The following is a 72,089-nucleotide window of genomic DNA, read 5'->3' as shown; positions in this document are numbered from 1 at the left end:
ACCCAGTCTGCTTTCCCTGTGATTAGCAATGGTTCAGATAAACTTTCACTCTTTCAGAAATTATAGCCCAAATAAAACATTTTCTACCACCCACAGAACAGCAAAGGGCACTCTTCATTTCTAGGCAGGCAGAGCATTTTGTAAATTGGAAACATATCAGTGACAATTATCAAGGAATAGTTTTCAAAATGCACTCCTTTCCACCGACTCTGGTAATTCTTCTTTCAAAAAGACATTAGCCAAAAGCGGTGCTCTGAAAATGTCATTTGGAGCATGCAATTGAATTAATTTATTTGTTTTATGATATTTTACAGTTAGTCATGTAAGAGACTTTCACTTTATTTTTTTTCATCTGCTCATTTAGATAATGCTTTAAGTGCCATAAATCCCAGCTATGGTGATAAAGAAACTGCATGAGAATACCAATATCTTCTAAATATAGCATGGTAATAATAAGCCAGGCAGAGTATTTATTTTATCTTTCGTGTGGGCACTTGGCTTCCATGCCAAACATGAAGTCTCTTTTGCCAGGTAATACTTGTATTGTGGAATTAATTTTGCAGATGGGAAAATAGAGAAAAAGCTACTATAAACTTGAAAGCATATAAAGTCCTTCTCAATAAAGGCACATGCAAAAGATCTTCATCGAAATACTGCAAAGAGGAGCTATGATCTTAAATATCTCTGCTCGTTGGAGACAGGGTGGGCAGAGTCGTGGAGAGTGTGATTGATTCACAGTGCCTTGATTCTTGGGGCAGGGAAATGAAATGCTTTTTTTCCCTAATATTTAAAGCGTGGGCTAGATACATCCCCCCCATCCCATCCCACAAAGTAATTGCACCAAGTCTAGGGTGCTGAAGTACTTAGCATCTCCCACAGGGGGAAGGTTGCCCCCTTTCCCCTGAATATTATTGCTATCACCATGAATTATCAAAATTTTTTGAAAGTATGGGTTATTCCAGAAATTATTAGCCAGGTGCCAGGAAGACTGGTGACCAGTCCCGTTCTCAGTTAATGGGAGCATCCTTTGGGGCATCATCTGGGGAAGTTTTTCTGTCTAGGAGAGACTCTGTCCCCAGACTTCCAGGTTTACTAGTGCATCTCCCCAGAGATATTTTTCCTAAGAAAACAAAGGTAACTTCTGGCAGTGTTTTAATAGAAAATATGTCTTTGTACGCCCCCCCCCCTTTAAAGTCAATACAACTTTTATATTGCCTGGAATCGAATCACAGAATTTTTTTTTTTTTAATGTGTGGATCAATAGTTTTGAAAATATTCATTTGAATGATGTCACTAAAGTGTTCTCTAACAATCTTTGAAACTATTTTATAAATTATTATACACATAAAAATAGTAAAGGGACACCTGGGTGGCTTGGTTACTTAAGCCTCTGCCTTCAGCTCAGGTCATGATCTCAGGGTCCTGGGATGGAGCCCCACGGTCTGGCTACCTGCTCACAGGGAAGCCTGCTCCTCTCCCTCTGCTCCTCCCCCTGTTTGTGCTCTCTCTCTGAAATAAATAAATAAAATCTTTCAAAAATAGAAATCAGTAGAAATAGCAGAATCTGATGGAAGTTAGACATGTAGCATTCCACACATTTTTTGGTATCAAGAAATATCTGCTTGTTCGTTACTCCAGATTATTGCTTATTTACATCTGCATCTTGGAACCTAGAAATGAAAGGTATCTATGGATATTCTTTGAAATCACATTTAATTTTTTTAAGGATTATGTCTCAAGGAAACAGTCTGATTTGTGATTTAGCTGGGAACACCATTTCCTTAGCTAGAACTGCTGGCTAAGTTTGATGCACTGATGCCCGTCCAGGTTTTCCCACACTGAAATGTGAGGAAAGAAAGACTGATTAGCAATGTCTGGTGCACTGTTTGCAAGCGCCCGTCTCAGGGGACTGAGCAGGTTTGTTTCCCCTTTCTGAGAAAGCATTGTACCCTGCGCTTACGTGATCATGTGCTTGTGTAAAGTGTGGTCGTCCTCTGGTTTGTAAACACCATGGAGTTGGGGTTGTCTTTTTTTTTTTTTTTTTTTTGTGGGCAGCAAAGCAAGGTTTATTGAGTGATAGTAAAGGGATAATACAAAGCTTCGGGAGGGACCCAGAGAGGTTGCCCGGGTTTGTCTGTTTTTGCACATGCAGCCTGCTGTTTGCATCTTTTACTCATTCAACAAATGTTTATGGGGTGTCTGTGATGTGCCAGGTGTGATTCCAGATGAGAGAGATGAAGCAGTGAACAAAACAGACAAAACTCCCTGTCCTCCTGAAACTGCCATTCTGAGAGTTATTCTTGATATTTTAACAATTTCCACATTTCACTGTTGTCTTTGGATCTTAATTTTCCCACATCAATTTTAAGATAAAAAAAATCCAGCTGAAATTTTAAATATCATAACAGAGAACTTATAAATTAATTTAGAGGGAACCAATACTTTTATACTATGCTATCTCATTGATGCGTCCTGATGTTTCCTGGTCTTTTACTCATATCCTCCTTTATGCTTTAGCATATATTCATTCATCATTATGCATTTTAGTATCTGCTAAATTATTTCATTTCTATCATTTTACTATAAACAAATTTTACTGCTTTGTTATAACGTATTCATTTACTCAACAAGTGTGTTGGGCTCTCAGTAATTACCATATTTTGTCTGATGCTTATGCTGCTTTAATAGGCCAGGCTACCATCTCAAGTAAGAGTGTTTGTCTCTTCACCAAAAGTCATTACATTGGTTGTTTTTGTTTTCAATATTGGCTAGGTATTCTATTTTCAATTGAACAGTCACAGTGAAGTGTACATGTTTGTCTCATTCCCCTTTGAAAGGAAGTAAGTGAATATTCGTAAAGTATATTTTCTGTAGGCATTTGAAACACAACTTTTGCCAAGTTGTTATATTTTATTCCTAATGTGCTAAGGGTTTTTCAAAGTTATAGGTAGATATTGAACATTATCAAGTGTTTTTTTCTGAATCTACTGAGATAATTATATGACTTTTCCCCTTAAGTTTGCTAAGTTGTGCTGATAATTTATTTATTATTGAACTGTTTTCCACTTTCGGATAAACACTATTTGATCATAATTCATTTATTTCATACACTGTGGGATTTGAACAGACCATATTTTACTTCTATTTGCATGTGTAAGCTAAAGAGACCTACGATTTTTTGTGCCTATACTGTTTTTATCTGTTTTGAAATTAAGATTTTATGATTCTCATGCAATAAGCTCATTAAAACTTTTGAGAATTTTCACAATGCTTTGTTCAACCAGTTTTGCAATTGGCGAGTTGTTCAGATGACCTATTTTTTGGCCTTACAAAAAAAAATTTCTTTTATATACATCTTGGAAATTCGTATCAGTGGTTATTGAGGAAGCTTCTTGGGAAAAAAATCCCTGAGATAGAATTATTTAGATTTCAAACATTTTATAAATACGACCAAAAGAGGCTCCAAAAAAGCTCACATCCCCACCAACATATTTTGAGCGTTCTTCCTTCTCAATTGTGTCCAAGCACAATTACTAGAAAGGTACTTGACTGTTTGCGGTATATTGTCAAGGACAGAGTGTGGAGCCAGCCCTGCTTGAGTGAGAATCAGAGCCCCTGAACTTACTCCCCCACCTCCTGCCGTTGTTGGGAGATCCAACGAGTTGATAATGGAGAATAGCGAGTGCCTGACAGTCAATATTTGTTGTTTGTTTGCTAATATTTTTACAGTCCGAAATATTACCGTTTGACTGACATTTATATTGTTTTTCGATGAGATTAAAAATTTGTTGGGGTGCCTGGGTGGCTCAGTGGGTTAAAGCCTCTGCCTTCGGCTCAGGTCATGATCCCCGGGTCCTGGGATCGAGCCCCGCATCGGGCTCTCTGCTCAGCAGGGAGCCTGCTTCCCTTCCCCTCTCTCTCTGCCTGCCTCTCTGCCTACTTGTGATCTCTGTCTGTCAAATAAATAAATAAAATCTTTAAAAAAAATTATTTTTGACCTGTGTTTTTTTTTTATAGTCTGCTCAGATAGTTAGCTCTTTTTACGGACTTATTTGTTTCATCTGAGAGGTACACGCTTCCTACAAATTAAAAATTCCATTGCTTGCTATCTCATTTAGATTGTGAACTGACATTTAACTGAAGACATCATGCTCCTTTTCAATTCAGTAACTTTAAAGATTCATAAAATTAAATGTATCAGTTATACTCTTACAGCTTTTGTTTTTTTTGTATGTTTATTCATTATAATTACAAAAAAATCATACTTTTTTCTTAAACTGTTAAAGCTGTATATTTTACTTTTAAACTCTTGGTCAAACTGGAATTTTGTCTGGCTGTGTAATAGGGTAGAAGTCTAGCTTTATTTTTTCCAAATAACACTAATCCCAAACTAATTAATTTATGAAATATAATTTCTCCTCACACAGAATGACACAGCATCATTGTCTGAATTTCTGCATTTGCTTGGGTCTTTGTGCTCTGTATCATCCAATAAACTCTGTTTCTTCTTCATCCTAATGGTGTTAATCTTTGTAGCTTTATACTAAATTAATCTGGGGAAGTGCTGGCCCACCATCGTTACTCTGTATTATCAAATATTTCCAGATGTAGGTTAGTATCATTTTGCCAATCTCCTCTCTAGTATGTTTGCATTTGAAAGGGATTTGCATAATATTTCATATTTCACAATATTTCAGATTTTATGTTCATGAACTAATGGCTGATTTGACAGTGAAATATATATTTTACTGGTTTGCAAAAGTTTTAGAGGTATTGGTTGTTCTGAGGGCACATCAAAGTTTATACTTTGTGTGTAATGGGCATGACCATGGCACCTGGACAAGGAACTTGAATAGAGGTTAAAGGATCCCTATGTTTACAATCCCTATGTTTACAAAGGATCCCTATGTTTACAATGCTCACAGTTGGCCCCTTTCTTCATGACATTAGCTCACACCCTCACCTAATTTGATGGACTGCCCTGAGATGCCTCATTAGGACAACAGGATGTTGGGCAAACATCTCCAAGCAATGGCAGACTCTCCATAGCTGAAAAAACCTGGCCCTCGCACCATTCTGTTCACAAACACAATTTAATTTTGCAAGTTTCAGATTCACTTGTTCAGGTTATCTGATGGAATTAAAGGCATCACTAAATCCTAAACTTCCTCATTCCTGAACTTCAGGAGGAACATTTCAGACCTGTCACTTCTTAATTAGACATCCTTCCCATGCAATCCACTCGCAGTTCTGGTGACTTGACTGTGGTAATTCTGCTTCTCTCTGTCTCCTTGGCTGAGAAATTGGCGGTGCTTTCCTCACCTTGTCCCCCGTCCCTGCACTGGCCTCTGCCCCTCGTCTACCCGTTCATGTCAACTCTACACTAACATTAAGAGTTATATTTTCCTGCCCTGGACTAATCATCACTGGCTCTGGAAGGGCCCTTGAGGGCTCCCAATAGCCACTTAAATTAAGTTGAAACCTATGATGATAAAACCCTGAACACTTTGTGCTTTGCTTTAGTTAACTGGTCCAATCCCTTACCCATTCTGCTCTTTCTGCTAAACAAAACCACTTATGCATATTAACCTTTATTCCTACTCTAAAAGCATTCTCTCTATCCACCCTCATCCTCTTCTTCAAATCTCTCATTGAGCTGCGTTTCACTCTTGAAATACCTCCTCTTTCCGTGTTGCCTTGCTGTCCATTTCTGCAAATCCTCTGAGTACACCTATTTGTTCCTACTTTTTCATTTATTTATTAAATATTATTTGGATCCCAGGGAAAAAGTGGTCTTTAAGCAATCAGAACACAAAATGATATCAAAAATATTAACTATTTGTGGGGCACCTGGGTGGCGCTGTCTGCTGAGCGTCTGCCTTTGGTTCAGGCCATGATCCAGGGTCCTGGGATTGAGCCCGGCCTCAGCCACCCTCCTCAGCAGAGTTTGCTTCTCCCTTTCCCTCTGCCCCTCCCCCTGCTCATGCTCGCTCTCTCTCTCTGTCTCCGTCTCTGAAATAAATAAAAAAATCTCTAAAAAATATATATTAATTAATCATCATGAGCATTATGCAATGTATAGAATTCCCGAGTCACCATATTGTACAACCTGAAACTAACATAACATTGTATGTCACCTATACTCCAACAATAAAATTTAAAAAAAAAAATTGAGCAAATTACATCGCCTTCTCGTCTTCTGCAAAAAGGAAATGAGGTATGCCTACCTCATATTGATATTTGAGGGTTACAGGAGTTACATATGTAAGGTATAGAGAATATACCAACCTACCTCTGTCTTTTCTTTACCTACTTTCTCAGTGTTCATTCATTTTGTTAGCTGTTGGCACCATTACTTCTCCAAAACCTAGCCCAGATCTTTGCAGAGAGTATGTGCTCAATTAACCCATGGCAGGTGATATTTACTCACGAATGAACAGTAATGCATCTATGTGAGTTCTATGGCAGTGTTCCTTATGCATAGGGACTTTGGTAAGTGTATATAATGCAACTGAATATTTTGTATTAAGATAGATCTTTAAAATGCCCATTGCTAGAAATTAAAACTTCTTGACTATGTCAGCTGTTCTGACGAGTTGGTTTGCAACTCTAATGATAATGAATATGTATCTCCATTAATAATTAGTAAGATAATTAAAAACACTTAATTTTTTACATATTATAGTATCATCCCAGTTTTTAAAAACAAGCTATTTGTTTCACTACAATTATAACTTGCCTTTAATATACATATCCCTGAAATTTTTAGAAAGGTAATCATTTAATAAATATAAGTTTATCCATTATGCTCAAATGTTAAGTTAATCTCATAACAGGGCATTTACAATTATATTCATTATTTGATTAATTTTTCAGAAGGATAATTATATAGACTTAATTTCAGAATACTTTTTTTACAGCATTTTGGAGATATTATTGATATATAACACTTGTAAGTTTAAAGTGTATAAGGTGTCAGTTTCACAACCCTTCATATTACAAAAGGATTACTACCATAGGTTAGCTAACACCACTATTTCATCACTTAATTCTTATTTTTTTTGGTCTGTGTGTGGTAAGGACATTTAAGATCTACTCTTTTAGCAACTTTCAAGTATATGATACTTGTAATTAACAGGTATTGTTCATTATAATCACCATGCTGTGTATTAGACCCTCAGAACTTATTGTCTTATAACTGGAACTTTGTATCCTTTGCAAAGATTTCTTCATCCCCCATAACCCCAGCCTCTGGAAACCACCAGTGGATGCTCTTTATCTATGAGCTGGGATAAAGAAGCTATAGCTAGAGATATGGATGAATATTATTCAACTATGAAAAAGAAGGAAGTCCTATCATTTGCAACATCATGAATGAATATTTAAGGCATTATGTGAAGTAAAATATTTCTAAGTTAAGAATTTTAAATTATTTCAAATGTAAAGACACTTTTCTGTGTGTGTGTGTGTGTGTGTGTGTGTGTGTTTAATATGGCTACTTTATCCTTTTTTTAATGAACAAAGAAAGTGTGGTACACACACACACACAGGAGTATTACTTAGCCATCAAAAAGAATGAAATTTTGCTATTTGCAATAATGTGGATGGAACTAGAAGGTATTATGTTAAGTGAAATAAGTCAGTCACAGAAAGACAAACACCGTATGATTTCACTCATATGTGGAATTTAAGAAACAAAACAGATGAACATAGGGGAAGGAAAGAAAAACATACAATAAGATAAAAACAGAGAGGGAGGCAAACCGTAAGAGATTTTTAATGTTAGCAACCAAACTGAGGGTTGCTAGAGGGGAGGTGGGTGGGGGGAAGGGGTAACTGGGTGATGTGCATTAAGGAGGGCACTTGATGTAATGAACACTGGGTGTTCTATGCAACTGATGAATCACTAACTTCTACCCATGAAACCAAAATATATATATACTTCTATCAAGAATTTGAGGCTGCTTACACTTTTCTCTAAATTAAAACATTCTTCCAGATAATAATAAAATAAAAAACAGTAAAATTGTCAAACACATAAAAAATGTATTTTATAGCATCTAAGTAGAGACTTTTGTAAGTACATTCAGTGAAAAAAGAAGGATTCATGTGGCTTGTCGATGGCTGACATGTAACATGAACAGCAGGTATCTTCTGGGAACTCCTGTCCCCCATGGAAAGCCCTCTGTGGTAGAATCACAATGTGAAAGGGTTCCTGTGCTTCATTTCCTTAGGTTTTGTGGTGTATTTGTTGTTGTTGTTGTTGTTTTTTTTAATGCTTTTTATGCAAGAAAAGTACGTTGGAAATCTTTTGAATTGAATTTACTCTTACAATGAAGATATCTCTAAAAGCATCAGAAATTGCTCATCCCCTTCTGAAATTTCAAGACTTCAAGTTTCATGATGAACTGTAAATATTCATATAAATTATGTAATAATTACTTCTCAGATAAAGCAAGCCTACAAGTTACATTATGTTCTTTTACAAGGCATAGATATCTCTAAAATTCAAAATTAAACATCATTTGAAAACACGCTTACATGATCATATTTTGGATGGACATTTATTTATTATTTTAACATTTTATTTATTTATTTATTTGAGAGAGAGGGAGAGGCAGAGGAAGAAGCAGACTTCCCAATGATCAGGGAGCCTGACCTGGGATCCTGACCTGAGGTAAAGGCAAACGCTTAACCAGCTGAGCCACCCAGGTGCCCCTGGACATTTATTATTATTATTATCCAATGTGTACTTTAGATCATTCCGATACAATTGGTCTCTGGGCTACAGGTTTTCAGAAAAATGCGTTTAAATATTTAAGAACATTTCTTTTCAATTTCACCATCAGTCTTTCTCACAAAACAAACATATGCTTTATGATCTTTGCACATATTTCACTTAATTCATGCCTTAATATTGAGTATGGAAAGCTTTTCTAAAAACACGTGACACACTCCGTGATGCCAGGGACTCTTTTGAAAGACCTTTCTCTTCTTTCTTCCCTTCTCTTCATTCTGGTGCCCTCTAAACCATATATTTTTTTAATTTCCTTAATAATCAATGACAACTATTTTAATTGCTGTTTTGAGTGGTAGTTTTGTTGGTGTTTGGTATATTTTAAACATAAATTTAAAATTCAATAATACACAATTGGATCATGGAAATGTGCCCTGAATAAGGGGTCATGATTAATCAAATATTGAGGTTTACCTGAGGTACAATTTTTTAAAAAGGAGAAAAGTCTACATAGTTTAAGAAATCTACATAGTTTAAGAAAATCACTCTGTTTAAACCTTAAGTAGCTGTGAAGTAAACAGATGATCCTATATATGTATCTTTTTCCTTCTAAGCAGCCAGCTACCTTCTGCATACTCTCTTCCATGCCTGGTCTGTCAGTGGGTAGTGGAAATAAGAATCTTCCCAGCTGTGTATCCCCCCTTCCAGGAGGGAAATGAAAGGTCAGAGCAGTGATTTGCTGACTGCTCGCAGAGCTGGTGTGTTTGGTGGCTCTCAGCTAATCTTAGCACCAGAGATTTCCAGTCAGGAGAAAGTTCACTTCTAAAAGAAGGCTAAGGCCTTGGAGACTGGCCAGGCTTGTAAAAAAACAATGCCAATGTTCTGAGGATTCTTTCTTTATAAAAAAAAAAAAAAATCTAGTCCATAGATCGCTGACACAAACTTAGAGCTATTAGTGTTCACCGCATACGAGTTCAAAGTTCTGAAGCCATCAGTATAAAGGAGGGTAAAATAATAGTGACAAATAGGGGAAATGGATACATGGTGCATAAACACACACACACATGCACACACACACACACACACACGGGCACACACACACACACACAGACCACATGCACACACGCACGGAGCTAAAAAAACAAAGTAACATTTTCACTGACTGAATATGAAGTACGTGTGGCTTATGTTGTACACATTATTTAAATTAGCCTCAAAACAGTCCCATGAAGTATGTGTAATTCCTCCATTTCATTGACCAGAAGACTGAAACGTGAGTAGACGGAGAAACTTGCAGAAGTTTGCCTGGGTGGGGATGTTCTTTTGGGCTGTCAGTCCACTTCTATGGCTCTTCCCAAGTCTACACTTACTTTGGGCCACCCACATTTGGCATACTTTTCTCAGTGATGGGTGTAATGCCATCATCTCCATACACCTGCAGCTCTGGGAACCAGGGTGACATGCCTAAGATCACCTGGTGGGAGGGAAGACCAGGACACCACTCCAGTGTTCATCAAACCCACCGTCCAAATCTGTGCTTGTTCATCTCTATGCTGAGCTGGGCTTTGAGGAAACGAAAGAAAGGGACCACTAGATGCCCCAAATACGTGCCTGTGGTCTTGGTCCCTAGTGGATGGGCATGTTTCATGAGGACACCCCACATCTGTTTTGCTGCAGAGACTGGTATCTTACCATGAAATGAAATGTTTTTCCATTATTGACTAATTAGGGAACTTATTAGGAAAGCAAAGATCCACTGTGGTAGAAATCCCCATGCAAACTGACCACCTTAGAGAAGGGTGACACCTTATAAATTTCCAGCTTGAGGGCAATGAGTTTCTTGATTCAGATTAGAATAGTTGAATAGTTGAGAAAGTGCATGGCCAGGCACATACTGCATGCGAAGAGGAAGGCAGGTAATTAATTCGGATTTTTGTTGGCTGACATTTTGAAAGCCCAGTAGTAATCTTTGTGTACTCTTTAAGAGTGTGATTGTAAACTTGGTTTTAATTACATGTGTTAACACAGTGGTTAAAAAAAAAAGAACCTGCTGAATTATTTACAAATGGCAAATTATGGGGAGCCATGCTGGCTGGCTGATCGGTGTGTTCCTGCCAGAGACAGTAGGTGGACCATCATTTGTGAGAGGTAGACTCCAAAACCATCAACTTTGGTCTTTGCACAGGTTAGTGCTTCTTCTATGACTCCTGTATGCGTACCTAGTTGTTGGATATACACACCACTCTCTGTGTCTGTGTGGCGTGTGCTGAGTGAAGACCTGAACTGGCAGGCCAGGGACTGCATTTGGGGGTGACTTAGGCTAATGAGGGTGGTGATTTTGTATTCATTGAACCTAAAAATATTTTCTGCTTTTTCTTTACTTTTTTTTTTTTTTTTTAAATGATAAACACTAACAGAGTCTGAATGTGTGAAGCCGGAGAAGATACAGACGGTCCAGTGAAGTGTTCGATCCTGGCTGTAAATGAGCTATTCAAGTTAGCACAGTGAGTTTAGCTGCCATCAGGAAAAACAGCAGCTATAAGGAGACACTCAAAAAGGAAAAAAAAAAAAAAGGGTTGAGGGGGCAATCCTTTGAGCTCCACTAAAAGATCTATTTTATTTTTATTCTACTTCTTTAACGTTAGTCAAGTGTACTGTCTGCACTATGGAGCTGGGGCCCGCTAAACACACATTTGTGTGGAATTTGTATGAATTCATATATGCTTGCATGTTTTTCATCTTCAAAAGAACAAGGTACGTGCAGAGTAAAATTAAAACAAATCTCCATCTTTTCTGTTTGCAAAATAATTTTGTCTCAAATGAAAATTCAATGAATGTTGGGTCAAAACCAATTTCTTTTACCTCCATAGTGAATTATTGGGGAGGTGGAAAGGCATAGTTGGCCCCCGGTGAGGCATGCCTCTGCCATGTCCCCAGTTTTTATTCCTGAGCTTTCGACAGGTGCATTTGGCTGCAAGAACAGAAACACCACTTAAATGGTTGAAGACAACATTGGCTTCTTGAGCCAAGAAGCTCAGAGATGGTGCAAGTCAATGGTGTCTTCAAGACCCAAGTTCTTCCCATGACCCCACGGTGCAGTGCTCGGGGTGGGCTCTGTGTTCAGGCTGCTGGCAGCAGGGCTGCATCTACACCTGCCTCTCCTGTGGACACAGCATGTGTGGTGGGAGCTTGGTCTCTTCTTGTAAACCCCTCCTGGGCATGAAGAGTCGTTTTCAAGAATTTCCCAACAGGCCAACTCCGTTGATTTCTGGAGGTAGGAGGTCAGAGTCTCTGGAGGCACATGGAAGGGAAAAGGGGTGGACCCATAAAAAAAAAAAAAAACAATCAAAGTTCTCTCAGGAAGGAAAAAGCATTTAGGTTACCAAAAGTGTGTGCTGGGCGCCTGGGTGGCTCAGTGGGTTGGGCCTCTGCCTTCAGCTCAGGTCGTGATCTCGGGGTCCTGGGATCGAGTCTCACATCGGGCTCTCTGCTCTGCAGGGAGCCTGCTTCCTCCTCTCTCTCTCTCTCTCTCCACCTGCCTCTCTGCCTACTTGTGATCTCTATCAAATAAATAAATAAAATCTTTAAAAAAAAAAAGATGTTCAAAAGTGTGTGCTGCCACGTGTTAGAAAGACGGGACTGTATCTTTGTTTGAATTGGTCGTTAGAAAATGGAAACAGTTTATTCTGGGCTACAGTGGATGTGAAGGAAGATATGAGCAAGTTTACTTTGCTGGGACTGGGAGTTTCTGTTTGCTGTATGGTGTACAGAGCCCAGCTGGAGATTCTTGGGGCTGTTCTGATTACCGTGACCGGTGACGGTGGCCATATACGCTTCTGATGCAAAGTGTTTAATTGACTTCCTCGCTAGCATTGCCCTCTCCATTTATGATGACTAATTCCATTAGACTTCCCAAATACATGTACTGCTCAAGTAATTTACCCTTTTGAATTTCTACACGAGATTTTGTATATTGTTAAGACTTTCTGTGAACTCTGTACCCATCCACATCTTTGCTGGAATAGAGATTAGTCAGGCACATAGTGCAATAGAAACTCATTTCAGTGTTTTTAGCTATGTAATTTCTTGACTATTTCTTTAGAACTTCAGTTTGGGATCCGTGGCCTTGCAGTCTGCCATATTGTTTCCCCCAGTGTCCACAGAGTTTTGATTTAGTTCAGCACTGCCTTTCCTTGCCGGAAACCATGCTTCTTGTCCTCAGTGAATTCTACAATATCCTTATTTCCTGTGGGAAATGAGTAGATGTCCAGCAACAAGGTCAAGAAAGAGAAACAATGTTCTGGAAAAACTTTTTTTTTTTCTAATATTTTATTTATTTATTTGAGAGCAAGAGAGAGAAAGCTAGAGAGAGCATGAGCAGGGGCCAAAGAGAGGGAGAAGCAGGCTCCTAGCTGAGCAGGGAGCCTGATGTGGGGCTTGATCCCAGGACCCTGGGATCATGACCAGGGCTGAAGACAAATGCTTACCTGACTGAGCCACCCAGGTGTCCCATCTCAGGTTCTGACTATTAAATTCACACACGCAATATCACAGAATTAATTGACTAAGGGGGGAAATTCATGTATTAACTGACCCTATATTTATACAACTGCTTTTGAGATTATTGGACTAATAGAGCACCTCCAACAGATATTTCCTTCTATTTTCCTCTCCCCCGACCCTAAACTTCTGTTTCATTTCCTTTTTTTTTTTTTCCTTTTGTTTCTTTTGTTCGACTTGGGTGCTTCTATTTTCCTAGAGGCTTGTCATTGATGATTCAGCCAATTTCCAGCTTGAGTCTAAAGGCAAAAAGAAATTTGAGAGAATTTTCCTTTAAGTTTGCAGAAATGCTCATGGATTTACAAGGGCTCATATCTGAGCTAATTCTGACCACAAACTGTTAACCCAGTTTTCCATATGTCACATATGAAAATCTATCTCATTCTTAGTCCGACTTTCTTAAATTTACGCAGAATGTCACTTTCCTCTGCCATCTTGAGAGGGACAGAGCTCTGATTCCCGTCTCTGATAAAGCGAAGCCGCTTGTACTAGTGTATGAATGACTTCAAGGACTGGGTTTCCTCCTCACTGGCCTGGTGAGCCTGGATGCTGCCCTTCCCCAGCTAGGAGCAGGTCTGCCCAGCCTAGATCCAGGAGTGCGGACCGGCGTGCTGAGGGCTCCCTTTGCAGGGACTCTTCACGTTCATAGCATTTCATTTGTAGGCTCCATGTCTGCCCACAATGACTTTCAGGAAAATCACTCATCGCCCTTTAGGTTTTAGAAAAACACCTCCCCCAATTTCAGTTCCTAGGAGGATAAGGGACTTCTCACTTGCTACTTCGAGCTATAGAACTTCAGATCCTCACGTGTCTCCATGGAAAATGACCTGGTTCCTTGCTTTTTGCTGGAGTCTGAATTCTCTGAAGTCTGTCTTTAGACTAGCTGCACTGTGTGCCACATCCCTGTTATTCTCCCTAAAGTGAAATATTATTCCGACGGCTGCCTGCTAAATGTTCTAGGAGCACGATGTAAATGTTCTTCCTGGGAACAACCAATCCATTTCTGTAAGACCTTAAATTACACTTGCTATCCCTTCCCCTTGCTCATTTGATAATGTATCTTTTCTCACTTTCTTCTCCTCATTAATATTTTCCTCTCCTATTATTTGTCATTATGGTCTATGGCTGTTGTTTAACTCTCTAAGGCTATTTATACCATTTGCATGAGTAATGCTACATAAAATAAAATAGTACCACAGCAGAGATTAAGGAAACTCACTTTATAATATGTGATTAATTGTGTCTACTCTTTCCATAATAAATTAATACAAAATGTGCTTCATCATATGTTACAGAGATATGTAATGCATGAAAAATATCCTATGCTTTGCTTTAATCAGCGTTTCATACCAAATTCCATTATCATCTATAAAATACTTTTAAACTGTTCATAGGCAATCCTGAAAAATATAATACTTACTTCCAGGAAAACAATTTAATATTTTAATCTTAAATATTATATCTGTATGGCAGTAAATAAAAATTAGTAGGATGTAGTAATTATTTTTATCACTTTTAGGCCAACAATTTTTACATAAATCAAAGCATATCATTACTTAGAAAAAGTTATAAAATATTAAATAAAGAGAGGAGACTTAAGACGTTTTAAGATTTCAACTCAAGTCTCAGCTCTCTCAACTCATTCACTCAGCGATTGTCAGAAGTTCCTTCACATCTCAGCATCTCAGTGATATCACTGGTAGAAAGGGAACAACCTGAGCATCTCCCCTACCCTCGTCAGTTGTAAGCATCAGCAGCCACTTTCAGAGTCCTCTGTACCTATGAAAGCACATGAGCGTGCAAGGAGTGATTATGACTGATTCCAAGTCTCTGAAAAAAATGCATGATTATGAGTGTTTTCCTCCTCTCCCCACAACCATAGGAACCTCATGCTCCTCTCTGCAAAACTGCTAAACAACAAGGTCCCTTTACCATGTAATTAGTAGAGGTCCAGGTCGGTGGTATTTGCTTTCTGGGCCACTTTCCTCCCTTTCTGAGATCCCCTTCCTCCTGCCACAGCCGGCAGGAGGTTCTGCACGCCCCAGATATTTGCCCACTTCTTTTGTGTTGGTTCCTCGAGGTCCTTTGCCTGCCTGATTTTCCAAGGCATCCAGGGTACCTGCTGAGCAAGCCGTGGAGACTTGGACATGAGTTGGTTCCCTCCCTCCCTGGGCAGCCTCAGTTGCTGCCTCCCCAGTCTGCCAGCACCTCGGTGGTAAAACGGAAAACAAACCCACCCTGAGTCGTGAAGAGTTTAACTCTGTTGCTACTACATAAAGGCGTAGGTAATGATCTTTTGGTAACCATACTTTTACACATTGTGAAACTATTATAACCCCCTCTCACGGAATTAACTTGGTCGTTCACATTAACTAATGATTTCAAGTAATCACACTTGATTGCTGTAAACAGCCGGTGTCCCATAGGCTCCCCAGAGTTCAGCATATCTGCTGTGTTTGTACCTCCGGTCATGAATCTCAACATAAGGGAAGGCTTTATTCGTACCACTTCACTCAACAGGAAGAGCTATGCTTACACAATGGTAGCAAAGCGCACACAGCCCAGTCTCTTTCTCCAGAGTACCCGATGGCTCCCTCAGGCAATCTAGGTTATGGTGGGAGAGGGGGAGGTGCTCAGCAAGAGCTGTTCTCCAGGTGGTCATTTTCAGGGCCCTGTGCGATGGAAACCCCATCACCCAGAGCTTCACCAGGGGCTCTGGAGGAGGAAGGAGAGGCCAGAGACTCATGTAGGACCTTTTTGTTGTTTTTGCTCAGACAAGAATGGCCAACACCACTTCCACTTACTCTTCTTGGCAAGAGTTAACCTTGTGTGCCTGTCCCACTGCAAAGGAACTGGTTGTCTTCTGTCTGCCCAGCAAGAAAGGAGAATGGGATGAAGTCAACACTGGTATTGCTTACCCCTTCCTTTCTCATCAAATCCCACCCCCTGAAGAGGGGCCAGGACACCACCCTGGGATGCTGGGATGGTTGACTCAGAACAACCTCTTATCGGTGGATGGCCTCTAGTTGCTCTACCCATCCCCCTTCCCCCCAACACACACACTACCTACATGCAGACCTCCCGTGGAGGAGGAGGGAATGTGGCTGGTAGAGCAGCCAGCAGTGCCCTATTCCTTTGCATGTGGTCTGGGCCCATATCAGGGACCTCATCCAGGGGATCACAGAAAGCAGTGGGTTGTCACTTACTCAACCAGTTTGTGAAGGTCACAAAGACCATTTCTTCCACTTTTGTTTCTGGGAACAAATTTTTTTTTGTTTCTTTTTTTATAATTGTCTTTTTCAGGAAGACTGCAGAATAGAGTTGACTCGACTTTCTGCCAGAAACCCTACAAAGGGTTCTGAGTAGCAAGCAGACCAGTGAAAAAGAATTGCCTACATGACTTTCCCAATCTTCAGGGCCATGGGGGGTTTGGTTGGCAGCCCAACCATCTTGAGCCCCCGGATGGCCATGTAGTTCCCTGTATATCCATCTTGATGCCTGAGCTCAAGTGGTAGGGCAACCATAAGTATAACACAGTCTCCATATCTGAGAATGAAGCCCTCTGATTTTTACTTTCTTTTTTTTTTTTAAGATTTTATTTACTTATTTGACAGACAGAGATTACAAGTAGGCAGAGAGGCAGGCAGAGAGAGAGGAGGAAGCAAGCTCCCTGCTGAGCAGAGAGCCTGATGCGGGGCTCCATCCCAGGATGCTGGGATCATGACCTGAGCCTGATGGCGGAGATCATGACCTAAAGCCGAAGAGGCTTTAACCCACTGAGCCACCCAGGTGCCCCTGATTTTGACTTTCAAACACCCTTTCATAATGACTTTTTTTTTTTTTTTTTAGAAAGTAGGGATCAGTCCTATATATTTCCATTTTAACTTGGAATAGTGTTTTAAGCAAAGGATTCCAAAATAAGCAGGAATTTCAGGCAGGATAGTTTATATTTTAGCCTAAGGACCCACGCCAAACTTAATGCATCATACTTATGGCATTATGTGGACATTCCCTTTAAATAATCAAAAAATAAAAAGACTATAATTTGCTTGAAAATGCAGCAAGATCTTAAGCCTACAGACAGGCTGAATGAGGGACAACCCTTTGCTAGTGTAGGACTAGCTCCTACTTTCCTCCAGGTATCCACTCTACAGGGGCTCTCGTACATGAGAACCTTTCTTTTTATTTTTGTCCCCCAAGACATGATATTCTCAATTTTGAAACTTCATAAGGTTCTGACTCTTGAATTGAACACAATTTTTTCTTTTAGCATTTATAGTTTAGCTGGATTGAAAGGGACAGGAAAATACAGGAGATTCACAGTCATGGGTATTAGTATTATACTGCCCTTAATAAGATACCTTCAGAACATGTTCTCTCATTAACCATTTCTAAACACCTGCTGAGAACACATTTAACTGTCTCATTCTTCCCTGTATTTCACATACAAATGGCTAAACCCTGAACTACTGGATTCTTTCACCCAAGTAAAAAATAGGTTTCTTTTTAATTCTAAATTTTTATTCATTACTGAGCAGGAATTGGCAGGAAAAGTTTAATCCTGACTGGGAATTATGTTTGTATTACAGAAAAGAGCCATAGGCCAAAGAAGGAAGGACACCATGAAAACAAGGGTGGCACATGGTAGTTCAGCACTACAGGGATTTGTGACTTGAATCTTACAGATTTTTCTTTTTCCATTCTTATTTGGCTTCAAGTTTTCGTTTGTTAGTTTTGGGTTTTTTTTAAAGCTTTATTTATGTATTTGAGAAAGAGAGAGAAAGATAGGTGGGGGGAGGAGCAGAGGGAAGGAGAGACTCTCAAACAGACGCTGCTGGGTAGGGAGCCCAACGTGGGGCTCCATCTTACCACCTTGAGATCATGACCTGGGACAGAATCAAGAGGCAAAGGCTCAGAGTTCTGAGCCACTAAGGTGCCCTGGCTTGAAGCTTTTATAAATAATGCATTTACTGTTTTTTTTTTTAATTGAAAAATTTAATGGCCACATAGAAAACAGTGTAAAGAATAGGAATATATCTTAACAGGAGCATTTTAAAGCATTTTTATTCTTTCAAGAGAAAATCCCATGTAACGGATCGGAGAGAACTAAAATGTTGTAGCGTTAGCAGCAAGTCAAACTTTTGTGGTCCTTATTGACTCACAGATGCAAGAATGTGGAATACACATGGGAACAGCCCACCTGTAAGCCACAGACTGATGTTTTAGAAAAGACATTTCTCAGGCTCATACAAATACTTGTTTTAACTCAATTTGAATTAAAAAAAATGTTACACATAAGTACAAGATTTTCTGCAGAAATACTTCCATTTGACAATTTGTTTTATGTGTTAAGATTTCAGACTATTTTCTACTGTTTCCTGAAAAGAATTTACACTTGTTTTGTTTGGTCAAGTCTGCTAGGGCACGTGACCTCCTAGCCTGGTGCTGTCTCCATGGGAACCTGCTTTGTATTGTTTTGTGACTTGAGCTCCCTGAGGGGATGGCTCTGAGCACCAGAGGGTCTGAGGGTGAAACCAGCCTGCTGAGCACCTCCTGTCGACCACAGGCACAACTGCAGTCTGGGCAATTGCTGATGAGGGACCATTCAGATCCTCGAGGTGCTCTTCTGGCTCTCAGCATTAAAAAAAACGTGGTTTGCTTTCCTGCAAATGCTTGCTTCTGATGACAGTTGAACTAGCGGTGCTTTCATGGGATGAGTGGATGGGGAACTGTGATTAACAGCATATTAAACAGCTGAACCCCTCTTTTATAGTTTCTTTATGTCAATTTAGTTCCTTTCCAAATTAACTACATTTCTGAATTAACATTATTTTCAAACATCAACTCTCACTTACAGAATTCTTACTCTATATGCCAGGCACTGTTGAGTGCTTTGCATATGTTAGTTTCTCGTGTCTTGTGACAACTATGAGGTCAATTCTGGGACTGTTCCCATTTTACTCATGACAAAACGAAGGCACGGAGAAATCAAAGGAGTTAGTTAAATCATTACTAGCAAGACATGAAACCAGGATTCAAGCCAAATTCTGGCTCCAAATCAATGCTCACAACCACAATACTACACTTGGTTCATGTCTAATACCTCACCAGGCTTGGTCTAGGTGGGTGTCTGGGAACAGATGGAATGGAACCCAAGTCTGCAGGAAGGTGTCCAGTGAGCACCCTTCTATCTGCCTTCCTAGTTCAGCCCTTCAAACATGACCCTACTCAGCTGATACCCAGTGTTCTCAGCTGTTTCTCCCATGCATCTCCAACCCACCAAAAACCCATTTCTTTGCCCTGGCTCTTTTATAGCCATGTATTTTCTCCCTAGCCCCAAACTCCCCACCCCAAAGAGTTTCTCCTGTCTCCTGTGTTCCCATTCTGTTCTCATTTAGGGAATCTGTATAGGGAGCCACAGCAGTGCAGTTTGATTCCATCCCCAGTACTGGAATCTATCCCAAAGAGGTGTGTGGGGGTAGGCACAACACCACAGGGTCTCTGGAAGTTAGTAGCAAGGCAGTCTCTGTGGCCTTGAGCGAGAGCCAGCACTGGTACACAGAGGAAGATGCAGAGGACAGGCTTACAGGGTGGTGATGGAGTCAAGGCTCATGACAAGTTTTATAGGCCACAACAACAGCCAGAAACCATTAGGGCTACATGCAAGTCCTGAATTTTGATTTAGACATCAAATTACATGATCATAGAAGTAGACTTATCTATGGTTCAAGGGCAAGAGGCATGACTTAAGAATCAATGAATCCAATAATTCTCATTGGATGTGAGAATTATAAGTAGTTTTATTTTCTTCTTTATTCATTCCTTCATGTTTCCCCAAGGCATTCACCAATGACTAGATGTTAGGTTTTTACATTCAGAAAACTAACAAATTCTACAGAAGCTCAATGCCAGCTATAACATTATATATGGAGGTAGTAAAGGGCAATTTGGGGTTTTGCTATGCAGGGAGAGTACCTCAGGAGCTACATCGTGAGGTTTGGGCTGAATTGGGATGCATGAGAGCCAAGGAAAGCAGGATGAAAAAGGGACTGGAAATCTAATTTTATGAGGTGAAAGAATGACAGAATTTCTAGGCTGAAGAGTAAATATTTACAGGAAAGGGTAACTCTTTTAAAAAATGTGGATAGTAAATGTGTAGAGGTTTTAATAATATTTTATGTTGTTCATCAGGGCAATATAAATCAATGTGTAGAAATTCTAGGAAGCTATCTTTCATTCAATCCAATTATAAGAAATATTTTTAATTTAATACTGATACACAAAAAAATGAAACTGGGTGATTCTTGGGAGCAATGCGTTCCCTACTACTTAAGGTGTAAGGCAAATGCCAGACACTATGTTCTGGTTGTTACCCTGAAGATTCTTGCTTTCACCCACCTCGCCCTCACTCGGACACCTGCAATCACCATGTGTTGTGTTATGTCATGGCGATGTGGACACAATTTCATAAGACAGTATCTTGTCCTTTATCAGTGCATACTCCATGGAAGAGACAAAACAACCATGTGTTGTAATAGTATGTAAAATGTGCTGTGATGGCCCGAGGGAGAGGGATTTACAATAAACACAGATTCTTCAAACTTTGAGGAGCTATCAATCTTTCACTGTCATCTGGCAAAGGATGAGGCTGAGTCAGGCTCCACAGGACATAGTTAGAGTCAAGGATCATCCCTTAACCACACAAAATGACTACCATTCTGTGAGGGTAAGGACCAGACGGATGCCGGAAGTCTCCCACGTAATCGACTGCCTGTTGTTTGATCTTCTGTAACTTTTTGATGACTTCCCAAATTGAGTTTTAAAATCATCTGGGGCCATTTTTTAATAAGAGCTGTAGAATCAGAAATAATCAGGACCTTCATGGAAGAAGAGGCATGGCCAGAAGTTAGAAACTTGAAGGTTCTCTTTATAAACATTGAAGGGTTATATTGTCGCAGAGCATAGTTTGTGTATATGTTAAATACAGTTCGATTGATGGGCATTAATATACTGAAAAGGTGCATACCTCATATGTGCACAGCTTAGCCCATTTCCTGACCATTAACAAGAGCAAATTCAGGAATGAAAATGTAATCAGCACAACAAAGATCACTGTAGCTGCCATTTTCCTAAGTTCTACTGCCGCAGATTAGTCTTCTGCTTTCGGTCTTAATGGAGAAGCAATTGCATGGTGTGTGCTTGTTGGTGCTTGGGAGTTGTGTTCGACATTACCCTTGGAAACACCACTTGTGTTGGTGCATATTATGCTGCTGTTGAATTGTACGGTGTTATATCGTAAGGACGTCCCATCGTTTATTTACTCCTTCTTCTAGACTTGATGGACATTTGGGTAATTGGTAGCTTGGGGATATTATGGATAGTGCTATGATAACTTCCGTATTGTTGTTCCTATATGGTCATTTATCTTGAGCATATAACCGAAGCATAAATGCTAAAGCATGTAGTACTAAAATATTCCATTTAATTAGATGCTGAAAATGTTTTTCTAGAATGATTTTACCTATTTACACTCCTAACAGTGAAACATAATTCTACATGCTCCACATTTTTTCCAACATTCAGTTATTGACAGTCTTTTCAAACTTTTAACGGTGTGTAGCAGTAATATATTTACTTGTCTCTGGTACGTGGTGAGATTGAGCCCTTTTAGCTAATGTGCATCACCCATTTGCATATTCTATTCTGAAAGATGTTTATTTAATTATTTGGGTTCATTTTTCTATTGTTATCTGTCTTTTGCTATGGTTTTGTAGAAGCTCATCTCTGTTCGGGATGGCATTTATTTTTGTATTACAAATATCTTCCAATTTGTGCCTGGCATTTTTATTTTGATAACAGTGTCATCTGAGGAATGGAAGTTCTTAATTTTAATTTTTCCCAGTTGATCAACTCTTTTCTCGAAGATAGGTGTTCTTCCTGGGATATATGCCTGCCTAAAATCATAAAGATACAATTCTAAGTTACTTTCTAAAAGCTTTTTTTGCTGTTAACTTTTATCCCTGAATTAACAATCTATCTAGACCTCATGCTTGTTATAGCGTGAGGAATGAATCAATATTACTTTTTCCATTTGAATAGCCAATTGGCCATGCGTCATTTATTGCAAATGACAGCCTTTCCCTGTGGAATTATAGTGACACTGTTGTCACAAGTCAAGTACCTAATGTGTGTGGGTTTGTTCTGGACTCAATCGCGTTCAACTTATTAACATGGTCTGGATTATTAGAACTGTATTGATTACACAGAGTCAGGGCATTGAGAAGACTATAGGGCTACATGGAGTCCATTCATGTACAGCTGTCATAAAGATAAATGGTGCAGGGAGCAGGAGCAGAAGGACACACGGAAAGACCAGAGAGCCGCGATATTCCAGGGACAGAATATGCCCCTTCCTCTGTTGTGCAGCATGTGTCTCAGCACCAACCTCCACGTTAGGTGCCCGGTCATGGGGATCCAAGGTGCAAGGTTACTGAGCAAACTTTTCCCAGGTTAACTGATCAACTGCTCAGTCTATAGGCTGAAATCAGATGTCCTCAGTTGAGGTTCTAAGTCCTCTTGCAAGCTCCCTGGTATTTGGCAGAATGCATTTCCTCAATTGTGCAACAGAGGCCCCTGTTTTCTTCCTGATTGTTGGCGAGAGGATATTCTCAGCCCAACCCTGCTCACCAGCAGTTCACAGAACAGCTGCTTGCTGGCTTCCAGGAGGGCAGCAAGAATCTGTTATCTGCCGTCTTCTGCCTTTTAAATGGCTTACAGGGTAGATCAGATCCACCTGGGTAACCTCTGTGCCTTAAGGTCAACTGACTTGGGACTTGACATCTGGAAAATCCCTTCACAGAAGTACCCAGATTAGTGTTTGATTGAGTAGCCTGGAGACAAGGCTGTTGCAGAGGTGGGGGGTTAGGGATGTCTTCAGATCCCTGCCTACCGTGCATGCCCTAGATGCCAGCCCATTTCCCTGAACTACCTCCATTCTCATCTGTAGGAACATACTTAATGGCCCCTCCTGGGTCAGTATGCATGAGCTCTATCCTCTTTCCACATACCATGTCCTCTCTTTCTATTTTGTTTTACCTATTTTTCTAAGTCTTTTTACTAGGCTGATCACCGTCTCCCCCCTTTCTGGACTAGTATCTCTTCTACGCAAACAATATGAGCCAGCAGTCTTTTTCCTCAGCTTTCTTTCCTCATTAAAAAGAAATGCAGCTATTTCTAGCACTCCTAGATCTATGATAATTTTTCCCAAGACTTTTAGAGCATTTCTGCCAATGCTGGTTTACCCAACAATCAAGTACTTACTGTTTAAAGACATCATAAAGACAACTTAAGTATATATTTTGGACGTGGAAAAAGATGAGTTCTCCAAGATAATGTCACATAGAAAGGAGCCACCCCAAATATGCTTCAGTTTGAGTGTACAGAAGAGCTTTCACAGGCACACTCAGCAAATATTTGTGCTGACAGTGACAGATAGTTAAGCCCACCAAGTCACCTGTAAATTGATACTGGTTTCAGTTTTCCAAATATTCTTTACCTTGACTATTGTTTCACATTTAAAAAAACAGGGGAAGCTGGTATAGACTTGAGGATAAAGATACTATGACAATGTCTGGGCATGCAGAAGGCATTTTATATTCTTTGCATTCTGGCCACTATTCCACAGAGCACTACTCAGCATTGGCCAAATCAAAGCAAGAGCTCCAATCTTCTTAGCTTGTTGCATGGCATGAGTTTTTACCTCATAGTGGGCATGGCTTTTACTATTAAAGGCACCATTTTTTTTTTTTTTTCAGTCTTGAGATTCTATGTGTCATCTCCAAGGTCTATCGGCTTCTCTCCTTATCCAGAACAGGAGATGTGCATGTGTGAATACACCTGCATCTAACGTATCCTTCATTAAAGCCAAAACTTCTTGATGATTCCAGGTATCCTAAATTGTTTTAAGTTAGCCTCTCAAGATGGTTTTGGTTACCCTCTAACATGGCCAATTAAAACAAGATGAAGAGGAGATTTGTACAGCATCCTCTTTGCCCTGGTGGTTTGCATAATGGGAAAGCCCTCCCTTCAGACCTCATATCTACTTCTATAATACATCCTGCTGAGAGGACGCAACTTCATTCACCGTACACTTCTAACTTGATTAAATTTATTTTTGGCTTTTCATTAGCGAGTTTTAGTATGGCATTACATTCTTTACTACTGTTCAGAAATCTCAATCATGTTTTTTTTGTTTGTTTGTTTGTTTTGTTTTGTTTTGTTTTTTTACCAACCCAGCCACTCTCCCCAAATTAGGGCAAATGGCATCAGGTCCTCTTCTGCAGGAGACGGTCCCTCAAGAAACCCTGAAATTCTCTCATTCAGAATCATCAGTCTTCCCTTCACCTCACCTGTACTAATCGTCCCTGGAACTGGAGGAATGCAGATTTCTCTTGTGCATCATTGTTAGATGTTTCCATTCATCAAAGCTAGGATAAACTGAGCAAGGCTGACACAGGTTTTGTTTGTTTGCTTGTTTGTCTTACAGGTTGAGCTGTTGATAGAGCCATCAGACTCCTCGTCTTTCATAGTGATTATTACGGTTGTAGTGGTGACTGCATCTATCTGTTCCCTTTTCGGGCCATGCTCAATTAAACATCTGAACACTTCTACCCAATTTAATTGTTCTGGATGTTGAGGGTTCTCTTATTCTTGCTGCTTCCATTCTGGGGAATAATTTTGATCCTTCTTTTTAATTCTTCCTACAATTCAACCCCATTTACAAGGTCAGTAGCCCCAGAAGAAGTATTCCACGCAGTATATAAGGAAATGTCCACTTTGCAAGATCATTTTAGGCATCCCCACTTCTATGGAGCTCACCAGATTAGGAGTTTGTTCATCTACCACATTCTGAAAATAATGTAGCTAATTGAGTGCCCTTTACAATAACTAAACACTCTTCTCTTTAGCACTATCTAATGCAAGGAAAATAGCACCTTCATCACCAATGCAAAATGCCCATTTCAGCAGTGCCCTATCCAGAAGCTATGGATCCGCCTCAAAAAGCAGCTTTATTCTCTGACTGAATATCCAGTGATTCAAGCACAGGTGTGTTCTTTCTGTGATTCCTGGTAAGACAAGGGTCAACTGCAACCAACACCCCTTTACAAACCGTGTCATCAGCCATTGGTCTGTGGGATCTGGCCTCCTTGGGACCATTCCCAGTTAACTCTCATTTCCACTCAATCAGCCAAACCATCCAGCCAAGATTCTGAGTTCCTAACTGACTTTGCTTCTCTCTGAATCTCTTTTTTAATCACTTAGCTATTTTACCCATTTCTGAAGTTGACCTCTCCAAGTTCCATTAATCTAAATGTTTTCTTTCTCTCAGTAATCTCAGCCTGTGAGTGACCTCAACCTAGAGGTTATCTGGGAGTTCATCTACCGCCCCAGGAGTGCTCTCTGCACACCTTTATCATTTTGCTTCCCAAACAAGTCTCCACTTCCTGTTCTATCTCCCCTCCATTTCCTGTTCTGTCTCAGCTGTCCCCATAGTGAAGGTCTGTTGTGTCCCAGAAGGATTTCTTTGAGCTTTCCTGCTCTATCCCACCCAGGGAGCATTGCTGCACCATACTCAGGGAAGGCGTAGGGCACCTTGCTGAAACCCGTCTCTGTCCTTTGCCCTGCGGACAGCATCTGTGAGTTCTCTTCCTTGCAAATGATGAAGCCCTGGGATGCCTTTAAGTTTCACTATGCTCTCAGTCTCTGTTTGCAACTTTTGCAGACTGCTATGTTGTATTTGGTAAGGGCCCTGGGCAATCAGCAATGTTGCCGCATTTCCAGCTTTTTGCAGCCTTGCCTCTGGGGAGGACCACAGACTGGAAGGGCCTCTGCTGCAGCTCCCTTGTCCTTGTTCTAGCTCCTTTGGATCAAGGAAGGCCCTGCTTGAGAGACATCTCTCTTGATACTTTCTTTCCCAGCCCACTGCCTTCCATGCACTGCTGCTTTAGACTGAAGAAAAAAAAGAGTTGTGTTTGCATCACTGGTGGAACACCCTTTGCTCTCTTGCTCTGTGCTCAGGCTTCAGCACGCTCCCTCCATAGACTCTGTGTGAGCCACAGAGATCATTGGCGGGAAGCAGCCAGGCTGATTTGTGACTGTTGCTCCTCAAGGTCCAAGTATGCCATACCAGCCCTGGAACATGCATTTAAAGTTTGAAAGGTTTCTCCTCACCATCGTTTATGACAGTGCCACCTCCTCCCACTGCTCACCCAGCACATCCTTTCACCAAAAGAGGAAATCTGACATACACTTCATGTCTTGTTAAAAAATTCATTCAGAAAGAGCCATAGTATTAAATGTGAAATGCAAAATTATATGACCTCTGGAAGAAAACATAAAACATTAGAAAAAATGTGCATGACCTTGTCTTGGAGAGCAGTTTTTACATATGACACAAACCAAAAGTGGTAAAAATATCAATTGGACTTTATCAAAAATAAAAATGATTGGTGTGTTTAAGACACTGTTATGAGAATAAAAAGACTGGGAGAAAATATTTGCAAATCCTATTTCTGATAAAGGACTTGTATATAGAATGTATAAAATAGTATTTAAACTGATCAATATTCAAACAACCCATTTTAAAAATGAGCGCTCATAAATGACTTATTTTAAATATAAGAGCACAATAATATCGTTTTCTTGTTCAGGTGTGGGAAGTCATGGGAGACTTAATATTATCTTTTCAACAAGAATAATCTGGATAAATTATATGATCTGGATAAATTATATATTATATATTTATTAAAACCTGTAAGAGAGTTTAGGATAAAAGAAACATTTTATATATATAAAGCTAAAATCCAGAAAATGGTGACCTTTCATAAAAGAGAAGTTCTGTCATTAGGTAAAAACACATTTGTACTGATTAAGTCTACTTTTATTATTATGTAATATTACTCTTTATGTCTAATAATCCTCCTCTTAAATTTCACTTCGTTAGAAATATCCTTCAGTTAAAGAGTTCATGGTCTATCTCACTCTAGTCTTCTACTTTTTAAAAAGAAAAAAAAAATATTTATTTCTTTACTTTGGAGGGAGAGAGTGTGCAGTGGGGGAGGGGGCAGAGACAGAGGGAGAGATGATCTTAAGCAGGCTCCTTGCTAAGTGTGGAGCCCAATGTGGGGTTCAGTCTCATAATGCTGAGATTATGACCTGAGCCAAAACCAAGAGTCAGATGCTTAACCAGTTGTGTCACCCGGGCACCCTACTTTTAACCTTCTTAAAGGAAGTGGGTTTCTTGTAGACAAACTATACGTGAGTGTTACTTTTTTTATACAATCTGGCAATCTTTGTATTTTATTTTATTTTATTTTATTTTATTTTATTTTATTTTATTTTTTGGCAGAGAGAGGTCACAAGTATGTGGAGAGGCAGGCAGAGAGAGAGAGGGGGAAGCAGACTCTCTGCTGAGCAGAGAGCCCGATGCGGGGCTCAATCCCAGGACCCTGAGATCATGACCTGAGCCGAAGGCAGAGGCTTAACCCACTGAGCCACCCAGGCGCCCCAATCTTTGTATTTTAAATGGTATGTTTAGACCATTCACATTTAAAATTATGATTGATATGGTTGGACTATAATCTATTGTCTAGTTAGTTACTTTCTATTTGTTCCATTTGTTCCATGATTTTTTTTCTATATCAGCTTTACTTGTTTTGTTTACTTTTCTTTTTTTTTTTTAGATTTTATTTATTTATTTGTTAGAGAGAGAGAGAGAGAGAGAGCAAGAGCAAGGGCAGATAGAGTGGTAGGCAGAGGCAGAGGTAGTAGCAGGCTCCCTGCCGAGCAAGGAGCCCGATGTGGGACTCAATCCCAGGATGCTGGGATCATGACCTGAACCGAAGGCAGACACTTAACCAACTGAGCCACCCAGGCATCCCTAGCCTTACATGTTTTTATTGAGCACTTTAGGAATATATTTTATCTCTTCTATTTACTTATTATTTATAAATCTTTTAAAAATACTTTAGCAGTTATCCTAGGGTTTATATTATACATTTCTAAGTAAATGGAGTCTACCATCAAATAATGCTATATTGTTTTATATGTAATACAAGGACATTATAATAATATACCCCTATATCTCCCCTCCCATCCCTTATGTTGTTTTCATTATATATTACAGTTTTATATAAGGTGCAAACATGCATCCCTTTATTCCCAATATTGCTTTAAGTAGCTAATTATCTTTTAGAGCAATTAAAATAAAGTTATTTCATCTTCATTGAGTTGCTTTCTGATATTCTTCTTTGTGAAGATCCACGTTTCTGACACATATCATATTTCTCCTACTTGAAAAACTTCTGCTAATTGTCTTATAGACAAAGCCGGCTGTCTTCAGTTTTTGTTTGTCCAAGAATTTATTTCCTAGAAAAGGTATCTTCTCTAGGTACAAAATTCTGGTTGGCAGTTTCTTTTGTTGTTGTTAACACTCTAAAATGTCCTTCCATTGTCTTCTTGCTTGTATACTGTAAGACAAAAACTCTGCTTATATCCCTTTGTGGATAAAGTGCTCCTTTCCTGCTGTTCTATCCTCTGGTTGCCTTAGTAGTTTTCTTTTGTACTTTGTTTTTCAGCATTGTGACTGTGATATGCCCAATTGTGAGTATTTTGCCATGTGCCCTGCTTTGTGTTCTCTCAGTTTTTCAGATCTATAGCTTGTTGTTTGTCACTAACTTAAGAAAATTCCTGTCTTTACACCTCTAAATACTTCTTCTCTTTTCCTGCTGGGACTCTTATTACATGTGCATGAAACCATCTCCCCCACCCCCCACCCCATAACCCTGTTATTTTTATTTTTTCATTTTTTTCTCTTTGATTTAAGTTTAGCTAATTTCTATTCACTTATGTTCGAGTTAACTCATAATTTTCCTAGGCTGTGTGGAATTAACCAAAGAGCCAGTTGAAAACATTATTCATCTCCTCTCAAACTACTCTGTTTTTGACTTCCAGAATTTCAATCTGATTTTTTCTTTAGTTTCAATCTGTGCTGACATTACCCACTTGATCTTGCATCTTGTCTATCTTTCCATTAATCTTTAATGTGACAATCACAGTTATTTTTAAATCCCTATCTTACATTTCTAATTTTGTGTCATTTTTGAGTCTCCTGAGAATTTCTTTTTCTTCTCTGATTGGGTTTTTATTACCTTTTTAAAATCCACATAATAACTTATAAAAATGTAATATGTTATATGTGACAGATGATGAAGTTAAATGGTTTTTATGCACGAGCATGTCTTTATTTCTGTTCTTTTTAAAATCACCAAATACTAATCCTTTTAGTGTTATGCCTAGTTCTATACTTCCATGTGCTTTTTTTTATTCAGCCTAAAGGACTCCCTTTGGTGCTCATTGCAGTATAGTTCTGCTATTAATAGCTTCTCCTAGTTTTGTTTGTTTGTTTGTTTTGTGTGTGTGTGTGTGCGTGCTTTTTTATTGTTGTTTTGTTTTGTTTTGTTTGTCTGATAGTGACTTTTCTTCTTTTGGTTCTAAAAAATACTTTTTTTTGGATGTGAAATATATATACAGTTTTACCTCATTATTTACAGACTTTATATTTGCAAATTCACCTGCTTGCTAAAATGTATTTGTAACTCAAAATCAGTATTCATAGTGCTTTCATAGTTGTCCATGGACATGTGTTGGATGGCAAAAAAATTGAGTCACCAGTGCACATACTCCCAGCTGAGGTTATACAAAACAATGGTCTGCTTTTTTGTTCTAGTTCATATACTGTAATCAAGTGGTCTTTTTCTTGTCTGTTTAGTGCCATGGTGTCTTTTTTTTTTTTTTCTTTTTGGCACTTTTCTGCTCTTTGTCAGTGATTTCATTGTTTAAAATGGCCCTGAAGTATGATGCTGAAGAGCCGTCTAGTGTTTCCAAGTATAAGAAGGCTGTGATGTGCCTCATAGGGAAAATACAAAATAGGACTCATGTCTGGAAGAGAATCTTCTTCCAGAGTCATAGTTGTAGTTACAGTGCTGTTGATCATGAGTTCAATGTAATAAATTTACAATGTGCATTAAATAAGGTGTATTTAAACACAAATATATGTAAAGTTTTGTGTTGGTCATTTGACAAAAATATTAACACCATGAGTTTGGAAGAAACTGTGTTTTCCCTATGAGAAGTGGCTCTGTATTTACTACTACAGTGTTCATTGTAATTTTCTAACTACCATGAGTAATGAGAATCAACTGCATATATACAATATGTATGTGTGTATATGTGTGTGTTCCAAGCTTGTTTGTTATTCTGAATGGTTGTGCTGATTTACTTTTCTCTGCTTCATTATCATCAGAAACAAGAGTTCTCTGTTTAATTTATTTCTGGTTTTTAGTTGTTTTGAAATGAAATAAGCATAGTATAAGTGACCAGCATTTGTTAGTTACCAAATATTAATTAACAATATTAGCTATTTAATTTTTAAAGTATTTCTGTTGTTTAAACCGTCTTATTTATGAATGAGTAAAAGGAGACTCAAGGAGATTAAGTAACTTGCTAATGGCCTGGACTTGAACTGAAGTCTGTTGGCTTCACTGCCAACACTCTTACTATGATTGTCACTTCACTCATTGATTCCATTTTCTCATCTAAAAAAATAATTGCTAATAATCCTACATGCACAAGAATGTCATGGGTATGAATTAGAGGATGTCAGTGTCAGAGACACACAATAATTGCAAAACAGTGCTTGTCACAGCAGATCTGTCATAGCTCCTCTCTAAAATACACTTAGCCTAGGAAAATGGCATGAGATTTCAGAAAAAGTATCTACAGTGTTTGTTAATGAAGATCCAGTGGTAGCTAGAAAATCAATGTATGACACACTTTTTCATTATGATGTGTTGTGATGGTTCTATTTGCAATGTTTCACAGAGGACAATTACTTTAGTGTTTTTAAGAGTTGTTGGAAAGGCCCTTTGGGAGTGTTAATGCTTAAGTTTCTTCATTAGTTAGAAAGATGAAAATCTGCCACTGGGCACCAAACATATTTTAACAAATCACTCAGGAGGATAAGGTCACTTCTCCAGTTTTATTCCTCTAACACTTGGGTGTTTCCATGTGATGACTTAGAGGAAAATGTCTACTTCACTCATCAAAAATCAAGACTTGCTCTTATGAGTTAGGCCAGCAGTGGTTTAGAACAATATTTAAAAACCCTAACATTTATCCACAGTCCAAATATCAGTGGATCATTATACGTGCTTCTGAGATGCTTGACCTGGCAAAAAAGCTAGTCATATATTAAACTAATGACCTTCCCTTTAACCAGAGCCTCCTGAATTTTCTCTTGTAGCTAGAACCACTAACCACCCAAGTCACCCAAGCCAGAATCGTGGGAGTGATTTTTAATTCCTCTTTTGCTTCATTTACATAACTAAACAACAAATCCGTATATTTTATTTTCTCAGCTTTCTCAAGTGCAATTAACTGCACTAAGCCCATATTAAGGATGGTTGCAGACAGCAGAGCCATGGTCCCTTCCTTGGATTACTGTAAGAGTCCCTTTGTGAACCTTCATACCTTTGCCTTGGCCTTTAAATCCAACCTCCACAAAACTATTGAGTGATCCTTCTGAAGCACAAATGCTCATGCTAGGACATTTTATTGCCCACAGCGGATTACCTGGCACATTGTGCTTCACAGTAAAGGTGTGTTCAATAGTGTATTGACCTGGGCAATGCAAATGGGCTGCATTTCAGCCTTGCTGACTTTCACAGCTTCATCCCATGATCAGAGTCCATGTCTATTCCTGAACTTAAGAGGGAAACAAACAAACAAACAAAAAAACAAACTCAGGAATGGAAATCTAGATTTAATTGTCACTTTATAGGTGGAAGTTAAGAGGATGGTAGTGTGTATGATTGACTGAGAAGCTAGAAATATTTCTATAAAAAGGAGACATCTTTCACCAGACATCGCATTGTTTCCTACTTGATATGGGGATATTATAAGCTTGTAATTTTATAATGTTTTATAATTCACAGAGAAATAACCTACATATTCAATCATCTGAACTTTTTATAACTCTGTAAGGTAGGGTTTGCATTATAGTTAATGCAAGGTAGGTCCAGAAAGGTTTTGTAACATTTTTATAATATAGTAGATAGGAATTGTTAGACCCATACTTGATTTCCAGGCTTAGGGAACCTTTCTGGTAGACTACTTTGCCTTTTTTCCATGAAAGCTAACAGTGTTGATTTGCACCAGCTGACCACACGTGGAGACCCTACTATGTGCCTGGCGTTGTGTTTCTATGTGTACTACAAAGATGAACATAGCCCTGCTCTTCCAGAATTGCAATGAAGACAGAATATAAATCACTAAATACAAATAATGCACCCAATACCGTTACAGAGCTATAAACAAAAGAATTGCTGAGCCCAGAGAAGTATCCATGGCGACAAAGGAGGCAGCAGCATAGAGGAAGGCAAAGCAGTGTCTCCCCACCCCATGAACTAACAGACACAATTTCCTTTGCTTCTATATTCATCATTCACACAAAAACACAGTCTGAGCGAGCATATGAATCTGGTCCTACTCTAGGTGCTGGCGAAAGGGCAATAACTCAATAGCACTTTTGCTTTCATGGATATATAGATTCTAATGGGATGGGGAGAAAGAGAAAAAACAAAGTATCAGATGGTAATAAGTGACAAAAGAAAAATAATAAGGCATGGAAGGTGGAAGAAGCACTTGTAATTTTAAGTGGAGGAGTCACAAAAGATTTAACGGAAAATATGGTTTTTTAGCAAATAATTTAATTAGTTTCCTGTTGCTGCTATAACAAGTTACCACAAACTTTTCAGCCTAAAAAGTGCCAATTTATGTTCCTACAGTTCTAAAAATCAGAAGTCCAAAACCAGTCCCACTGGGCTAAAGCTTGAAACTCTCAACTACTATAAATGGTATTATATTTTTGATTTAAAATTTCACTTGTTCATTGCTAGTATATAGGAAGACAGTTGGCTTTTTATTACATTATATCCTATAACCTTGCTATAGTCACTTATTAGATCCAGGACTTTTTTTGTCAATTTTTTTCAGATTTTCTACATAGATTGTCATGTTGTCTATTAACAAAAACAGTTTTATTCTTCCTTCCCAAACTGTATATCTCTCGTTTCTTTTACTTGCTTTACTTTACTAGCTGGAACTTCCAGTGTGATGTTGAAAAGGAGTGGTGATGGGGGTTGAAAATCTTGTACTTGATGTTGGTTGAAAATCTTTGAGTCTCTTACAATTAAGAATGATACTGTCTGTGGGTTTTTGCCGGTAGTCTTTATCAAGTTAAGAAAGTCTCCCCTTTTTCCCAGTTTAATGAAGATTTTCATCATGAGTGAGTATTGGATTTTTATTTTCTCTGCATCTATTTATATGACCATATTAGTTTTTTTTTAATCTGTTAATGTGATTGATTACCTTATTAGATTTTCAAGTATTAAACTGGTTTTGCATATCTGAGATAATCCCACTTGGTCATGATACATATATATGTATATATCTGTAGATATATAGAGGTATATATAGATATGTATCTATATATATAATCAATCACATTGTTGAATTCAATTTCCTAATAACTTTTGTTGTTGTTGTTGTTTGTTTGTTTTTTTGGAATTTTTTTTTTCAGTGTTTCAGGATTCATTGTTTATGTACCACACCCAGTGCTCCCTGCAATATACGCCCTCCTTAATAACCACCACCATACTCCTAACATCTCATTTAGAATTTTTGCAACTACGAGGATATTGTATTGTAGTTTTCTTTCTCATAATGTCTTTGGTATTGGTATTAGTGTAATATTGTCCTCATAGATGTTTAGAAAGTATTTCCTCTTCTTCTAGCCCCTAAAAGAGATTGCAGAGAATTTTGCAGATAATTGGTATAGTTTCTTCTTTAAGTATTCCATAGAATTTACTAGTGAATCCATCTGGGCATGGTTCTCTTTTATTAAAAAGTTATTATTTACTGATTTGACTTCCTTAATATATCTAATAGGTCTACTCAGATGGTTTATTTCTTCTTGTATGGGTTTTGGCAAATTGTGTCTTTCTGGGAATAGGTTCGTTTTATTTAGGTTATCAGATCTGTGGGCATAGAGTTGTTCATACTATTCCTTTATTTTCCTTTCAATGTCTGTAGAGTCTTTACAAACTTATATATTAAAACAATATTCTGGATAATGTCATGAGAATAAACTATAGAGTGACAAGTTTGGAGGCCAGGCAGACAGCTAGAAGATGATTTTCATAATCCAACTGAAAAATGATGGTTGTTCAGGTCGGTATGCTAATATTGGTGACAGTAGGAGATGGAGATCAGTCAGTAATGACTAAGGTTTTTAGTAAAAAAAAAAAAAAATCTGGTAGAATATGGAGAACATTGTGGGAGGAATGTGTTTTGACACAGGGCAGATCAAGAGTTCAGTTTTTGGTATGCTAAATTTGAAAATCATATTCATATTTCAAACGGAAATATTGAAAAGGCAGCTGGATCTATAAATCTGGAGTTTAGTACAGACATTCAAGTTGGACAAAGGAATTTAGGTTGTATTCAGAACTATAAGATTAGACTAAATCATTAAGTTTGGGTAGAGAAGAGATTACTGTAGCAAGCAAACCCTGGAAAGGTTAAGGAAGATGAGGAGGAACTGGCTAATAGCTGAAAATGAATAATGAGGTAAGAATAATGCCAGGATAATTTGGTGTCATGAAAGTCAAGTACAGAAGGAGTTAAGTGAGGTGAAGATTGAACATTAGATTCCAATGATGTCAAATATTATTTATAATATTAAATTGTCAAATATTAAAATACTGAAATTCCAACTACTTAATATATATTAAGTATAATATAATATTGTGGTTTCTAAAGATAAAAATAGAGGTATAGGTAGGGTTATGTTATTTCTATAAAAAAATATTTACAAATGGGCAAGGCATCCATTGAGGGAATAATTTGGCAAAAGCTGAATTGGAGTTGGTTCAAGGATAATGGGAGGTGTAGAGTCAGAAGTTACCCATCTACACAACTGTTTTGAGGGCTTTAACTGTGAAGTGGAAGAAAGAAATGGAGTGCGAACTGAGGGAATGGGATCTAGTGAGGGTTTTGTTGGTCACTTTTAACTTGGGAGAAATAATGTTTGAACACTGATAGGAAACATCCAGCAAGCCTGGGGATAATGGCCGTGCAAGAGAGGAGAGCCAAAGTGATGATCGCGAGTAAGTGAGAGCAGATGGAGCCTGGCACGTAACGAGAACATCTGACCTCAGCTGGGGGCACAGAGAGTTCAGTGAGCGAGAGGAGAGGAGGAAGGACAGATGGGCAATAATGGGTCAATGTGGTGAGAGGTTATAGAAGTCCTCTTCCTATTTCTTCCTATTTCTTCAATTAAAAAAAAAAAAAAAAGGAAGTAAATGCATGGGCTGAGAGAGAGGGTGAATAGTGATGCTGACGTTCTCAAGATAAGGTATGGGATATTGACCTGACAGAATAGGAGAGTGAATGAACTAAAGAAATACACTTGAATAACAATCCTAATTAAGGATCCTGTAGGTCACTGCTCCTTGAAGTAGAGGGGCCCCAGTTCCCAGGGCTGCGGGCTGGTCCCAGGCTGCTCTTCACATGTGCAGGCGCAGGAGGGCAGCTCCATGTAAGGGGTTGGGGGTAGCCAAGCAAGCACAGTATAAGCTCCCACCGGAGGTCATTGCACATTTTCCTCCACCTCATCTTTAATAAAGTATAGAAATCTTCAACTTCTCCTATTTGTCACAATCTGTAGATAGTTTAAGGCAGAAAATATGTCATAACCATTCAAATATGGAGAAGTTGGTTCTAGAGTACCCTGGCATATTTTCACAAAACCTTTTCATCTTTAGGACTCTGTCGTAGGAAGAATGTGCACAGACAGGATGAGCTGTGCCCGGCGCGACGAACCAGATACAGGAGGAAGGACTCTGAAGGGCCGGCAGGGTGGAGAGGTGGGTTCGTTTTCTGGATTTTTTTAGTCTATTGATTTAAAATTATGGAAGGTGCTATATAAGTGACTTACCAAAAAATGAAAAGGTATATACACCGTGATGTGCCAAGAGACCACATAATGTTTTACAAAAATAAGCTCACCAGTACGTAAAAAGCGTATCCTAAAACAAGGGGAGAGAGACAGGAATTTTTGCTACACCTGAAGTCAGTAGAAGAGTCAACATGTCCCTCTGGTTACCCAAACCTACGTCTTCAGTGACAGTTATGCCTAAAACAGTAAGACACGGATTCATACCTTGCTATTGTAGCACCTTACATAATGATCATCTCAACATTTACATTGTATAATGTGTCTTAATTATCAACAGTGGTTTTTTCCCCCCGACATCTACTTTCTTTAACTAGATGCATTATGAGGCATCATTTTTTCCACTTTTGTGGAAACAGAATTATTTATGGTAAAACTCTCTGATTTTACAATGTGAGTCTGAAAAAAGAAGATATTCAATGTAAAACTTAGAGACATACAACTTTTTTAGTCTCCAGTCAGTCCCGCGGAGAAAAGTAGACATGTATTAGATACTTTTGTGGTTCAATTACAAGCAACCAATTACACATCTGTGATTCCTCCCTGTTGACAGTTTGATTCTAAGATTTCTTGCATCTTTACTCCAGAAACCATCTTTTTTAAGAGTGTAAGTATCCAAGTTAGATTTTAAAACATAGGTAGAATTTAAGAGTATAGGACTCCCCCATTTACAACGAATACTGATCAAACCAGATGTAAGTGAGAAGCAGATAAAAGGTGAAATTACAAAATTACCAACAAACTTTTCAATATAACAAGAAAAAAGGAACTATTTCTAATTTTTAACATGTGCAATTTGGTCATATCTCTTTGTATTAGAGTTGATAAGTTTAGGCACCTGCAGCTCCACATCCGGGTAAATTCTAATTTAAACTCCAATGAAAACATTGGTTCTCTGGTTAAAGCACTCGTGTAAAATTGGGTGGTTTTTACAAAGTGACTTGTTGCTGGAATCAAGCAGCAACATACCAGTTGGTCACACAAATAACTCCGTATTGCCCCTTATAGAATACGTGCATGTCAATTACAGATGCCACTGTTTTCATATACATTCAATGAGCTTCAGCACTAATTTCCCTGATTTATAAACTGTGACAATTTTATAGTCTGCTTTAAATACTCTGTACTCATTGGGAAAAGCAGCCCGTGTTTAGGATTGTGTGGCATGTACCAGCTTCTCCGTAAATATTCCACGGCCATATGCATCTGTGTGGCATCCTAAACCTGCCAATGATTCATACACAGAACTAACTCAGATTAATGTTGGCAGAGGAGAGAGAGAGAAAGGTTGCTGTAAATAGTAAATAAATAAGACAGTTTCAAATTGGAAATATTTCTTATTGAAAAGCTGAAGTGCCCAACTCTTTCATTTTCTAGGTATCCGTACAGGAGAGCGGAAACATTCTTCAGCTGTGGTTTAAGTTTTGTTTTGCTTGTTTTGTTTTTCTTTGTTCATGAACTGCCTATTATTAATGAACACAATGGAAAGGTGCTGTTGAGAGACGCAAAACTCTTCACTGATCACCCTGAGCAACCTCATCCTTAACAGTGCCCCCGTCCTCCGGTGCCTTAGTGTGTGATGCTCATGAGCCAGGTGAGGCTGGGCCCGGGCCCTCGCCTTCTACCTGCTGATACGACTGCAGACGGCCTGGTAATGGAAAGTCACAGGGGCAGCGGGGGGTGAGCCATCAGTCATACATCCACGTCGTTGGCCAGGGAGGACTTCTTTCTTCATATGACTGATTTATAACTCAGGAAGACATTCTCCGGGGTAATGGCATTTACTAGAATTTTCACAGCTCCCACAGAAACCAGGGATCTTGTCATAAAACTCAGGAGCAAAGGAGAATGTCTGAACAAAGGCGCCATGGGAAAACTGTGCTCCCCTAGTGCTTAGGCATGCAGAAAGCATTTTCTTAAGGAGCTCTGGTATAAATTTAAAATACGACATGTCTGGCAATTTCAATTTTTAACAACCGAGTCCTCAAAGAGAAGCAGGGCTAGACTCAAGAAGGAGAAAGGAAGGTAAATTTTGGATGCAAATGAAGGCCAGCTGCGGCAGTGCGGGGAGGGAAGGCATTAGGGTAAATGTGCCTGGAGAAGAATTTGTTGTGGGTCATTTGGGGTTGTTCTCTGATCTGCAAGAGCTCTCCCCAGCCGTACCTGGAGTGATGTCGATGCAGTCCGAAGGCTGGGGAAGGGGTGCTAGGCTAGTGTTTTCTTTTCAGAACCCATGTACTTAACCCTAGGTTTATCGTCATCACAAAATCTGCAGATGTCAGTTCAGGACAACGGAATAGTCGGAATCAGAGCTGGGGGGTCTTAGTAAGTATCCATGGGGCGGGCCGCGGCAGGGGCAGGGAGGTGGAGGGTGAAGCCAAATGGCAGGCTCCTTACCGCCTCAGTGGGGTCTGACACGAAGGCAGGGCGGGAGCCTGGTTCCCACCTGCCCCTGCTGCGTTGCCCTTTTGCATCCCCGGACAGTGGGAGCTGTCAGGTACAATTCAGAAAAACAAGCAGCATCCTGCTTACGCCCAACAAGTCAAGCCAGTAGGAGCCTCGGGAAATTGATTTTGCTGTACTCTGAGGCTCAGAGCCGTGAAACAACAACACAGTGCACTACTTAGTAATCTTCAAGGTAAGGCCAGTGTATTCTGAACCAAGATGCCTCTAACGAAGAGAGCGCATTTCTTTCCAACCTCCCGTAGAAACACGTTGATCAAGAAAGAGAGCAGTAAGCTTGCGTTGCTGTGGAAGGACTAGGCTGTAAAGAAAATAGTCAAAGAAATACTCTGTACAGAGACCAAAACCTATGAGATCATAATGCATAAAAATTATTATAAATGGTTAGACAATCGAACGACTCTCTCACCTCGTTTAGGTGAAATCGGGACATTTAAAGTCGTGAAAACTCTTCTACTTCTAGCTGGAGAGACATGCCAGCAGGGCCTGCCGTGGCAATGCGTGTGCGTTAAGAAGAAGGCAAAGCATTTCCTGCGAGGTGAGCGGCGCCTCCCCGCTGCGCATCAGGGCCTCCCCCTCCCCCCCCCCCCCCCCCCCCGTCATCCACAGCAGTCCCCCGGCTGGCGCCCTCAGCCTTGGTCAGTGCAGGGACCTGAGAGGCGTTCAGGAGGTGGAATCAGTAGGACTTGGTGACTGACTGGAGGCAGAGGGTGGAGGAAGGAGCACAGTTAGGGGTGATCCCACTTGCGTTCTAGCGTGAGCGATGCTGCGGCTGGCGGCGCTGCCGACCGGTGGGACAAGCTCAGAAACCGGATAGGTGCCTGTGGGGGGGGGGGAGGGGGACCCCTGGTCATGATGATAATTGTGATTTTTCAACATCTTGAGTTTAAAGTGCTTCTGAGATATGAGAATGGATGTGATTGGAAAGGAGGCATATAGGACTTCTTATTTGATCATGAAAAGGATAAAATAGAGCAGAGCAAAGAATGCAACATAGAAAAGAAGGGGTCTTTTCCTAATGACAATCCTGTTCCACATGACTAGTCTGGCCCAGATACCCTCCCCCACCCCAGGGAATTATATCCTCTGCTCACGATCGTCCGGTGGAGGAGTCCTTGGTGAACCCTTCCCTTAACACCCTTTCCTGTGGAAAGCAGCCTTCTGCAATATTTTATGCCAGGCAACACAGATCCCTTTAGGTGTGTGACTATGGGCACCGCCAAAGCTTTCCCATCTACTCATTGTCCGTAAGTATAAAATGGGTATAACAACAGTAATGGCATCATAGAGTTGTGATCACTATTGAGATATTATTTGCAAAGGGTTTCGAATAATGCCTGAACCTAATGAGTATTACAGTTGAGTTTTTGAAATGAAATAAGGAACAGCTCCAGCTGACTCCTAGTGAGTAATGATACGGCCGGAGAGGACTGGTTTAGTAACTTGTCCAAGATCGCAGAGAACAGGCAGTTAACAGTCCACACTGTTCAAGACAGCATGGAGTACCTCTCGGCGGCGTTTCTACAGTGAAAATGCTATCAAAATTCGTTTACCATTTTGGCGGAAAAGTGTTTTCAGAACTTCTAATTTCAGCGTGAATAATGAAATAAATTCCTGGATATGGGTAAGTAAGATCCATTAGTGCAAAGATGCTTTATTTTATTTAAGTGCATGGAGTAGCTACAATATACATTCTGGGTTAAGAATCCGATAGAGCGCCTGAGTGGTTCAGTTGGTTAATCGTCTGCCTTCAGCTCAGGTCATAATCCCGGGGTCCCGCGAACGAGTCCCAGTCTGGCCTCCCCTGCTCTGTGGGGGGCCTGCTTCTCCTTCTCCCTGTACCTGCCCCTCCCCCTGCTTGTGCTCTCTCTCTCTCTTTTTGTCAAATAACTAAAATCTTAAAAAAAGAAAAAAAAAATAAGAACCCAGTAAATATCACAGATGTACTATTACCAATAGCAGTACCTGAGAGGTCAGCTAGAACATAAACACAATAGTGATCACTTATTCCTGGAATTAGGCTGGAGATGTGCAAACATTTTCGGCTAGGAGAAAACGCCTTCTTCTGGTATTTTGGGGAGTATTACGTTACAGAAGTTATCGTACTTCTCAGAATAGGCATCTAATAGACAAAAAGCTTCCTGTAACAACCATCAGTGAAATTCAAAACAAAACAAAACAAAAAATGACATTATTTTGAAAAACTTGGATAACACACTAACAATGTTACAAGTCAGGTTTAGTTACCCGTAGAAAAGCAGCACCTTTTTCTTTTTTTCATATTACACTCTTCACTTTATATTCATCTCATCTTAAAGTTTCAGGCGTGTCCTTTAACCATCTTTGTGTAGCACATAATAAATATTCCTTATTTTCCAGAAAACAGGATTAGCCTTTCTCTGCAAACAATTCATAACCTATGAAAACTCTCCCCATTTCATTATATATCCCTCAAATACATTTTTAAAGTGACTTTTCCACTCTACCATACGGATAAAATTATTTGAACACTTACATTATTGGAATGTTTTGTTTCCATTTTATAGAAATTTTGAATAAAATTGTGATTAACTTATGTGTAGCAAAATATTTTCACAGATCTCTCATGCTTCCTTAGGATAACTATGTAGATAGGACATTCTTCTGTCAGTAATTTTAAAGCTTTTGGTATATATTCATTTTAATAATAAAATTAATAAAATAATAAGATAAATATTATATACTTATACTACCCATCATCTGTCCCTGAAACTATAAAAATAAATATTTTCTATATGCTTTGCATATGTTTATATTGTTAGTAAAGACATTTTAGTAAATGGTAAAGGGGAATTTAATTCTCTGCTTTTTAAATTATCAATCTGTAACATTCCTTTTGCATTATATTTATATTCTATTTTTTCATATTAAAAATATACCCAGATATATATTGTGTATTACGATAGGTTTTGATAATTTACATTTGTTTTTTATCTCTACTCTTTTTAAATGTGTAGAACTTTAATTTTCATGTAATCTTTCACTTCCCCTTTATCAGTTTTTCAATGTGTTTATGCTACAAAATGCATTTGCCCTCTTTCATATTTTCATCCTTTAATTTTAACTCTTTAAACCAGGTACTCTTCTTTTTTATGTAAAATGTGTAATCAGAGTCTTACTTTATCCGTCATGAAACAACCAAGCAACTATCCTAGAAATACCCATTAAATAATACACCTCTTCCCTAGTCTTTTGAAAGATAACAGTGCAAGTTATGATTTTTTAGAATCCTTTCCTCCAATAGTGAAAAAAAGGAACAAAAATAAAAATAAAAATAAAGGTAGTGAACTCTCCACCATGAACCATGATGTTTCTTCAACGGCACTATCTGCTAATGGTCATCTGTTGTTTCTCTGTTGAGTTTTTACCTTAAAAAAAAACAAAAAACAAAAAAAAACCTGTCTATTCCGTTTACTGTCTGTTCTCCGTCACTTACTCACCACCCTCACTTACCCTGCTCTTTCTCTGGACTGACTTCAGTTGCCTTCACTGCTCTCTCTTCTTGCCATTTTCAACCACATTAAATTTTTGTCAATTTATAGCTTCTGCCACTGTGTTCTTTGGAAACCATTATTCCTCCCCAAGTCAAGATGTTCCCACATCAATGTCTGCAAATACAAATTTGTCCAATAATGTATGACCGTTATATAATTAAAAAAAATATTTCTACCAAGTCCCATTTGGATCAGCTTTTATGATCTTTGGTGTTACGAGTTCCCTTTCCAAAACACAGTACCAGCTTAACCAGTCTTTTTGAAAGGTGAAGTCATCCTCTCCAATCCTTTCCAGATGGCAACGACCTTGTTGAAGACACACTTGTCTTGTCATGTTGACCCTCTTCTCCTTCCTTCTCTCTTCCTCCCTCTTCAACTCTCTTTGCCTTCCTTCGTCCAGTATAGCAGCTTCTATTACTGGCTCAGGGAACAGCTAATACAGAAGAGTAAAAAAACACAGAACTGAGTTTTGACATTTTTATCAGGCAGATAGACTGACAAATATTCTTCTTAGAATTTAAGTAGGGGCACCTGGGTGACGCAGTGGGTTAAAGCCTCTGTCTTCAGCTCAGGTCATGATCCTAGGGTCCTGGGATCGAGCCCTGCATTGGGCTCTCTGGTTAGCAGGGAGCCTGCTTCCCTCTCTCTCTCTGCCTGCCTCTCTGACTACTTGTGATCTCTCTCTCTGTCAAATAAATAAATAAAATCTTTAAAAAAAAAGAATTTAAGGAAAGTTTAAAATGTAACTCAGATAACTTAATAAAATGTCTAGCATTCCATTTTTTTTGTATTTCTAACTGAAAGTGCATAAATATTGTTAATATATTATAAAAAACTATTGTAAGATAAAAAATCTTTGAACTTTAAAGTACATCATCTTGATTCAGTCAATGCTGAATTAATGTAAATTAACATATTATGTAATTAATTTGGATACACTTTCTTTATGTAAAATATGTGCAGTACATTATCAAATGTGGATGATATTAATATCAGCTTATTAGTTATACACGTTTTCAGGGTAATCATGTTACATAACTAGCAGTAAGGGTCTACAATTTTGGTCATTTGTTTCTATATCAAGGTACCTGAGTGCTACCATAAACATTTGAGTAACACTGCTATAAAATAATATATTCCTGGGGTGCCTGGGTGGCTCAGTGGGTTAAAGCCTCTGCCTTCGGCTCAGGTCATGATCTCAGGATCCTGGGATCGAGTCCCGCATTGGGCTCTCTGCTCAGCAGGGAGCCTGCTTCTTTCTCTCTCTCTCTCTCTGCCTGCATCTCTGACTACTTGTAATCTCTGTCTATCAAATAAATGAATAAAATCTTTAAAAAAATAAAATAATACATTCCTTTTGGGGACATGTTGGGGGAAAGAACAGGAAAGAATCAAATAGTGTTAGAGAAAACAGGCTAATATGTGCAGGTGAAAATCACATATAGATTGCAGTGGAAAAATGTCAATCTGAATGTATTTTAAGAAAAAAAAGAGACATAACAACAGATGATGGAAATTCAGTGATGTTTATTGTGAACCTTGTTGCTTAAAACAATGGGCATTTATTTTCCCACAGTTCTGGAGATCAGCTTTGGGAATCAGCTTCACTGAGTGAAAATTGGGGTATCTGCAGGGCAGTCATCCCTCCTGCAGAAGTTCTAGATCTACCTCTTCCACATTCCCATGCTTGCAGGTATCCTTGACTTGTGGTCACAGTCCTCTCATCTTGACCTCCATCTCCAGAATGTTCTTCACCTCTTTCAAGATTCTGTCTCCTGTGCCTCCACCTGTCACTTATAAGACACTGGAATATTATCCATCCTTACAAAGAAGGAAATCCTGCCATTTGTGATAGCATGGGTGAACGTAGTGGACATTACGCTGAGTAAAATAAGCCAGATTTAGAATGACAAATCTTACACGATCACACTTACATGTGGAATCTAAAAACAAAACTAAAAACAAAAAAAAAAAACAAAAACCCCTCAGAACCAGAGAGTAGAATGGTGCCTTTCCAGGGACTATGGGGTGAGAGAGATGGGGGAGTCATTGGTCAAAGACATTTGGTTACAAGTTCTGGGGATCTTATGTACACTATAGTGACTACAGTTAATAATACTGTATTGTGTATTTGAAAATTGCCAAGAGAATAGGTAATAATGCTCTCATCACACTTCACAAAAGGGAACTACATGAACTGATGGGTGTGTTAATCAACTGGATTGTGGCAGTCATTTCACAATGGACATGTATTAAATCATCATATTGTATGCCTTAAAAAACAGACATTGCGGGGCCCCTGGGTGGCTCAATGGGTTAAAGCCACTGCCTTCAGCTCAGGTAATGATCCCAGGGTCCTGGGATTGAGCCCTGCATTGGGCTCTCTGCTCAGTAGGGAGCCTGCTTCCCTTCCTCTCTCTCCGCCTGCCTGCCTCTCTGCCTGCTTGTGATCTCCGTCTGCCAAATAAACAAATAAAATCTTTTAAAAAAACACACAAATAAACAAAAAAAACATTAAAAACAAAACAAAAAACAGACATTGCATTGTACAACCTAAATATAGACAAGTTTCATTTGTTAATCATACTTCAATAAACCTGGGGGAAAAGTACACTTATGATTGCATTTAGCCCTCCCATAATATAAAATAATCTCATCACAAAATTCTTAATTTAATCACGTTTGAAAAATTTTACCATGTAAGGAAACAATCACAGTTGCAGGACATAAGACCTGATACCTTTCATTGGCACTTGCAGTCCACTACAACTCATGATTCTCTTTTTTGGTTTTTTATTTGTTTGTTTGTTTTTTGTTTTGTTTTGTTTTAAAGATTTTATTTATTTATTTGACAGAGAGATCACAAGTAGACAGAGAGGCAGGCAGAGAGAGAGGGGGTGGGAAGCAGGCTCCCCGCTGAGTAAAGAGCCTGATGCGGGACTCGATCCTAGGACCCTGAGATCATGACCTGAGCCGAAGGCAGCGGCTTAACCCACTGAGCCACCCAGGTGTCCCTCTTTTTTGTTTTTTCAACTTTCTTATGAATTTATTTTTTTCACTCCAACTCCCTGATGTTTAGATTATTCATAAAATAATTATATCTTTAAAGCATTAAATATATATTATATGTGGTTATATCATATATTGTATAACAATATTAGTATATATTAAATATATATGTAATTTAAAATAACTATAAAACCATATATATTTACCTTTCCTTTATATATTTTCTGTCTGCCAACTTATCAAATCTTTTAATATAAAATGTAATACTTAAAACTGTATATTATAGGTTCTTGAATGGAAATATAGATTTATAATTCAGAACAGAAAAACAGGAAATTTTCAAGTACATATAGAAATTTTGTTACACGGTAAGAAAGAAATTCCAAATAAGTATGGAAGTAATGGATATTTGATAAGTGATGTGATAACTGGCAAGCTATTTGGAGACAGTATAGAACTACAACTAGATCTTTTTATTTTTTAAGATTTTTAGTTATTTATTTGAGAGCCAGAGAGAGAGAGAGAGAGCATGAGCAGGGAGAGGGGCAGAGGGACAAGCAGACTGCTAGATGGGTGCAGAACCCGACGCAAGGCTCTATTTCAGGACCCTGAGATCATGACCTAAACCCAAGTCAGACACCTAACTGACTGAGCCACTCAAATTTTCCCTCCCCACTCATTTTTTTTTTTTTTTTTTTTTAAGAGAGACAAGGAACGGGCAGAGGGAGAGAGTGAGAGAGGGAATTTTAAGAAGGTTCCATGCTCATCACAGAGCCCAATGCAGGGCTCAGTCTCACAACCCTGAATCATGAGGTGAGCCTAAGTCAAGAGGTTGATGCTTAATTGACTGAGCCACCCAGGCCCCTCTAGAACTAGATCTTTTTATTTATTTACTTATTTATTTATTTTACCAAATGTAATTCCTGATAGGTTAAGGATTTAAGTGGAAAACCATAAAGAAAGAAACCAGAAATGAAGAACTGGAAAGAAGCCAGAATGGAGAAAGAAAATAATTGGGGTATATATTGAAGTAATAACATGTTTAAATATATTTGAATACATTTGGTTACATATTCATTTATACAGATGACCCTTGAATAGCACAGGTTTGGACTATGTGCCAACAATTATATGTAGATTTTTTTCAATAAATACAGTACAGTTCTGCAAAAGTATTTTCCTGCCTTATGATCGTATTAATAATGTATCCTTTTTTCTAGCTTATTTTATGGTAAGAATACAGTACATTATTATGTGTAATACACAAAATATGTGTCAATCAACTGTTAGTTGTTGGTAAGACTTCTGGTCAACAAGGGACTATTGGTAGTAATTGAGGTTTGGGGAAGTCCAAAGTGAAGATTTTCAGCTGTGCAGGTGTTGGCGTTCCTAACCTGCACATTGTTCAAGGGTCAACTGTACTCCACTGGTAATTCAAAAAATATAAATCAAAACAATAATAAAAAAGTACATTTGATTATGAGATTGCTCAAGATGGAACGCACAGACACGGGCTGATGACTTTCTCAGTTAAGATACCCCAAGTATCAAATGAGAGTTACCCAGGGGTGGCTTAAACAATAACATTTATCATTTCAAACAAAATGAAGTCCTGAGAACAGTAACTTCAGAGTCGTTACAAGAGCTCCGTTAGGATTTCAATGACTCAGCCTCCTTACGTGTATCTGCAATGTCATCCTTGACTTGTTAGATTCTTGCTCGTGCTTGTTCTTTGAGTTCTTTGAGTGTTGTTTATATCAATGTAAGCAAAATATCCAGCCACATAATATTTTTTTTTTTACTGGGGAAAACTTTTCATAGGGGATCCCAGAATATGCTCTTAAAAGTCTGAAGGGTCCGGATTATGTTCTTATGCAGATGTTCTCAAGTCTAGTTTAAAGCATTTTCAGCCTCATAGTGGGAGCCGAAGCCTTCCAAGGAGGGAAAGTGTCCTGAGAATCCTCCACATGTTGACGTGGAGCATGTGGACATCATAGGTTGGGAGCGCCTTCAATGTCTAGGCACGGTCTGTTAATCAGGAGACGTTTCTGGAGTTTAGCTATCCCAAACTGAAAAAAATGATGTGCACCATCTTAGTACCTATGGTATAATAAATAATACAAAACTTTAGGTATGGAAAAGAATAAAGAAATACATAAGCACTTATTTTAGAAAACGTTTTTCTATTATAGATTGTATAAAGAATGTGTTAACTTTGGTAACAGTAAGAGATGTATTTGTATATACTCACCAATGAGACAAGTAGTAAATATTACATATTCAATGATATAAATATAATGAGTACATTTCCTTAGTATTTTTCTTCCCAATCACAGAATATAAAATTTATGCATTTACTTAAAATTCATGTAAAAATAAGATATCATCATAACAAATACGGACATTTTTTTATTTCCAAGAAAATCTTCAGTAATCTTCAGGTAATGAAAATCATTTCTCAGCAAGATTTCCTTTTATAGCATCTGCAGACAACGAAGGTGAGGATGCGATAGGATGTTTGACAAGACCTCTGTGTCGCCTGTTTGCGGCTGAGATGTCACTTATTCACATTTTCAGCCAATACCTCTAGAGCGTGTCCCCATCGATAGTAAATGATCTTTGTTCAATGCAGTTTGGGAGATTTTCCCAACATGAAATAACTCTTGACTGAACCATTTCCTACCCTCCATGAGGACCAAGGGCTCTCTGCCTGTTTCATGCAATTACCAACCATCTCCACACAGCAAAGGCTACATAAAAATTTCCTTCATCTTTAAAATAGTACTTTTAAGAATCATGCATTTTTTTAAATACTTTTTTGGGGGGCCTTTCTAATATTTATCTAAACATCAATAAACTTCTATTATGGGTACTTTTAAAGAGATAATTTGATAATGTGAATCAAAATATAAAATGAATATATCTTCTTATCCAGGATTCATTTTCAAATATTTATTCTAAAGAGACATTTGGCCTAGTGAAAAAATACATCGATTGATGTTTATATCAGTTGGAATAGATTGCTTGAATAATCTTTGCCGTAACAGAAAGCATCTTAGTTTCTTGAAAATGACAGTTTATTCTTTTCTCAGATTGTATGAGCATTGCCAGTAGATGGGGACTCTGCTTCATATATCCTCACTTCAAGACCCTAATCTCAAATGTTGTTGTCTCTCTGGCAGAGAAAAGTTACCTCTTGAGGAATGTACATGACAAGAAAGTGCTGGAGCCTACAAGTGACAGATGGCATTTCCAGGAACAATTCTCCCCCACCCACCTTACCAGTGGGGTCAGGCAATAACATTTAGCCCTCTGCTTAGAATGAAAAAAGTCAGAGAAAAGTTGGTGAACGGTATGACTGTCAACTACCAGCATTGCATACCTGAGTTTCTTATTATGTTAAAAACTGACAACTATCAGAAACAGTTATCAGTGAGAGTTGGTTAAATAAATTATTGTATGCCCATGCATTGGAATACCATATCACCATTTTAGGTGATTTAAGTCAAAACTTACCGACCTAATTCTGGTGAATACTGTTGGGGGAATGCAATATTTCTAGTTTGTATGTGATATTTGGCCTCATTTAATTCTGCCATCGTTCTGTTTCCGGGTTTATCGTTCTTTTTTGGGGTTTATGGGTACGATAATCTAACTACTCATAATTTATGATGATTGCATTAACTCTATTTTAATAGTCATTCCTTTTACTTCTACTTGCCAACTTATTGAAATAGTGTGGGCTGGCGGAATAGGATCAATAATAGTGAGGATGGGGTGGAGACTGGTATTGAACTAGCCCTCCCACCGAAAATTAGACAGTAATTGTACAGAACACATGAAACAGCTGTTTCCATCACTGACATGGGCTAAACTGACATGAAAAGGGAAACGCTCATGGCCATTCTCACAACTATCCAGCTCTCTGCCTCCGAACACTTTCCCAAACATAATACAATGAGCTGGAGTCCAGGCAAAGCCCAGCACGTCGGAGGGGGGAGCAGGCAAACCACGGTCTGAGCAAACCACGGTCTGCGTAGACTGGGGACCCACAAATTCTCGTAATGTGTGAGTTCTCCCCACATTCCTGCCGGAGATTTGGGTTGCACATGTGCAGGGTTAAACACCTGAAGCTTACGGGGGCATGGCTGCTACAAGCTGAGAGCAGAACAGAACAGAAATGCTGGAGTTCAAACAGTGCTGAGCAGTGCCGCTGGCCTTGCCAGAGTGGACTAGTGTCACGCACCCTCATTAATACCAGGGTGTCCAGCTGCATCTTGGGAGCAAGGGCATCCCCCTAGAGTGAGATCTGTCCTGGACCCACCCTCACAAAGGTACAGATCCAGAGGGAAGAGAGAAGTCCGGGGTGGAATGTCACGCAGCTCAAGGCACTTGGGGATACCTCGGATCTTCCACAGACCGTCCCTCACGTAGGATGAAGGGAAGCCCACACAGGTTCGAGGTGAACCGTCAGTAACTGAACCGCCTCCTCTACCAGAGGCACAACAGTCTGCAGAAGGAGGCAACAAACCCCAGGGCCTCTACAGGGTCACCACAATAGCAATGAGCAAACAGCAGAGCACTATTAGATATCATACATACGTACGTGTGAGTTTATACTACATCTATTTTCCAGGCAAAGAATAAAAGCAGAAAATAAAATGAAAAGCAGCTAGGAGATGACCCGGATGCTGTTTTATTAGGCAAACATGATGACACAACTATTACAAATATATCAGAGAATAAAAGAAAGATAGAGCCTTAAGGAGTAAATGGGGAATTTCAGCAGAGGAATGAAAATTTTAGAAAGAATCAATTGCTAAACCTAAAACTTATGAGTTCCATAACTGCAATGAAAAATCACTGAGTGGGTTTAATACCAGACTGGAAAGGGGTGAAGAAATAGTTGTGTAACTTCTACAATTTCTGTAGAAATTTCTAAAACTAAAGAACCAAGGGAAAAGGGATCAAGGGAAAACGAACAGAGCCTCAGAGAAGTGTGTGGTGACATCAAGCATTCTAGGGTATGTGCCGTTCAAGGTCCAGAAGACGACGGCAGGGATGGTGCCGAAGACCGTCTTGGGAGATCTAGTGCAGGACTGCTTCCAGGACTTGATGAAAAACATCTCCCTAGAGTTCCAAGCACTCAGCAACTCCAAGCTATGAAGGATAGAGAGGAAGAAAACCACCTGGGTACTTCCTACTGAACTGCCAAAAAACCAAGGAAAGGAGAAAATCGGAGACCAACAAGGGGGAGGGAGAGGCTCTGCGTGCAGGGAGACGGTCAATTCCGTGGCAACGTAGAAGTGGCAGGAAGAACAGTAACGACACCGACAGAAACTACTGCCCTAGAATTCTACCTTCAGTCAAAATATCCTTCAAATGAAGGTGATAAACACTCTCAGATAAATGAAGGCTGAGAGCTTCTCGGCTGGCAGATGTTCACTACAAGAAGTGCTCGAGGCTGTCCTTCCGGCTGAAGAAAAACGATACCAGCTGGAAAACTGGGTCTGCGAGGAGAGGAAGAGTGGCCTCTGGAACTGCTGGATGGCGCCCCAGGGACCTGCCACTCAAGAAGGGCAGAGGCAGAAATGAACCCCGGGGCTCCCCCTCCATGCTGGATGTGTGACGAGGAGGCTCCCTGGTGGGTCTGCGTGCTCTGAGTGGCCTGGCTCAGAGAGTTTCTTCACCCTCTCCACACACAGACCCAGAACTCGTGGACAGGAGGACGCGCCTCCACGGGCTGCCAGCTCTGAGACGGTGGGGGTCTCAAATCTGGTTTCCGGGCTCAAACATTTCAGTCACCATCTATTCTTTCAAGATTAGAGCCGAGCTGCTTCTTATTCTTGACTCCACACTTTTTTTTTTTTTTAAACTGTAACTACCTAAATTCATAAATTCCTCAAAAAGCGGCACAAAGTACTTACAGCCCGGAGTCTGGGAAGTTGCAGAACAAATCAGAGAGAACCTAGCAACCCAGAATCTCTGTCCTTCAAGCATGGGGACATCTCTAAGACACCTCAAGTGCATTATAATTGCGTTTGAAGACTTAAAGAAATGCAGCAAAATGAGTCATAATTGTGGTGAGAACCAAATTTATCTTGTTTCTCATTTCAATAGTAAAGCCACTACTCCATAGGATGAGGGCTGTTGATTTCAGATAAGTATTCTTTAGTAAGTTGTGGAAATGTGCTTCTCTCTCCAGGTTGTTAAGCACCGTATTGAGCGTTCCAGCAACACGGTGAACTTAAGCTGTCGCGAGCTAATGTCCCACCCCCAACCTCCGCCAGCACAAACTCACAAAAAGGCAAGAGATAGCGTGTAAATACTATCAAGAGAGATTATACTGTTCCGCCATTTCCACTAGACATAGAGCAGACAACACTCAGTTTGAATGCCCAAAGTCAAGCTCCAGGATTTCTTGTCCCTGCAAACCTGTCTCCTTTAAAGGACTTCCCCTATCGAAGAGCAGAAATCCCTTCTTTGGGGTATCCAGGCCCCCGGCTCCGACGGAGTCTTCCTTGACTCCTCCCCTTCTTTGCATCTCGCATCCAACCCATCAGCAAATCTTCTCAGAGGTCTCTCTCTCCCTCTCTCTCTCTCTCTCCTTCTCTGGTGACGGAGGAAGAAAACAACCACCTGCAAGCCAGGGAGAGAGGTCTCACCATCAACCAACGCTGAAGACATCTCATGTTTGTCTTCCAGCCTCCCAAGAAAATAATTTTCTGTTGTTGCAGCCCCTAGTCTGTGGGCTCTGTTCGCAGTCTCAAACGACTAGTTCGCTGACCTGGTTGGTCCCGCGTGCTCCTGCCTTCACTCAGCTCCAGCCACACATCTGGGGGCTTCAATCCGCCCAGGACTCTCCTGCCTCCCGACCTCCACTTGCCACTCGCTTGTTTTGAAAACTTTCCTTCCACATATCTCCACCCCCTGAAAGACTGCTTGGCAGATCATCTGTGGTCCACCAAGATGTTTTTTTAAGGGAATGAACTTTCCGCATATTTTTTTCCAACTCTGGCACAAAAGAGTGAGCACAGAAAGCTCTTGGTTCCACAGTTATCCCAAGCGTTGTAGCTGTGAGACTGCTTCCCGCCCTCTTCACATCCCCTCCCCAGCCAGCGGAAGGAGAGGCTGCTGCCTTACATCAAGGCTTTCCTGCTATTTCCTCCTCTACCCAGTTGTCTAGGCAAAGGAGCACGCAGGCATTAGCCCAAAAGAGGCAAATCATCGTCATCATCATCATCATCATCATCAAACAAAAAAACTTTTACGTGTCGTTTTAAGTTGGCGAGGCTGTGATGTAAGATCCCGCGACCCTCGACCCTGCAACATACACAGGAGTGTTTTTTGTTTTGTTTTGTTTTGTTTTATTTTGGTTTGGTTTGGTTGGTTTGTTTTTTTGTTTTGTTTTGTTTCGCTTCTGTTTGTTTATCAGGGAAAGAAGACAAGGGGCGGTTTCAAGCTGTTTTAACAGGAGAACAGGGCCGATGGCCAGAGCACAGGGGGAAACCCACAGAGTGCATTCAGGAAGCTAGAGCTTGGAGCCAGAGGTGACCAGTAGAGGTCAAGCCCCTGCGAATGCACATCAATTATAGGGACAGCGTTGCTTTGCTATTGGGTGAGAATAGGGCATAGATGAACTTCATCTTTACATATAGGGGCAGAGTTGACATTCAGATGACAGTGTAAATAGACAACGTAGACACTTTAGTTAAATAAAAAATGAAAGAGGAGATACAGATCCATTCTTTTCCTTTGACTTTATAAAAATACAAAACTCGTTACATCTTAATTATGCAGTGTAAACAACGTCCACACACGGTTTCCCCCGGGGAGCGATGTGAGCATGTAACACAGGCAGCTCTTAACCCCCTGAAGGAGGGCAATTCACTTCAACAGGTGAAATTATAAAAAGCAGCCCCACCTGGGAATGTCGGGTAATTCCTGACAGCTCTCCTTCCTAAACAGTGAAGGTAGAGAGTTACTTGAATTGTAAATGAAATCCAAAGACACCTTTTTATAATTGTTTGAATGTTGATGGTAATGGCATGACTATTTTAGAGAACAGAGAAATCACATTTCTGAAAATCAAGAAGGAAAGCTTATTTTAATTATTCATAAGTTGCATTTATTTATATTGTTAGGCTGTACATATTTTCTTCCACAAATCTGTTATTTTAAACGTTTTTTGTTTTATCAATATTTTCAGTTAAAAATTAAGAAACATATTTTTTTTTTTCAAAAAAATGTGAGATGATCTTATCCAAAAATATTACCCACATCTGCCTCTCTAAATTACTTCATGTATTTTAATCTCTTATCTGGCATAATGGAGAAAGACAAGCTAACAGGCTGCACCTTGAGGACTGCAGGTTAAGGCTCCCAGGTGCTCAGGGGAGGTTAAGACACCTGTCTCTTTACCTGGACGGTGCTTGAGTGTAGAGAACATGGCCTGAGGATCTTTGCTGCTCCTGTACGTCTTGGACTTGTGATGAGGCAGAGACTGCCAGTTGTCCATAAACCCCATTTTTTTTCCTCTTCTTTTATGGTCACACGTGCCAGTGAGTAAGAATGTTTGGAATTACATAAAGTGAGGGCTTAGGAATATAAAACAGTAATGGTTTCTATTCAGAATGCAGTGGCCTGGAGAAGCAGAGGTGTGCATATTTTGCTGTAATAATGAAGATAGATCTTTAATATCTAAGAATGTAGCAGGCAAATTTAAGTAATTTATCTCTTCTCGGTTTCCAAACACTATTGTAAGATACACAAAGCAGACGTTATCCCCATTTAAAGTGATCAGCTGAAAAAAGATTCAATATTAAAGTGAAGAGAGAGAGAGAAAGTGTAAGACTTTAGGTAAATAACAATAACTTTAAATCGTAGTTGAAGGATTAGAATTACACCTGCAGATCGCCAGGGATGAACTGAGGACGGTGATTGCGAAGATGGGTGTGGCAAGAGTCATTATGGTGATGATGGTGTTCCCTGTGGCTCAGAGACATCAGACGTTGTAGTAAGGGACACAGTATTCCGTTCGCATTTTAGGCACGACTACAGTGAGGCTCCAGCATGTGAACAGCTTCTCAAGCACAGGCAGGCCCAGACAAGGGCTGGGGACTTCCAGTGACGTTAAGTACGAGAGAGACAGACACAGACAGACACAGTGTGGACGAGCAGGGATGTGCATCCCAGTAGGAATCTGGTGACTGAAGCAGAAAGAGGTTCCCAAGCATACAGGCTGTTGAACGGTGGGTATGACATAAATCTCAATGGGGCCATCGGGGCTGCAGAAAGCACACTGGTCTGTTTTTGTTGCGGGAAGCTGAGGGAGGTCAAGAAAGTGGAGAGAAGAAAAAGAAGCAGAGATGGGTGAGTTTAGGCACAGTCATCAAATTTTATTTTATCGATGTATATCTGCATAATGGTATTTTTAAAATACTAGATTATTAAATCTTTACCGTATACCAGTGCTCTCTCTTACCCCTTCTCATGCAAAGAACGGCAGAATGGGTGAGTCAAATCAATGCCACAGTACCGGAGAATTTAATAATGCGGGGTGATACGGATGAGTAATTAGGCAGCACTTCTTCCCACTTTGCCCTTTCTTCTGTACCAAGGCAAGGAAGAGCTAACAGCACGCCAGCACGGGCTGAGCTCCTTCCAAACCAATCTGGAAAACACAATGTTTCAGATAATAGATGCACTCCAATTCAGATGCCTCAGGTTATATAGCAAATAGCAGTGAACAGTCTATTATTAAAGGCCTAATTAATGATCTATCTGTAAGCTATTGAGGTCCCTTGATTTTCTTCTGGGACTCTGATAGTATCTCCCACAGAGAGAAAGTGAGAGAGAGAGTAATTAGCGTGTTTCGCATTTGGTGAATGGTCCCTAGAAGTAATCTGGTGGTGAAAATGATGTTTTAGGTTAAAACACAAGACCCATGGAGGTGGTAGCCCTGGTCCCTGATAGCCAGGCCCTGGTGGTGCTGGGCTCCCTGCCAGGCGGAGGCAGGAGGCAGGTGGTCCTCCCATGGATGCACTGGCTGCCCCATCTCCATGCCTGTCGGGGTGCGTGCAGCTGTTCTGGCCCTATCGGAAGGACACCCTGACAAAGAGCACAGAAACAGACACGGTGTCACAGCTCTGCCACCAGGAGATCGAGGAGACAGCTGGATGACAGGGGCCCTTTAAAATCTGTCTCCCACCAGAAGGGAGAAGCAATGTGCTTTTTTTTTTTTTTTTTTTTTTTTTTTTTTTTTTTTGACAGACAGAGATCACAAGTAGGTAGAGAGGCTGACAAGAGAGAGTGGGGGAAAAGCAGGCTCCCCACTGAGCAAAGAGCCCGATGCAGGGCTCGATCCCAGAACCCTGGGATCATGACCTGAGCCGAAGGCAGAGGTTTAACCCACTGAGCCACCCAGGTGCCCCGCAATGTGACATTTTCAAGGCAAGATTCCCCCACATTCAGTGCAGAAGGGGCTTTCTGGGAGCAACTGTTGCAGGGCCAGCAGGAAGGACTCAGCACTCCCGGTGCCCAGGCCCAGGCAACCACCTCGCCTCCCCTCCTGCCAAGAGCGGCAGCCCGCATCCCGCAGGACAGTGGCTGGCTGGCGGAGCAGGACAGCCCAGAGGTTGGCTTCCGTGCTGCCAGCACCTCGGCACAGATCCCGCCGGGCTTCCCGCGTGGTCTCCGTCCTCCCATAGCAGCTGTTGGCTCTAGCACCTCTGTTCTCTTGATTCTCCCCACTAGCTCTACAGGACTGCACCTGTCACAGGCAGCTTGTTCCTCCTCAAAGCTCAGGATGTTGTCAGGTCATGAAGCCTGAGATTTCTTTTCTATTCTTGCATGTGGCACACAGAGTTGATCACACGTGTCATATCTATGCCATTACTACTGTAAGAGGTGCAAAGCATTATGAAAAGTCTCCTACCGCGGGGCGCCTGGGTGACTCAGTCAGTTAAGCGTCTGCGTTCGGCTCAGGTCATGATCCCAGGGTCCTGGAATCGAGCTCCGCATGGGGCTCCCTGCTCGGCGGGGAGTCTGCTTCTCTCTCTCCCACTCCCTCTGCTTGTATTCCCTCTCTCACTGTCTCTCTCTGTGTCAAATAAATAAATATAATCTTAAGAAAAAAAGAAAAGAAAAGTTTCCTGCCTGTGGGATTCCTTTGCTTTTCAAAACAATAAGGATCCTACATTAAGCAATTTCAATATTTGAAATCTTTTTAAATGCGTTTTTATTTATTTGTTCATTGTGTTATGTTAGTCACCATACAGTACATCTAACGATGATTAGTTTCTGATGTAGTGCTCCATGCTTCATTGTTTGCATATATCACCCAGTGCGCCATGCAATCCGTGCCCTCCTTAATACCCGTCACCGGGCTCACCCATCCTCCCCCTACTCCCTTCTAACACCCTCAGTTTGTTTCCCCAAGTCCATGGTCTCTCATGGTTCGTCTCCCACTCCCATTTCTCCCCCTTCATTTTTCCCTTCTCCTAATCTTAATGATGTTTGTAGAATTCTTAAAAAAAAGGTAGTTTTCTAGATAATCCCATTTTATCCTCAAAATAACTCTTTGGTGCAGGAAGGCAAAATATTATAATTTCCATTTCACTAATCAATCAATCGTTTACTCGATACCAACATAAAGCTGTAGTTCACTTCAGCTGTTTTTGAGAACATCTTTTTCTCCTTTCCTCTCACCTTCTCCCTGTCATGGGACTGGTCCTTTTCATTCCAACGCCCATCAGCCGGTCTTGAAAACCTAATGTCGGCCAAAATGTCCTGGTTTCTTTTGCAATCAATGTCTAGACCCCAGGTTTTGTTGTCACGCCCTGAACTGTCCTCCTTTTCCTCACCCCGAGTCGACTCCCTGCCATTTCTCACTGATGCCTTCAAACTGGTGGCCCACATTCCAGTTTTCACACTGTGACTCCTAGCTATGACTAACTGCCCTGGAATACAATCCGCTTACAACACTTTTCCAGTCCTTGGGTCTTCAGTGATTCTCCACATGCCGCTGAATATAATATAAATGCTACTGTGAAATTCAAGGTCTCCCACCAGCTGACCAAAACTTTATTCCTAACCTTTGGTACCAACAACTCACCCATGACACTGATCCTACTACTCACATTAGGACATATATTATAGCATGTACTGGGTCCCCGATCTTAGAGATATCGCAAGAATACTCAGAGTAGGAGCACCTGGGTGGCTCAGTCCATGAAGCATTTGCCTTCAGCTCAGGTCATGATCTCAGGGTCCTGGGAGAAAAACCCAGTGTTGGGCTCCCTGCTCAATTGGGAGCCTGCTTCTCCATCTGCCACTTCCTCTGTACCTGCTCTCCCTCTCTTTCTCTCTCTCTCTCTCTCTCACTGTCTCTCTCTCAGATACATAACTAGAATCTTTAAAAAGATACTCAGAACAACACCACAAAGATAATAACACCACAAATGATAAAATTTCCACAGAACAGGTGGCTCAGACAACAGAAGTCTGGAAGCTAGAAGTTCTAGATCAAGATGTCAGCAACGTTGGGTTCTCTTGGGGCTTCTCTCTTTGGCTTACAGATGATGGCCTTCTCATTCTGTCTTCATGTTTTTTGTTTGTTTGTTTTGTTTTGTTTTGTTCTGTTTTCTGAGTGTGTGCATTGCTGGTGTCCCTTTCTCTTCTAAGGACACCAGTCCGACTGGACGAAGTCCTGCCCTTATGACCTCATTTTAACCTTCGTTCTCTGGAAAGGCCTTGTCCCTGAATACAGTCCCAGTGGGGGGTCAGGGATTCAACATACAAATTTCAGGGAGATACAGTTCAGTTCATAACAGAAACTATTATTGTAGTCATATGAGAAAACTTGAGTTTCTGAAGGTTATACACATAGTTCTATGGAGAGCCAGGATTTTAACACAGGTCTTCCTAATCTTGCTTAATATGCTATAAATTTCAAATATTAATTATTCTGTAGCACAGATGAAGCTTTTGATGAAGTGTCTTTGATTATGCTGGTCTCTTGGCCTTAGTGGCCCAATGTCCCTCTTTCAATGCCGGCTCTCTGAGTCCTACATACCTGCAAAGGCCACTGTGAGGTCACAGGAAAGCTTGACCTTCCCCTCATGCCCAAAACACTACATCTATTCTCTAAACTCTCAGCATGGGGTGCCTGGGTGGCTCAGTGGGTTAAAGCCTTTGCCTTCAGCTCAGGTCATGATCTCAGGGTCCTGGGATCGAGCCCTGAGTCAGGCTCTCTGCTCAGTGGGGAGCCTGCTTCCTCCTCTCTTTCAGCCCGCCTCTCTGTCTACTTGTGATCTCTGTCTGTCAAATAAATAAATACAATCTTTAAAAAAATTAAAATTAAAATAAAATAAACTCTCAGCTTGTCTTTCATTCCCTCAAAGAAAACACAGGGACTTGCTCTTCTTAAAGTCAGGTTGATTGAGGTTGACTTTGCATACAGTAACATTTATCCTTTCAGTGTACGGTTCTATGGGTTTTAGAAAAATATATACAGCCATGTAACCACCACCACAATCAACATGTTGAACTTTTCCATCCTCAAAATTTCCCTTGAGTCCCTCTGGAGGCAAAACCACCCCCACCTCAACTCCTAAGCAACCACTAACTTGTTTTCTGACATACCCGTCTCTACAGTTTTGCCTTTTTCAGATGGTTCTATAAATAGGCTCACATAGCATGAAACACTGTGAGCCTGATTCCACATAGCACAGCACATTTGATACCCAGCTGTGGTATCAAATGTGCTGTATTGCTTCTTTTTATTGTTGAGTTCTCCTCCATTGTCTGAATGGTTGTCCTTTCCTCAAGAAAAGGACATTTGTCTTGTTTCCAATTTTTGGTGACTATGAATAGTGTCACTATAAACATTCATATACAAATTTCTGTATGAATACATCTTATTTCTCTTTGGAGGACTTGATGGTATGGGAAGTTTGTATTTATAACTCCTTGTTTTTAAAAGATTTATTTATTTATTTATTTTGGCGGGGGCAATGCAAAGAGAGAGGGAGAGAGAATCTCTAACAGACTCTGCACAGAATGTGGAGCCAATGCGGGGCTTGATGTCTTGATCGTGAGATTGCAACCTGGGCCGAAATCAACAGTTGGATGCTTAAACGGCTGCACAACCAGGTATCCCACCAAAGTCCCTTCTACAGTGGCTGTAAAATTGGCATCTCTGCAAGCAATATATGAGAATTGTTTCACATGATCACCAACACTCAGTATTACCATTCTTCATGGTCTCGATTCTTACAGGTGTGTGGTGTAACGGCACACACATTAATAAAATATAAAATATATTTTATTAAATAAGGTATAACTTTTTAATTTCACTTTCTATGCATTTCAATATTAGTCTATATCTACTCCACCTAATATTTAATTTATCTTTACTGTCAATTTTTAAACTTTATATTTTGAACATTTAACTTACAGAATATTTGCAAAAATAATGTATGCCACAGACAGCTTCCTTTAAAGCTAATATTATATATAACCTGAGTACAATTATCAAAACCAGAAAATTAACATTGTGTATTATACTACTTACTATCCTAAGGATATTTGAATTTCATCAGTTTTTCCACTAACATCCTTTTTCTGTTTCCTTGGTTTCTCCTTCATCTTTATCACTCAGTGATAGCTCCTCAATCTTTCTTTGTCTTTTATGACAGACACTTTTGGAGATCATCCATCAGTTGTTTTGGCTAATGACCCTTAACCAGAATCTGATTTCTTCCTAGTGATCAGACTGAGATCACCCATTTTTGTTAAGAATACTCGGAAAAAAAATTGTTTCACATTGCATCATACCATATGGTTCATGGCCTCAGTGCTACCAAAGATGCAGACCTTGGTCACTACCTTTTGTTGCTGTTTAATAACTATCATGGGGACTCACTAAGATTTGTATTTGCTTTTCCATACTGACCTATGATTTGTATTTGTTGTTTTATATTTAAGAAACTCCCTTTAATCTCTGCCTACTTGTGCTCTCTCTCTCCGTCAAATAAATAAATAAAATCTTTTTAAAAAATGGGGTGCCTGGGTGACTCAGTCAGTTGAACGGATGCCTTCTGCTCGGGTCATGATCCCAGAGTCCTGGGATGGAGCCATAGGGCTCCCTGCTCAGTGGAGAGACTGCTTTTTCCTCTCCCTCTGGCTGCCTTTCTGCCTACTTGTGCTCTCTATCTCTCTGTCAAATAAATAAATAAAATCTTAAAAAGCACACACACACACCTCATTTTAAGCCCAATTCTTGTATGTTTTCTTTTAGAAGTTTTATAGGTGTAGATTTTTATATTTAGATCTATAACATCTTTTTTTTTCTTTTATTGAGGTATAATGACATAAAACATTATATTAGCTTCAGGTTACAACATAATGATTCAATATTTGTATATATTGCAAAGTGACTACCACAGTAAGTCCAGTTAACATCCATTACCATGCTAGTTACAGAATTATTTTTCTTGCAATGACAACTTTTAAGATTTACTCTCTTAGCAACTTACAAAAATGCAGTACAACATCAACTGTAGTTGCCATTCTATACATTACATCCACACGATTTATTTATTATATAACTGGAAGTTTGTGTCTTTTGACTCCTTTCACTCATTTCCTCAACCCACAACTAACCCACCCCTGTTTCTGACAACTACCAATCTGTTTTCTGTGTCTATGAGCTTCTTCTTTTGTTGTGCTTTGTTTTGAGTTTTTAGAAGGCACATATAAGAAATATTATAGGATATTTGTCTATTGGTCTGACTTATTTCGCTTAGCATAATGTATGCAAGATCTATCCGTGTTTCCATGTTGCCACAAATGACAAGATTTTATTCTTTTTTATAGCTGAATAGTAGTCCAGTGTGTGTGTGTGTGTGTGTGTGTGTGTGTGTGTGTATTTTAATTTTTTTTAATCCATTCATCTGTCAACATGCACTTAGGTTTTGCCCTATCTAAGCTATTACAAATGATGCTCAATGAACATGCAACACACATATCTTTTCAAGTTAGCATTTCCATTTTCTCTGGGTCAATATTCAGAAATGAAATTGCTGGATAATATGGCCTTCCTGCTTTTTTAATTTTGTGAGGAACCTCCATTCTGTTTTCCATAGTGGCTGTACCACGTTATCCTTCCACCAACAGCGCACTGGGGTTCCCTGCCCTCACCAACTCTTGTTCTCTCTTGTCCATCTGCTAATAGCCACTCTAACAGGTGTGCAGTGATACTTCATTGTGGTTTTGTTTTGCATTTCCTGAAAGATTAGTAATGTGGAGCCTCTTTTCATGCACCCGCTAGCCATTTCTATGTCTTTGGAAAAATGTCCATTCAGATTCTCTACCCACTTTAAAATTAGATTATTCATTTGGGTTTTTTTTGTTGTTGTTGTTTGTGTTTTTGGCATTGTGATTTATAAGGTTTTTAATTATATTTTGGAAATTAACCCCTTTATCAGATATATGATTTGAAAGTATTTCCTATTATTCCATAGGTTGTCTTTTCATTTTCTTGATAATTTCTTTGGGCAGAAGTTTTATGGTGTGATGTAGTTCCACTCATTGATTTTTGCTCTCGCTGCCTTTGTTTTTGGTGTCAAATCCAAATAGTCATCCCCAAGACTGATGTCCAGGAGCTTACAGCCTGTGTTTTCCTCTATGATTTTTAATGGTCTTAGGTCTTCCATTCAAGTATTTAATACACTTTGAGCTAATTTTTATTTATAGCATAAGAGAGTGGTCCAGTTTTGTTGTTTTGCATGTGGCTGTCCAGTTTTCCCAGCACCATTTATTGAAGAGACTACCTTTTCCCCATTGTATATTCTTGGAACCTTTATCATAAACTAACTGACCATATATGCATAGGTTTATTTCTGAGCTCTTGGTTCTACTCCATTGGTCTTTGGGTCTGTTTTTATTCCAATACCATACTGGTTTGGCTTCTATAGCTTTGTAATAGTTTGGTTTTTTTTTTATGGTTTGAAATAAGAGAACATGATGCCTCTGATTTTGTTCTTCTTTTTCAAGATTGCCTTTTGGCTGTTCAAGATCTTTTGTGAATCCATACAAATCTCAGAATTCTTTGTTCTACTTCTGTGAAAAACACCATTATATTTCAACAAGGATTGCACTGCATCTATAGATTTTGTCAGATAGTGTTAATATTAGTTCTTCCAACTCATGATCAGAGAATATCTTTCATTTATTTGTGTCTTCAATTTCTTTCACCAATGTCTTAAAGTTTTTAGTGGACAGGTCTCTTACCTTTGTGCTTAAATTTATTCCTAGGTGTTTTGTTCTCTCTGATGCAATTACAAGTAGTGTTATTTTCTGCATTTCTTTCTTATACCTTCTTAGTAGGTTATAAAAATGCAATAGATTTCTGTATACTGATTTTTGTATCCTGCAACTTTACTGAATTCATGTATTAGTTCTGTTAGTTTTTTGGTGGAATCTGTAGGGTTTTCCAAATACAATATGATGTTGTCTGTAAATAGGTATAGTTCGGATTCTTTTCATTTCTTTTTCTTGCCAAATTGTTCCGGCTATAACTTCCAATATTTGGTTGAATAGAACTGGTGAGAATGGACAACCTTGTCTTGTTCCTGATCTTAGAAGGAAAGCTTTCAGCTTTCCACCATTGAGTATGAGTATGATGTGAGCTGTGGGCTTGTCATATATGGTCTTTATTATGTTGAGGTGTATCCCTTGTATATCCAATTTGTTAAGAGTGTTTATCATAAACTGATGTTGAATTTTGTCAGATGTTTTTTCTGCATATGATTCTTTTTAATTTTATCATTATATATGGCACAAGAAATGAGTGGAGAACATTTTTGCATATGGTTGTCAAATTGTCCCATCAGCAACTGTTTAAAGACTATAATTTTTTCCACTGAGTTTCCTGTGCACTTCTATTTTATATATATATATATATATATTTTTTTTTTTTTTTATCTGAGAGAGAGAGAAAGCACACAAGTATGCCTCCCCCAACTTGTGTGTTCTTTCTCTCTCTCAGGGAGGGAGGGAGAAGCAGACTTTCCACTGGACAGGGAACCCAATGTAGGGCTCAATTCCAAGACCCTGAGATCATGACCTGAGCTGAAGGAAGCTCCTTAACCAAATGAAACACCAAGGCACCCCTTCTTTTGTAGTTCTGCTAAAATTTATTAACCATATATTTAAGTCTATATCTGGATTTCCTAATATGTTTCATTGCTATATATGTCTATCCTTTCTCCAATATCACAGTCTTTATTGTTGAAGCTTTATAATTCACCTTGAAATCAGGAAGTGTGAGTTTTCCAAATTTGTTCATATTCAAAATTATTTTGTTATTTTAATTCTCTTCTATTTTTATATATGTTTAAAAATACTTTGTTGACTTACACAAAATTGCTCATCATTTTAATTTAAATTCTATAGGTCAGTTTGGGATGAATGCTTCAATACTGTCTTTTAATCCATAAATATTGCATATCTCACTTATTTAAGTCTTTGATTTATTTCAATAATTTTTGTAATGTTTTTAATATGTAGACCTTGCACATATTTTATTAGACTTCATAATGTTTGTGGTTATTGTGAATGATGCCTTAAATTTTAGTTTTCATTTGTTTGTTGCTAATATATAGAAAGGCAATTGATCTTTGTATCCCATGACCTTGCAAAACTAAATTACATATTCTAGTAGCTTTTCTCAATGATTCTTTGTGATTTTTTTTTAATGTAGACTTTTAAAAATAAGGACAATTGTGCATCTTGTTATGTATCTCTATTCTATTTTTTTTTCTTTACCTTATTTTACTGCTTTAGGTAGGACCTCCAATACAATTTTAACAGGAGAGTGAGAAGAGAAATCTTGCCTTAGTCTTGAAAAGAAGTGGAAAAATTCAATATTTTACCATTAAAGTTATGATACTGACTATACCTTTTCATCAATGCATTGCCTTTATCTTATTGAGGTCCTTTAATTTCCAGTTTGCTCAGAGTTGTTATTATGAGGGCCCATGGATGTTGAACTTTGCCGAGTGCTTTCTCTGCAACTATTGAGATGGCAATTTTTTTTTTTTTTGCTTTTTTTCTGGCTGTTAATACGACAAATTATTTTGAATGTTTGGCAAATGTGAAACAAAACTTGCATTTCCAGGACAAACCCACTTAATCATGATAAAAAATCTTTTTAATATATTGCTGGACTTTAGCTGTTACTACTCTGTGAGAAATTTCTGTGTCTATATTTTTTAAAGTTACCAGTATATAGTTTTCTTGTAACCTCTTTGCATGTGGCATCAATGCCTCCCATGCTCTTCAACTGATAAATAATGTTCCCATCCCATCTCCTTGGAGGGTCTGCGTCTCCTTGGGTTTCCCTGGCAGTTCTGCCACCATTGCTATATTTTGGGCTCAGGAAATATTATAATTTTGTAGTTTTTCTGACTTTTTTTTTCCTGGTTGGGTGAACATTCTTTCCCGGTATATTAATCCTATCCAGAAGCAGAACCCAGTTTTTTTGGATTACTCAGGTCAAACACTGGGGACCAAAAAAAAGAGACATATGTTTATTTACATATGAATTAAATCTAAGTTAATAGAGAGTTGGATAATCTTCTCACCTTAAATACAACATCAGCATCTGATTAGATTTCTTTACCACCTAGTCAAGCAACATGCAAAGAGGAGGTTAATAACGAACAAACTAACACTGCTAAACCAAAGGGGAAAAAAAACAAGGTGGAAGCTAGACTCAGATCTTAAAGCTTTAAGTATACTACAGTTTCAAATACAAAATTAAGGTCCATGCTTTCTTCAGTGCTGTGAAAACAAAGCAGTCCTTGGCACATGTGTGCATTAACTCAGGGCTCTGGGGCATCTAGGAAATGGCCCAACAGGAAAACAATTTTATGATGCCCCACATTTCTTAATTTTTTATCCTTTCTTCGATAGTTTCCTTCACTGAAGTACATCCCTCATCACCGATAAGCTTTTTATTCTGTGTGACTCAGTTTGGGACGTGTGTTTCTCTTTAACAGTGATCTTGTTGTTATTTAAATTCTCAGGACTGATACAGAAATTCTTCCCGGGTCAGCATTTTCTCTGCGGGTGACGGAGAGGTGGGGGAAGAAAAGGGAGGATGGGGCGGTTCTAAAAGGGCATTCAACCACTCTATTGTTGGAGTCTAAAATTTCCCTGCACTTGAAACACCTCATTGATACTTGCACTCTGGAAATAGAGACCGGCAGTGCCCAGGCAGCAGAGGGATTAATTGTAATTGCTAACTTCTTTTGAGTACATTTAACCAAGTAGCAGAAGCACATTGCGTTCTTCCCTGAATTCAGGAGCCTGCTAGCAGGCGGTGTTATATTACTCCTGGGTGGGAATGAAATCATGTGGGAGCGGCAAGAACAGCTCATGGAGAAAAATTACCATTTTATATTTATTACTTTGGCTGGTTTAAGTGCCATAGGAATAGACTCTCTAATGCATTAGAGAACAATTCCCTAACATTTGACTCTGTTGCTTGGTAAACTATTTTTAGGGACTGTCTCGGTTGGCTTTTAAAGGCACATGCCATCCCATTTTCAAAGGTTATTTTAGTGGTTTGTCAAAATGATATAAATAACACAATCTCTCTCTTCAGATTAGAGAAATATGGGACATTCGGTGATGAAATTTGTATTCTTGAAAAAAAAATGCCTGGTTTTTCCCTGCTTGTATTTTTCATTGCTAAGCTCTGGCGCAATTTCGTTTCATCTTTGATATGATGCTTATCGTGTAGCTTAGCTTTGCTTAGTTGCATAATCAGATAATAGGATTTTCTTGAAGCCACAACCTAGAAGATAGCACACACTTATCTTCCACAGAGTTCTAGATACCAGGTAAATTTTGCTCCATCTATGCACAGATAGGTCAGCTCACTGGAGAACGGCGCAGCTCCCGTTAAATATGAAATGCACTCAGAGAGCCTTCATCCTGACATACTCCAGGATTTACTTAATGTGAAATGGAATATAGATCTACCTTTTGATAATTCCTTTGTTCAACCAAACGAAGTAGTCACGGGGAGCCATTTTGGGGTGTATTTATTTGAATGACACATTCCTAAAAAGATGAACTAATATACCTAGGCAATTGAAATCCTGCATCAGTTGAAGGAGTTAGACTTTTTCGGGGCTTTGGTCTACCGATCAGCGGAGGACCCGTCACCCCAAGAAAATACAGCATTGCACCTGCTGTTTGTATCAACTGATTCCTTTTTCTCCCAGAGCTCATTATGTTAAGCACATCATCATAGAGAAATTGAGCAATGCAGGAGGTTTTCTTGCAATTTTCCTCTAACCCTTGGAATATATGTGGCCTTTTAAAAACTATATTTAAATAAATATATTCACTAGAGAACAGAAGATTGTAGGTGAAGATTCTGGAGAACTGTGTTAGAGATAAATTCTTCTTTCTTTCTTAGACTAGATGGTCTGGGTTCTTAATATCATTCATTGAGCTGTAACTATTCTATAATGCTATCATGCTATTTTACATTACCATCTCTGCATTGCTGGGCCTTAGATATACTAAAGAACACCAGCTTTAATTCAGGAAATAGGCAGTTAATGGTGCACCTGGGTAGGTCAGTTGGTTAAGCATCATCGCACTCTTGATTTAGGCTCGGGTCATAATCTCAGGGTTGTGAGACCGAACCCTGCAGTGGGCTCCGTGCTCAGTGCAGAGTCTGCTTGAGATTCTCCTTCTCCCTGTGCCCCTCCCCTGCCCATGCTAAATGAATGAATGAATGAATGAATGAATAATAAACAAAATCTTTAAACAAAAAGAAATAGGCAGATAATAGTTGGCATTTGGATTTGCTGCCCCATGACTCGTTATGTGACTATCACTAGAGTGAACATAGTTCTTTCTACCAGTTAGGAAATTAAACATATATTTTTTTAAGATTTTATTTATTTATTTGACAGAGAGAGATCACAAGTAGGCCCTGGAAATTAAACATATTTTAACTATTCTACTATAAACTTGAGAGGTGGGGACTTGTTTTTCTGTGTATTTTAACTGCTTAGCATTGTAACTAGCACATAATTAGTGTTTAAGAAATGTTTACTAAGTAAATGAACTGAAGAATGAGTGGTGGATGGTTGAGGAAAAAATCTTTAATTTGAGAGCATGAGGGCCCTATGAGACCTGAATGAGAAGAAGTTTTCTTTACTGATCAGTGTCACCGGGGACATGAATCTGGAAGGGACACATACTTGCCAAAGACAGGTTTTGTTATCTTCTCCTCATGAATGGGCTTGCAAGTATGCCTCAAAGATTTTTATTTACTTGATAAATAGTACTTTACTTCATAGAAATAGTACTTATTAAAATATATATAATATTAGATAAGATTCTTTTCATCAAACCTTCCCTTCTTTTTTTATTTTTTTTAAACTTTATTTATTTATTTATTTTTAAGATTTTATTTATTTATTTGACAGAGAGAGATCACAGGTAGGCAGAGAGGCAGGCAGAGAGGAGGAAGCAGGCTCCCTGCTGAGCAGAGAGCCCGATGCAGGGCTCGATCCCAGGATCCTGAGATCATGACCTGAGCCGAAGGCAGAGGCTTAACCCACTGAGCCACCCAGGCGCCCCGAGACTTTATTTATTTATTTGAGAGTAGGAGAGAGTGAGAGAGAGAGCATGAGAGAGGGGGAGATAAGCACATTGCAGATGGAGAGGGAGAGGCAGACTTCCCGCTGAGCGGGGAGCAGGACATGGGACTCAATCCTGAGACTCGGGATCATGACCTGAGCCAAAGGCAGATACTTTAACCAACTGAGCTGCTCAAGGGCCCCCAAAACTCCCTTTCTTAAATTTAAAACCAAAGATATATTATTACCAAGCTCAATGTCTCAAGAGGGGTGTATGGCCCTCTCCATCCTCTAACACATGGGGGTACTACCGGTGAAGGTGGTCTTTGAACACAGGGTACATGCCGTGCATCTTCTTGCATTATCTATTCTATTCCAAAAGTTGTAATATCCTCATTATCTTTGTATATTAAAAATTAAAACAGCTGCATAATGTGGCAAAATGCACATTCTAAAATTTGTTTGGTTGAAAGACAAGACTTCAAGTAAATACTAAAACTGAAGTGGACCAGTTGTGGCCCTGGGTCTAAAGGCATCCAGGAATTACTGGTTATTTTTCTTCTGCACGGAATTACTTTACTGGAATTATAAGAAAGCAGTGGTTTGATGCAAAAACTAACTCCTGAATACTTGGGTTTAAATTTTACATTTGTCTCTGAGCCCAAGCGAGCGTTCTAACACCCGTGAGGCACAGCTGGGTCATGTATAGAAGGACAACCAAAGTGCCTGACCCATGGGTTTCTTGTGAATATTGAGATAAGTACCTGTGGTATGTTGGCCCAGTGGGTGTCACACATTAGTCAGTCAGAATAGCTGAATGTCTCTTGGAATAAGTCAACTTTCAGATGACTTTCTTCTTAGAATCCTGTCACTTGCATCAGAAAGTGGTCCTAACCCTATACTCTTGTTGACAAGAACGTGATGAGGAGGAGCCTTTCCCGTTGTTTTTTGTTCCTAGTGAAGAAATCCGATGTCCTTATGCTTTCTCAGTGAATATTATTTCAATAAATACATTAATAAATTGATAACTCTGGGTTAACTCATTTTACTGGGGAGTCTCTGAACCGAGGAAGTCTTGCTAAGGGAGGCTAATATTTGACAGATTCTGACATTGCTCTATTATTCTGGAATGTTCAAAAACGTGTAGCAAGTGCATGGCAAATTGGCCATTTCCAATGTATTTGGTGAATTTTTTAACTTTAGTGACAATGATAAGAGAAATTTCATCTGAATGTTGATTTGATATTCAGTTGGAAATCAGATCAGACATCACTATACTCTCAAACAATGCCACTTGTTTCTTTGGGAAACATTCTTCTTGGCCAATTCCACTGTCCTGAGCCACGGCCCCATGAATATTATGAAGGCTTGTTGGGACTGGTGCAGAGCAAGACAGGGCCATCTTCTTCATAGTAACTGCCATTTGCAAATTAAGAGTAAAGTGGCATTTCCAGCCAGGCTTTTCAAATACTTCATGTAGTGATCCTTCACTCAGGCTGTTAAAAAGATAAATAAAAATAAAAACAGACACAAAGGAAACAGTGCACAGATGTCCTGCTATCCTCCCAACCTCGGCTCCAACAGCATCCCTCTGGGTGGCAGAGTTCATCCCCGTCTCCCATCTGGGAGCCCCGCTGCCTGGTGGACAGTGTTGGAGTCCTTACCGATACTTAGAAGATATCATACACACAGGGGCTTTTCTACACAGGTATCTGAGACTGGTACTGAAACAAAATGATGCTTGAATTTTCTGTCCATCTCTTTTCTGCAGGCACCTAACTCAGGCGACGCTAACTCAGTGGCAGTATCTTCCATCCTATTCACTCAACAGTTTATTCAAAAGTTATAGTCAAGTCTGTCAGGAAGACTGTATCAAGACATTCGGCACGTCGAGTTCACCTCCCCTCAAAAAACAGTAATTTTTGTCCCACTCCTCACACGGCTAGCAGCCAAGCTTTAATTTAAGGTTCAAACTGAAGTTCCAGAAAGGCCTCCTCACAAATTTAAATCTTTCTGTGGACTTTTAAAGCATAACTCTCTGTACTTGTGAGTACATTTTTTTTTTAATGACTTAAGATGAGTAGAAAGTTTAGGTACCAATTAATGAATCTAATACCAATCAGTAAGAGAAAATTAAAGTAATATAAAAGGAGGAGATAAAAAATGCTGTGCAAGTGAGCAGAAAGGAGAAACGGAGAGAGAGATGGAGAGGGGATTAGGAAGAATTAGGGAAGAGGGATAAAGATAGCGAACGGAATACGGGATGGCTCTGCCTTGCTCTGCACCAGTCCCAACAAGCCTTCATAATATTCATGGGGCCGTGGCTCAGGACGGCGGGTATGACCTGTCCTTCCAAGCACCTGCGCACATCGGCACCCATGCACACCTGTTACGGTACCTCATGCAGAAGTAAGGGGGTAGAAGGACAAGACCAGGAGTGACCATATGTTGAGCTGTTCTTCAACCGGCCACGAGCCTGTCTGAGCTCCCACTCTTCTGCCCTTGCCATCAGGCATCTCCTTCCCCGTACTCAACCACACTGCCTGTGACACAGCATTGGTGCTGAGGCCACGGTCATCAGTACCACGAGGGAGCATATGCAGAGAGAGAACAAAAGAGACACGTTTCACTTTAATCCGGCCACCGCCTCACACAGCAGGCCTTCCTAGGTCACAACAGTTGCTTTTCCTCTTGTTCTTAGGAAACTACTCATTGAAACTTTGAATATGACACAGTGATGGAGCAGAGGTGACTTACAGGGGACAGAAAGTTCTTTATCTGGATCTTTCTCGAGGGAGCTGATTTTCATCTGAGTCATGAACTAGTTCCTCTCCCTTTATCTTGGTCAGGATGATTCAATGTTCCCCTCGGCTTCACTAAGCTTTAGACAGTTTCTTCCCAAAGACAGGCCCCTTGCCTCCCTTTTCCTAAAGTATTTACTTGAGAAAACCTGCCGTTGTAAATCTTTCCTCTGCCCCTTTGAGACAGAATACTTCTCCCAACTTCTTGCCAATTCTACAGCCCAGCATACTTCTCCCAACTTCTTGCCAATTCTACAGCCCAGCATTGTCTTTTTCAAAGACCTGGGAGTTACCCCTTTGAAATGTCACCTTAGAAAGATAGAGCCCAGATCTCCCAGTGTCTGGGGAGGAGAAGGAGCCTCTTCTGTAAGAGGCTCAGACAGAGATGGCCTCATCTCATGGACCAATCTCCCCAGGAAATTTTCCTCTGGCCCAACCCAGCTTAAAAACCTTCCCACCTTTTGTTTCAGCAGAGCACAGTCCAGCTGTGCCCACATTGCCATTGACTAAGTCTTCCTTGTGTGTTTCACTCCATCTACGCAATTTTTATACGGTAGCCTTTGTGATGAAGGCAATTATTGGTCTGTTAGTCTGTCTGCCAAAGTATGATGCAAACCTGAGGTCTGTGAATACGACGTGTTCATCTTTGGACCCTCCAGAAATGCCGTATATTCAGTGCTTATTGGACGGTTCTTTTAAAAGTGAGTAAAAGACAAAAATGAAGGCTGCATCTCAGAAGTCAGGACAAATAGGGACACTTAGGTACTACATTCCGGGCCTGGGATTTCTCCCCTTCATCCCCGGTACCCATAAGCTGAAGGCATTATAGAGCTATTTGCCGAAAATAAAACGACAGAATGCAAGCCACCACACAGACTAAATATCAGAAGTGAAATACTGAAAAAAAGCTTAAAAAATCACAAACGGTCTTTTGATAAATGGTGTCTTTGCTTCAAAATATGAATAAATCTTCATTATTTCCCAAATGAGACAAGGTGACTTATCTCCTCTGACTAGTTTTATTAAACTGATCGAACCAGAGGCTTCTATGGAACTAAAGGCAGTTGGAAGAATATCAAGTCCAAAGGCTTCATTTTACAAAGGGGAAACTTGAGCCCTGAGGGGCTCGGTCCTTCCTTGGGGTCACGGAAGCAGATCTGCACTTCTTTTATTTAGTCC

The sequence above is a fragment of the Martes martes genome (assembly GCF_963455335.1).
Source record: "Martes martes genome assembly, chromosome: 6".
NCBI lineage: Eukaryota > Metazoa > Chordata > Mammalia > Carnivora > Mustelidae > Martes > Martes martes.
Note: the sequence above shows the minus strand (reverse complement) of the source record.